This window comes from Pan troglodytes, chromosome 7, assembly GCF_028858775.2.
Source record: "Pan troglodytes isolate AG18354 chromosome 7, NHGRI_mPanTro3-v2.0_pri, whole genome shotgun sequence".
NCBI classification, from domain to species: Eukaryota; Metazoa; Chordata; class Mammalia; order Primates; family Hominidae; genus Pan; species Pan troglodytes.
The window spans coordinates 155,149,849-155,217,835 of NC_072405.2; the positions used below are offsets into that span (position 1 = coordinate 155,149,849).

At 53.1% G+C, this 67,987-nt stretch overlaps 4 protein-coding genes across 39 annotated transcripts in view; 2 read left to right on the plus strand and 2 right to left on the minus strand.

Annotated features, from left to right (window-relative positions):
* Positions 1-404: 404 nt before the first annotated feature.
* ZNF34 (zinc finger protein 34) lies at positions 405-15,053 on the minus strand. 10 transcript variants are annotated; one of them, XM_009456190.4, is made up of 6 exons: positions 14,978-15,053; positions 7,821-7,873; positions 5,739-5,825; positions 5,338-5,464; positions 4,756-4,875; positions 405-1,893 (listed from the first exon to the last, which is right to left on the minus strand). In XM_009456190.4, exons 3-6 carry the CDS (start codon positions 5,769-5,771, stop codon positions 557-559), a joined length of 1,617 nt encoding a protein of 538 aa, XP_009454465.1. In that variant the 5' UTR covers positions 5,772-5,825; positions 7,821-7,873; positions 14,978-15,053; the 3' UTR covers positions 405-556. The 10 variants fall into 10 exon arrangements, with proteins under 10 accessions (XP_009454465.1, XP_024201170.1, XP_024201171.1 ...); XM_024345402.3 differs by having other exon boundaries at positions 7,825-7,873; positions 14,978-15,042; XM_024345403.3 differs by lacking the exon at positions 14,978-15,053 and adding an exon at positions 13,502-14,503 and having other exon boundaries at positions 7,825-7,873.
* A 2,432-nt stretch (positions 15,054-17,485) lies between these two features.
* RPL8 (ribosomal protein L8) lies at positions 17,486-20,238 on the minus strand. Of its 2 annotated transcripts, none has more exons than XM_009456187.3 (6): positions 20,085-20,238; positions 19,711-19,859; positions 19,492-19,633; positions 18,996-19,214; positions 18,072-18,187; positions 17,486-17,679 (listed from the first exon to the last, which is right to left on the minus strand). In XM_009456187.3, exons 2-6 carry the CDS (start codon positions 19,846-19,848, stop codon positions 17,521-17,523), a joined length of 774 nt encoding a protein of 257 aa, XP_009454462.1. In that variant the 5' UTR covers positions 19,849-19,859; positions 20,085-20,238; the 3' UTR covers positions 17,486-17,520. The 2 variants fall into 2 exon arrangements, with proteins under 2 accessions (XP_009454462.1, XP_009454463.1); XM_009456188.3 differs by having other exon boundaries at positions 19,964-20,142.
* A 351-nt stretch (positions 20,239-20,589) lies between these two features.
* ZNF517 (zinc finger protein 517) lies at positions 20,590-41,610 on the plus strand. Of its 11 annotated transcripts, XR_010159355.1 has the most exons (7): positions 25,252-26,685; positions 30,586-30,663; positions 31,357-31,483; positions 31,841-31,954; positions 34,897-36,177; positions 37,820-37,981; positions 38,560-41,610. XR_010159355.1 is itself a non-coding variant. In XM_054657170.2 (6 exons), exons 2-5 carry the CDS (start codon positions 30,631-30,633, stop codon positions 37,972-37,974), a joined length of 429 nt encoding a protein of 142 aa, XP_054513145.1. In that variant the 5' UTR covers positions 25,252-26,685; positions 30,586-30,630; the 3' UTR covers positions 37,975-37,981; positions 38,560-41,610. The 11 variants fall into 11 exon arrangements, 9 of the variants coding, with proteins under 9 accessions (XP_016815660.4, XP_054513145.1, XP_054513144.1 ...); XM_054657170.2 differs by lacking the exon at positions 34,897-36,177; XM_016960171.4 differs by lacking the exons at positions 25,252-26,685; positions 37,820-37,981; positions 38,560-41,610 and adding an exon at positions 20,590-20,696 and having other exon boundaries at positions 34,897-37,793.
* A 14,106-nt stretch (positions 41,611-55,716) lies between these two features.
* ZNF7 (zinc finger protein 7) overlaps positions 55,717-67,987 on the plus strand; it is a 15,965-nt gene continuing 3,694 nt past the window's right edge. The window contains exons 1-5 of one of the 16 annotated variants that reach the window (XM_063816721.1): positions 56,201-56,295; positions 57,732-57,779; positions 58,160-58,286; positions 59,616-59,714; positions 66,095-66,211. In XM_063816721.1, coding sequence (XP_063672791.1) covers positions 57,777-57,779; positions 58,160-58,286; positions 59,616-59,714; positions 66,095-66,211 — 346 coding nt within the window. In that variant the 5' untranslated portion in view covers positions 56,201-56,295; positions 57,732-57,776. Of the gene's footprint in view, positions 57,640-57,731; positions 58,287-59,615; positions 59,715-66,094; positions 66,212-67,987 lie in introns of all 16 variants that reach the window. The other 15 variants (XM_054657160.2, XM_054657161.2, XM_054657151.2 and 12 more) reach the window with 15 other exon arrangements.

The window sequence follows — 67,987 nt, forward strand, 5'->3', positions numbered from 1 at the left end:
TTGTATTTTTAGTAGAGACGGGGTTTCACCATGTTGGCCAGGCTGGTCTCAAACTCCTGACCTCAAGTGATCCACCCACCTTGGCCTCTCAAAATGCTGGGATTACAGGCGTGAGCCACCACACCTGGCCGATGCTTTTAAATTTACAATATGTAACAATGTTAAAATATATGGTGCTCTCTTCAGTGTGAATTTTCTGATATTGAGGAAATAGCAAAAGTGAAGATCCTAGGTGCTGCAATGACAAGCATTACGGTATTTTCTTTTTAAAATGCTCTCCAGTATGTCTCGAAAATATTCGTAAATCAGCAGCAATGAATTTTTTTTCTAAGTGGGAGAGATCACAGAAGCTTCTTTTTTGCCCACCTTTCTGTCTCAATTTCTCTAAAATGAACATGCACTGCTTTTGATTTAAGAAAAGAGGTTTGTTTAATGAGAAACGTCCTTTCACTCTGTGAAAACATCGTGTGGATAATACATAAAGGGCAGAGTCAGGTGCCGGGGGCGCATGCAGGAAGTGCTCAGCTGGACTCTGCCCTCGGACACCGCGCCACTGTTACATGGAGAAGTCCTCCCGGAGGTGAATCCGCTGATGCTGACACATGTTGGAACTGTGCCGGAAGGCCTTCCCACACTCGCTGCACTTGTAGGGCTTCTCCCCGGTGTGGATCCTCCGGTGCTGAATCAAGTACGTGCTCTGGCTGAAGGCCTTCTTGCAATCGCTGCATCTGTAGGGTTTCTCTCCGTGGTGCAGCCTCTGGTGGTGGATGAGTCTGGAACTGTTGTGGAAGGCCTTCCCACACTCGCTGCACTTGTAGGGCTTCTCTCCTGTGTGGATTCTCTGGTGCTGGATGAGGTGTGTGCTTTGGCTGAAAACTTTGCCACAGTCATTGCATTCATAGGGCTTCTCTCCAGTGTGGCTTCTCTGATGTTCCACGAGTTTGGTTTTTTGAATGAAAGCTTTCTCACATTCATTACATTTATAGGGTTTCTCTCCAGTGTGAATTCTCTGATGTTGGATAAGGTTAGAACTTTGTGTAAAGCCTTTGCCACATTCCTTGCACTCAAATGGCTTCTCTCCGGTGTGAGTCCGACGATGTCGGATAAGGATTGAGCCATCACTGAAGGCTTTCCCGCAGTCATTACATTTATAGGGTTTCTCTCCGGTGTGGATTCTCTGGTGATAAATCAGGGAAGAGTAGGCGCTAAAGTGCTTCCCACACTCCCCACACTTGTAGGGTTTCTCCCCAGTGTGAATCCTCTGGTGCTTCATGAGGTTGGGCCTCCGGGTGAATGTCTTCCCACACTCGTCACACCGGTAGGGAATCTCTCCTGAGTGCATCCTTCGGTGATTGATGAACTCGCAGCTCTGGCTGAAGGCTTTCCCACACTCATCACATTTGTAGGGCTTCTCTTCAGTGTGAAGCCGCTGATGCTTGACAAGGTTGGCACTGTACCTGAATGTTTTCCCACAGTAACTGCAATAATGCAATTTTTTCCCAGTAGGAATTTTCTGATCTTTAACAACTACGTTTGCACTGAAGATTTCCCCAGAGTCACGAACTGTATTTGTTTTTTTTGACCTGTGTACACGCTTATGGTTGTTGAGATATGATCTCTGTTCAAAACTTTGCTCACATATATCACATTTGTGAGGTCTCTGATCAGGAACAGGTCTTGACAGCAACCTGAGGTTTCCCCCAGACTCCCTGCTGCTCTCCCCATTGGTCAGTGTGACTGCCCTGGGGCCTCTCTGCTCCACTAGCTTTTCCAGGCTCCCCTCTGACTTCCTGATGTGGTCACAGGCTTCTACTGGCTCAGATCCCTGGGGATCTTCCTCACCAAATGTCTCCTGTGAAGTCAACTCCTTGTACTCAGTTCTGGTCCCAAGAGCTGAAACAAAAAACAGAACATCTAAGGGTCACCTGCTCTGACTCTGGAAGGCAGGCATGAGATGCTGCTGGCCACCTGTGGGGTACCAATTTGATCATCTCCAAAGTCCCAACAGCCTTGCAAAGATGAGAGGCTGGAGCTCAGAGGCTTATGCAGCTCATCTGGGGCCACAGTCATACAGCCCTTCAAACATTCACTCCTTCCTTCCTTGATTTGACACTCACACAACAAACTTCTCCTGGGTGGCCACTCCCCAAGAATGGAGAGTGACAAGTACCCAAGTGGGGTCCTGCCACATGGCCGCTCAGAGACTGATACCAGCAGCCACACTCAGGATTGATTAGTCCTGGCCCCTACTTGCCAGCTGAGTCACCTGAGGCAACAACTCACCTACCTTTCTGAGCCTTGGTTTCTCCATCTGTGACCACATGGCACTCTCATGAGAACAAAACAGAGTAATACAACAGACTGACCATGAAGCACTCAGCCCAGTGCCCAGCACAGTGAGTTCCAGGTGCAAGCACCTCATGACCGCCACTTTCATTACTGCTCTCTTCCTAGTCCTAAGGGGTCTATCCTTCCACCCCTTGCCTGGCTCTGCACTGCACATGAACAGGTGCTGAACACCAATATCTGCCAAGATGTGCAGCAGACGGTGCTCACACACTACTACAGGAGCCTATGCTGGAGCTGCTGCTTTGGAGGACGGCTTGGCAACCTTATCTAAAGCTGATCTACGAAAATGCTGACTCAGTGACTCTGCTCCCAGGCACACACGCGCCAGAAATGTATTCCGGGCACCAGAGAGAGACATGCACAAGAGTGTCCACAGCAGTTCCTGTACAACCCCAAACCTGGACAACTGAATGTCCTCCACAAGTAGAAGGGAACATAAGCTGTGGTGTGTTCATACAATAGAACAATGGCAACCAAACAGACCACACTGCTACTCCACGAAACACAAGCAGCTCTCACAGTGTTCAGCGAAAGATGCCCTGTGTGAGTCTACACAGAAAAATCCAACGGAGGAAGCAGCCTCTTGTGACAGGAGTCAGAAAGAAGACCCCTGTGGGGAGCAGTGGGAAATGGCAGAGGAGAGCCAGGGAGCTCCTGGGGAGCTGAAACAGTCTGTATTTTAATCTGAAGGATGATTTTTCATAAAAATTCACTGAGTTGTAAACTTAGGGTTTGTCCTATTTCTATAGATATTTACATTCAAATAAGCAAATTTACAAAATAAGAAGTCCTTTGAGCCAGCAGTTCCTTCCTAGGACACCATCAGACACATGCAAAAAGGTGACCATCAGAGCTATCCAATCTTTTGGCCTGCACTTGCACTGAAGACATGACTGAGACTCATGCGCACAGAAATGGAAACACATTCCGTGTCTGCACAGCAGAACACACTATCATTTCTGTTAAGAAGCAGTGTCAGCCAGGCACAGTGGCTCACGCCTGTAATCCCAGCACTTTGGGAGGCCAAGGCAGGTGGATCACAAGGTCAGGAGATTGAGACCAGCCTGGCCAATATGGTGTAACCCCGTCTCTATTAAAAATACAAAAATTAGCCAGGCATGGTGGCGTGCACCTGTAGTCCCAGCTACTCGGGAGGCTGAGGCAAAAGAATTGCTTGAACCTGGGAGGCAGAGGTTGCAGTGAGCCGAGATCACACCACTGCTCTCCAGCCTGGGCAATACAGCAAGACTCTGTCTCAAAAAAAAAAAAAAAGAATGGCTCACACCTGTAATCCCAGCACTTTGGGAGGCCAAGATGGGAGGATCGCTTGAGCCCAGGGGTTTGAGACCAGCCTGGGCAACACAGTGAAACCCTGTCTCTACTAAAAATACAAAAATTAGCCAGGCGTGGCGGCAGGCACCTGTAGTCCCAGCTACTCAGGAGGCTGAGGCAGAATCGCTTGAAACCAGGAGGTGGAGGTTGCAGTGAACTAAGATTGCGCCACTGCACTCCAGCCTGGGTGACAGAGCGAGACTCTGTCTCAAAAAAATAAAAAAAGAAGCAACAGCATCTGAGCCAGGTACAGTGGCAGTGGCTCACACCTTAACTCCAGAACTTTGGAAGGCCAAGGCGAGAGGATCACTTGAGCCTAGGAGTTCGAGACCAGCCTGGGCAACATAGTGAAACCTCGTCTCTGTAAAAAAATCAAAAAATTAGTGTGAGAGGCACATGACATGCCTGTGGTCCTAGCTACTCGGGAGGCTGAGATGGGAGCATCGCTTAAGTGCAGAAGGTCAAGGCTGCAGTGAGCCATGATCATACCACTGCACTCCAGCCTGGGTGATAGAGGGCGACCCTGTCTCAAAAAAAAAAAAAAAAAAGCAGTGTCAGTACACAACAGTGGAAAGGCCAGTGCTAGAAAAGGAATAGCAGAAATGTACTACAACACAACTATGTCTGGGTAGTGAGATTCAGGGTGATGTGTAGTCTCTCACTTTTCCGCAGTGTATTAATTTAGAAGAGAGGGGAATTAAATGATAGCTCCATCATTAGGCCCTCATTATCTGGCATCAGCTCTGGAGGGCAGGGTTCTGTGGGGTTCCGCAGACCCTAACAGCACCCCTGTTCTGCACCTACTCACTCCCCTCTACACGGGACCTTGCCTGGAATGTCCATTCCTATTTTCCACAGAAATGCTGCCCTGGAGAGATTCTGCTCAATAATCTCCCCACCAAGGTGCCCAGACTGAGAGGGGTCACCTGGGCTTCAGCAAAGGCCACTGTCAGGCCTCCTGTGCGAGCCCCGATGAATCTGCTCCACAAACTCCTGATTCATTAATCAGACACCCTGGACCCCAATAAATGCTCGTTTGGTGACTTGAGTTGGGGAGCAGATCCCCTCACGCACCTGGGCTGTTGACTCTCAGGTGCTCTTTCCCAGAGGTGCCCTGAACATCCAGGACCCAGGGCTCATCCCCTCGCTCCAACTGCGAGATCACTCCAGGCTTGGGGCCTGCAGGTCCTACTCCTGGGAAGGAGACAGGGACTGGGGTTGGTACCAAGGACACAGGGCAGCACCTAGTGCTGTCTCACCCTGGGGCTGCAGGGTAAGGGAGGCACAGGCAGAGGGGGTGATGGAAGCCTGGACACCCTCTGGAGGGCACTGAGATTGGGCTGGGGCAGTCCTGAGCATAAGGGAATGAGAGCTTAGGGGTTCCCTCCACTAGGAGGTATGCAACTCCGCCCCCACGGTGTCCCCCACCCTACCAGGGAGGGGTCTGCCTGGGACCTGGGGCGAGAGGGAAGGGAAGGGCTGACTCAGGAAGGTCCCAGCACTGCTCTTCCCCTCATCTTCTCAGATCAGGTGCCTGCCTGGGATAAAGGTCATCACCTACCTCTGTGCCCAGGGGGTGAGGCCCCCAGCCCAGCCTCTGCCGAGCCCTTGGCCCCCAGGGCTGTTCCCAGAGCTGAGTTCTGGTGAGGGCCTTACCCAGTGAGACTAGGTTCCCGTAGGTCTCCAGCATCACGTCCCTGTAGAGGCCCCTCTGAGCAGGGCCCAGGCGGCCCCATTCCTCCCGGGAGAGGTACACAGCCACGTCCTCGAAGGTCACCTCGGCCTGGAATGACAGGGACTACTGCAGCCCAGGTGTGGTCCAGAGTGGGCTGGTAGGGGCGGGGAGGCAGCAGAAGCATGCTGAAGGCAGCAGCACAGTGGGTGGCCTGACCCATCTGCCACCGAGCCAGCTAATACATCCCAAGGGGTGGCTGCATGGGGGTCTCAGGGCCACCCCTACCATCATGTCAGCACCCCAAACCAGATACACCTAGCAGTGTTTGCCAAGGAAAGCCCTGGGTAAAAACTTCACTCCTCCCAGCAGGACAGACACTCACCTGGGGTGGTGCAGACAGGAACAAGGCCGCCATTGCCTGAGGGTTGGGCTTTCTGAGGGCAGTGAGCAGGAGCTGGTCACTGAGGAGCTGAGGGAAGAGAACACAACAAGTGGAGGCCCAGTCTGGCCCCTTCTTCCACAGCTCAGGCTACTTGGTGCTGCCATAAACAGCCCTGACTGCCTCACTGGTCCACCCCCGCCCATCCCAATGGGGGTACTGCTAGCTGGCCTCCCGGGCATAGACTCCACTCTTTGCCTGGGGCTGCCCTCTCCAGCTCCACCTCTTTTTTTTCTTTTTCTTTTTTTTAATGACATGATAGGGTTTCTCTTAGTTGCCCAGGCTAGAGGACAGTGGCGTGATCTCGGCTCACTGCAGCCTCGACCTCCTGAGCTCAAGCAATTCTCTCACCTCAGCCTCCTGAGTAGCTAGGACTATAGGAGTGCACCACCACTGTTGGTGGAAGAGCTGAGGCAGGACTAGCTTGTCTGCCATAATGTAAAAGAGTCTTGGAACACGTCCTGGGTCCAGGGTCCAAACCCCCTCGTGGCCTTTGGAACACCAAGCTCTGTGCCAAAGGGTGGAAGGCTGCCCTGCCGCTCTATAATCTAAGCCAAGGCATAAAAACCCTCGTGGCTTGGATGGAATCCAGGGCTCAGGGCACAAAACCCCTCATGGCTTGGATGGAATCCAGGGCTCAGGGCACAAAACCCCTCGTGGCTTGGATGGAATCCAGGGCTCAGGGCACAAAACCCCTCGTGGCTTGGATGGAATCCAGGGCTCAGGGCACAAAACCCCTCGTGGCTTGGATGGAATCCAGGGCTCAGGGCACAAAACCCCTCGTGGCTTGGATGGAATCCAGGGCTCAGGGCACAAAACCCCTCGTGGCTTGGATGGAATCCAGGGCTCAGGGCACAAAACCCCTCGTGGCTTGGATGGAATCCAGGGCTCAGGGCACAAAACCCCTCGTGGCTTGGATGGAATCCAGGGCTCAGGGCATAAAACCCCTCGTGGCTTGGATGGAATCCAGGGCTCAGGGCACAAAACCCCTCATGGCCTCTGGAATGTGCACAGACTTGTTGGTTCCTTGCTTCTTGCTCTCCCAGGCTGGTAAACATGTTCTCCATTATCTCAGGTAGCAGAGCATAGTACATATGTGTCAAAGAAAATGCTAAACCATCACAGCTACGCTTGATGCACTGCTACCTTTCTATCCCCATGTCCTCATGTCCTCACCTGTCTACCCTCATGTCTGCACGTCCTCACCACCTGCTTCTTTGTTTGATCATCAATAAATAGTGTGGGCTCCCAGAGCTTGGGGCCTTCACAGCCTCCATACTAGCGTTGGCCCCCTGGACCCACCTTAAGTACTCTTAACCTGTCTTTTCTCATTCCTTTGACTCCGCCGGACTTCATAGCCCCCACGGCCTGGTGTTGGGTCTGATCACCCCAACAATCACACCTGGTTAATTTTTGTATTTTTTTGTACAGATGGGGTTTTGCCCAGGCTGGTCTTGAACTCTTGAGCTCAAGCAATCCTCTTGCCTCGGCCTCCCAAAGTGCTGGGATTAAAGGAGTGCACCAAAGTGCCCAGCCTCCAGTCACCTCTACTGCCTGCTGTCCTCGGGCCGTCTATCCCCCTCCCTGCTCTGGCATGCTAAGCTGTCTCATTCAGGAGGAAAACGACAACACTCATTCACTTTACACGGAAGAATGAAGACAAAATGTAAGGGCTAAGGAAGAAAAAATTAAAAATGATAGAAGGGGCCAAGCTCGGTGGCTCACACCTGTAATCCTAGCGCTTTGGGAGGCTGAGGTGGGAGGACAGCTTGAGCCCAGGAATTTGAGACAAGCCTGGGCAACGTAGGGAGACCTTAATGCTACCAAAAAAAAAAAAAAAAAAAATTAGCTGGCTGTGATGGCACACACCTGTAGTCCCAGCTACTTGGGAGGCTGAGGTGGGAGGATCACCTGGGCCCAGGAAGTAGAGGCTGCAGTGAGCTGTGATCGCACCACTGCACTTCAGCCTGGGCAACAAAGCAAAACGCTGTCTCAAAATAAATAAGTAAAATAAGATTGACTCACCTACCAGAAGCATGAGACTCTCGGATTAGATACATGTGATGCAACTATTTGGCCTAAAATAAAATAACACAGAAAGGCTAAGTATTAGTTAATATTAGATCAAACACTAGATAAAATGAAGCTGTGGTAGCTATATATCTTTTCTGTATCTTTAAAGGTTTTTATTTAAGTATATTTTTATTATAAAAGTTGACAAATCCTGAGTACACAGTTCAGTGGACCATGACAAATTGCACAAGCCCATGGAACCAGCACCACAGTCAAGAAAGAACAGAACTGGCCGGGTGTGGTGGCTCACGCCTGCAATCCCAGCACTGTGGGAGGCTGAGGCGGGTGGATCACCTGAGGTCAGGAGTTCGAGAACAGCCTGGCCACCATGTGGTGAAACCCTGTCTCTACTAAAATACAAAAATTAGCCGGGCGTGGTGGCGGGCTCCTGTAATCCCAGCTACTCAGGAGGCTGAGGCAGGAGAATCGCTTGAACCCGGGAGGCGGAGGTTGCAGTGAGCCGAGATCGCGCCATCGCACTCCAGCAGCCGAGATTGCGCCATCGCACTCCAGCCTGGGGGACAAGAGCAAGACTTCATCTCCAAAAAAAGAAAAGCAAAGAAAGCGAAAATCACTAATAGGAATTAAAAAAACACTGCATATTACTGGCCGGGCGCGGTGGCTCACGCCTGTAATCCCAACACTTCGGGTGGCTGAGGCGGGTGGATGGCGAGGTCAGGAGATCGAGACCATCCTGGCTAACGGTGAAACCCCGTCTCTACCGAAAATACAAAAAAAATTAGCCAGGCGCGGTGGCGGGCGCCTGTAGTCCCAGCTACTCGGGAGGCTGAGGCAGGAGAATGGTGTGAACCGGGAGGCAGAGCTTGCAGTGAGCTGAGATCGCACCACTGCACTCCAGCCTGGGCGACAGAGCGAGACTCCATCTCAAATAAATAAATAAATAAATAAAAATAAAAATAAAACACTGCATATTACTAAAAGCCCACCAAAAAGCTGTAATAATTACAAACAGGTATGGATCTACCAAAGAGGAACTGGTAAATCCTCCTCTGGAGTGAGTTTTTTTTTTTTTTTTTTTTTTTTTAGACGGAGTCTTACTCTGTCGCCCAGGCTAGAGTACAGTGGCGCGATCTTGGCTCACTGCAAGCTCCGCCTCCCGGGTTCACACCATTCTCCTGCCTCAGCCTCCCGAGTAGCTGGGACCACAGATGCGTTTAATTTTTTTTGTATTTTTAGTAGAGACGGAGTTTCACCGTGCTGGCCAGGATGGTCTTGATCTCCTGACCTTGTGATCTGCCTGCCTTGGCCTCCCAAAGTGCTGGGATTACAGGCAGGAGCCACCATGACCAGTCGAGATTTTTAACATACTTCCCTCAGAAACAAGTGGGTCAAGTAAACAATCTCATGCTTAAAACATAGAGAACACACATTGTTTTCAACATACTGAACATTACCAAAAAAAAAAAAAAAGCAACAGAGAAAGTTTCAACAAATCCCAACAGAATATATCATTTGGCAAGACAATTTCTATCCATATTGTTGTTATATTAGAAATATATGAAAAGTAACCCTCTCCCCAGAGAAATATAGAAATGGAAACTAAAGTGGAAATAGAACCAAGCCTACCTAAAGAAAATTGTGTATCCTTAATAGACTCATTTTAACAAGAAAGACTGAAATAAATAAGTATTCAGCAAGAAATCAAATGCAGGCTGTGGCTCATGTCTATAATCCCAGCACTTTGGGAGGCCGAGGCGGGTGGATCACTTGAGGTCAGGAGTTCGAGACCAGCCTGGCCAACATGGTGAAACCCCATCTCTCCTAAAAAATACACAACTTGGGGCTGGGCGCAGTGGCTCACGCCTGTAATCCCAGCACTTTGGGAGGCTGAGGCGGGTGGATCACGAGGTCAAGAGATCAAGACCATCCTGGCCAACTTGGTGAAACCCCGTGTCTACTAAAAATATAAAAATTAGCTGGGCATGGTGGTGGGCACCTGTAATCCCAGCTACTCGGGAGGCTGAGGCAGGAGAATCACTGGAAACTGGGAGGCAGAGGTTGCAGTGAGCCGAGATCGCCCCACTGCACTCCAGCCTGGCCACAGAGTGAGACTCCGACACAAAACAAAACAAAACAAAACAAAACAAAACAAAACAAAACAAAACAAAACTTAGCCGGGCATGGTGGCGTGAACCTGTAATCCCAGTAACTTGGGAGACTGGGGCAGGAAGATCACTTGAATTTGGGAGGTGGAGGTTGCAGTGAGTTGAGATTACATCACTGCACATTCCAGTCTGGGCGACAGAGTGAGACTCTGTCCAAAAACAAAAAACAAAAAACAAAAGAAAAGAAATCAGATGCAGAATTAGAAAGTAACTCAAGGAGGGCCGGGCGCAGTGGCTCACGCCTGTAATCCCAGCACTTTGGGAGGCCAGGGCAGGTGGATCTCTTGAGCCCAGGAGTTCAAGACCAGCCTGTGCAACATGGCAAAACCCCTCTCTACAAAAAATACAAAAATTAGCCAGGCATGGTGGCATGTGCTTGTAGTCCCAGCTACTTGGGAGGCTGAGGTGGGAGGATCGCTTGAGCCCAGGAGGCAGAAGCTGCAGTGAGTCAACATCGTACCACTGCACTCCAGCTGAGGTGACAGAGCCAGAGCCAGAGCCTATCTCAAAAAAAAAAAAAAAAAAAAAAAAAAAAAAAAAGAAAAGAAAAGAAAAAAAAGAAAATAGATGGAAAAGTAGAAAAGGAAATGTTATCAGGAACAAAAAAGGAAGGAGAAGGAGTGTATATTTAGGGCAATTTGAATCTATGCTCCCAGGTTAAAAAAAAAAAACCATTTTAAATAGATTTAAAAAAAAAAAAAGGAGCAAAAGGCCAGGTGTGGTTGGCTCATGCCTGTAATCCCCATACTTTGGGAGGCTAAGGCGGGAAGATGGCTTGAACCCAGGAGTTCAAGCTCAGCCTGTCTCTACAAAAAATAAAAAAAATTAGCACGGATTGGTGGCACATGCCTGTAGTCCCAGCTACTTGGGAGGCTGAGGTGGGAGGATCACTTGACCCTGGGAAGCATAGCAGTAGTTCTCAGAGTGTGGCTCAGGGACCCTGGGGTTCCATGCATTCAAGTTTGTGTTCACAACACTAAGAGGACACATTAGAAGCACTTGTAGTAGATTCAGTGACAAGAGAGGGACGTTCCCTCTCCCTGCTGCTATTCAACATCCTAGCCAAAGCAGTAAGTCACAGAAAAAAGAAATATAAGCTACAAGGATCAGAAGAAAAAGACAAAATCATCATTCTTTGAGAATGATAAAAATAATCTACATAGAAAATCCAAAAGTTATCAATCCACTGTTGGAATGACAGGAGTTCAACAGCATTGCCATATACAAGGTCAACAGAGAATAATTAATACCACTCCTATTTGTCAGAAATCAGCAACCGAAAACTGCTCATTCACAATAGCTACAAAAACTAAAAGTCTTAAGTCTTAAAAAAAGATATGTATGTAATGAACAACATTATAAAACTTTATTGAAGTACCTTAGAAAGGTCTATGGAGAAACAGACAATGTTTCTAAATAGGAGGGCTCAATAACATAAAGATATCAATTATCCCCAAGTTAAATTTATTTTGTGCAATTATAATAAACATTTCAACAGGACATGATATCTGACCAAAATGACTCCAAATATCACATGAAATAGTAACGATCTAAGATTAGCCAAGGCAGTGTGGCCAGGCGCAGTGGCTCACGCCTATAATCCCAGCACTTTGGGAGGCCAAGGCGGGAGGATCACGAGGTCAGATCGAGACCATCCTGGCTAACACGGTGAAACCCCATCTCTACTAATAATATAAAATTAGCCCAGCCATGGTGGCAGGCGCCTGTAGTCCCAGCTACTCGGGAGGCTGAGGCAGGAGAATAGTGCGAACCCGGGAGGCGGAGGTTACAGTGAGCCGAGATCACACCACTGCACTCCATCGTGGGTGACAGAGCGAGACTACGTCTCCAAAAAAGATTAGCTAAGGCAATACCAAAAAAACAACCAAAGGAGGCAAGGGTGTGCCCTACTAGATATCAAGACTTAGGCTATGGTAATGGAAAGTGAAGTTTAAGTATAGGAAAAAAGATAATGGAAGACATCTATGGATATGTTAATATATACCTGCAATATTAATGGCAATGAAGAAGGACAATAAATATTGGCACAACTGGTTTTCCATTGGAAAATAAAATTAGTTTCCTGTCTTCTGTGGTACACAAATATATTTCAGGCAGGTTGAAGACCTAAACATTTAAAAAAAAAAAAAAAAAAAAGGTTGGGCACGGTGACTCACGCCTGTAATCCCAGCACTCTGGGAGGCCGAGGTGAGTGGATCACAAGGTCAGGAGTTCAAGACCAGCCTAGCCAAGATGGTGAAACACTGTCTCTACTAAAAATACAAAAATTAGCCGGGTGTGGTGGCGGGCGCCTGCAATCCCAGCTACTCAGGAGGCTGAAGTAGGAGAATCGCTTGAACCCGGGAGGCGGAGGTTGCAGTGAGCCAAGATCACGCCACTGCACTCCAGCCTGTGACAGAGCAAGACTCTGTCTCAAAAAAATAAATAAAAATAAAAATAAATAAACAGTAAAAGCCTATAAAGAAAAAGATTGTTTGATTCCATCAAAAAGAAAAAAGGCCAGGCATGGTGGCTCACACCTGTAATCTCAGTGCTTTGGGAGGCTGAGGTGGCCAGATTGCTTGAGCTCAGGAGTAGGAAACCAGCCTGGGTAACATGGTGAAACCCCAGCTCTACAAAAATTAGCCAACGTGGTGGTGTGGGCCTGTGGTTCCAGTCAAAACCTCAGGTGGCTGAGGTAGAAGAATCGTTTGAGAGTGGGAGATGGAGGCTGCAGTGAGCCAAGATTGTGTCACTGCACTCCAGCCTGAGCAAGACCCTGTCAAAAAAAAAAAAAAAAAAAAAAGAAAAAGGATTCTGTACAAGACACCACAGTTAAAAGGCAAGCAGACAAGCTGCAGAGTGAAAGATGATATTTGCAGACACGTAACAAAGTATAAATATACAGAATATATTTAAAACATTTTTTAATTAGAAAAATGTCACAATTTTTAATAAATGAACACAGGATATGACCTGGCAAACCCTGTAGTCCCAGCTACTCAGAAGGCTGAGGCAGGAGGATCACTTGAATCTAGGAGTTCTGGGCTGTAGCGCTGCTGTGCCAATTGGGTGTCCCCACTAAGTTCGGCATCAATATGGTGACATCCGGGGAGCAGGAGACCACCATGTTGCCTAAGGGTGAACCAGCTCAGGTGGGAAACAGGGCAGGTCAAAACTCCCGTGCTGATCAGTAGTGGGATCACGCCTGTGAGTGGCCACTGCACTCTAGCCTGAGCAACATAGTGAGACCCCCATCTCTAATTTTTTAATTTAAAAAAAATGTAAAGTAAAACAAGACTCTCCCCACAGATTGGGAAAATATAAAATACTTCATAATACCAAATGTTGAGAACACTGTAAACTGGTAGTCACTCTAGAAATATGTCTGGCCCTACCTGGTAGAACTGAAACCCTGCAAAACTCTCAGTGGGGAAACCCCACTCAAAGTATGTACTCTATGGAGACTCTTGCTAATGCACACAAGAAGAAACACAAGAATGTTACCATGTGCCTGTGTAGAAGAAGAAAAAACTTCAGCGTCCATCAGCAAAGTCACAGTGGTGGAAAGTAATGTCAAGGAGATAGAGCACAGTTATAAGGCTGAGAAAAACTGTCAAATACAGAATATCCACAGTATAATACACAGGTAGATTTTTTTTTTTTTTTTTTTTTTTTTTTTTTTTTTTTTTTTTTTTTTTTTGAGACGGAGTCTTGCTCCATCACCCAGGCTGGAGAGCAGTGGCGGGATCTTGGCTCACTGCAAGCTCCGCCTCCCGAGTTCACGTCATTCTCCTGCCTCAGCCTCCCAAGTAGCTGGGACTACAGGCGCCCGCCACCACGCCCGGCTAATTTTTTTGTATTTTTTAGTAGAGACGGGGTTTCACTGGGTTAGCCAGGATGGTCTCGATCTCCGGACCTCGTGATCCCCCCGCCTTGGCCTCCCAAAGTGCTGGGATTGCAGGCATGAGCCACCGTGCTCCGCCATACATATGGAGATTTTTAAGAGACAAAAACAGTATTAGGTTTGTAGAGATATAAGAAAACGAGGCCGGGCGCAGTGGCTCACGCCTGTATTTCCAGCACTTTGGGAGGCTGGGGCGGGCAGATCACTTGAGGTCAGGAGTTCGAGACCAGCCTGGCCAACATGGTTAAACCCCATCTCTACTAAAAATACAAAAATTAGCTGGGCGTGGTGGCGGGCGCCTGTAATCCCAGGTATTCGGGAGGCTGAGACAGGAGAATCCCTTGAACTCAGGAGGCAGAAGGTGCATTGAGCCGAGATCGCGCCATTGCACTCCAGCCTGGGCGACAGAGCGAGACTCCGTCTCAGAAAAAGAGAGAGAGAGAAAGGAAAGAAGGAAGGGAAGAGAAGAGAAGAGAAAGAAAAGAAAAAAGAAAAGAAAGAAAAAATAAAGAAGAGAAACAAAAATCTGGCTGCCTGGCTGCGGGGAGAAAAGCCTTGGAGCGCCAGAAGCGAGGAGGGTGGGGCGGAGGGAAGGCACAAGCAGAGGGAGGAGCACTGGCGGAGCGCGGACGCTAAAGGCAGGAGGGGCGGCATTCGCAGAGGGCTGGGAGGACCGCGAGACGCACGAGCCCCGCCCCTGAAACGCTGACAGGAGAGCGGCGTGGGAGGGAGCCGGGATGGGAGGCCTCGGGCCGCTAGGACCAAGGGGTCCGGAGCGCATCGGGACGCAGAAGCCGCTCTGTGCGGCAGGAGTCCAGGGGACCCCGCGTGGGGCAAGGGAGTTGTTAGGGGCTCGAGAGCGGAAGGAGCCCCGTGAGGAGCGACCCCAGGGCTGGCAGAGAGCGGCGAGGCGCAGTCCGTACTCGGGGCCTTGTCCGGGGGTCCCTGGAACAGGAAGTGCCGCTGATGGCGGGACGGACCCACGCCTGCAGCACCGCGAGAGGACCGGGCACAGGGGCAACGCGCAGGGGAGGGTCTGCGCCCCGCGCGCCCGACCCCGCCGGGCTCACACTCACCTCAGCGCCGCCGAGCAGCACGGCAGCCCAACCTCGCCCGTTCGGCCCTCCCTCCCCGCCAATCGGAACCGATCCGGAAGTGACGTCAGCCGACTGTCTGGGTCGGAGGCGCCGTCCGGGCCGCTCTGGGAAGCTAGGACGCCGCGTGTCGACTGCCCACCTCCCTGGCTTGCAGTAAGGCTCCGGGGACCCGCGAATGGCAAAGCGGTAAAGCGGGAATGCTGCCACCGGGTGGCAGTCCGAAGCCACGGCCCAGAGGCCTCAGAACTGGGGCGATGGTCAGAGGCGAAAACATATTATAGTCTTTCCCTTTTTCTGAGAAATTCTCTCCCTTATGATGCACGAAAGGCGCCGCAAACAAGAAAGAACTAGGCCCTTCCCTTTACAGAGAAACGGGAACCGCACCCTTCCTTAGGGCCAAGAGAGGATGCTTACTGGCCAAAGAAGCCTGTCTTGGGTTTAATCTATTGCTTCTCATCCCTAACTCCTGTAAATGGGGCCCAGTGTCCACTCTGGAGAAAGGGTTTTTCGGGTGCCTGAGCTGCTTCTGGAGCAAACTTTCCCTCATGGCCGGTCCATGGGCCAAGCCCTGCCGTCCACTTTGCCCAGAAGGGAGCAGAAAAACAGTGACCGCTTATGGCCAAGCTAAGCATCTAGTGCTTTCCCAAAACCCTCTTTTCCAGATGCCCCTGCATCCTTCAGGAGGAAACACCGCTCTCCTGGATTCTTTCTCGACAAGTCACCTGGGACCCTGGGACCGGCCCTGCGAATGACGAGATCAAAACCAGGTCCCGTAGTTACTGGCGGGGGGGGGGGGGGGGAGCGGGGCTGGAGTGGGAGGACCACATGAGGCCAGGGGCTTGAGACCAGCCTGGCAATAGCGAGAGCCTGTCTAAAATAAACAGGCACTGCTGGGTCACTGCCTAGGTGTGGTGGGCGCCCAAAGACAGGTGGGGCCATAACAGCAGGATCAGGAAAGCAAGATCACGAAATGGGGGGTAAGGTTCTCTAGAGACAGCGTGGACCATGACAGCCAGGAACCACCGCGCAGCCAGTTAGGACTTGTCATCCCGGAGTGACCACGGAAACCTAAGGTGACTATTCTCACCTGCCAGGCACTCTCCAACCAAGTCTATAGGGAGAGACCGTGCCTCATCCTGCCTGCTGCAATTCCACAGGAGTGTTGTTAGGGGCAGTGATCTGCAGCTGCTGCATTCGCTGGTGGAACTTCCTCGTGTGAAAGTGCAGATAGGATGCTGTCCTGGGATCTCCTCATTGGGTCATGGTTAAGGGACAAGATGCCATGGGATATGGCCAGACAGGAAGCCCCTCCACTCTGCCTTGTGACGGAAACCAGCTTACTTGCCCTCCCATTGCAGGGGGGCTCCCCAACACTTCCAACCTGATCCCACTCAATCACCACTGTCAGCCTCGTCACTACCAAAGCTAGAGAGAACGAAAGTATCAGCCCCTGCCAGCAGGGAAAGGCCATGTGCTTTAAGGCAATCAATGCAGCTTTGGGGGCTGTTCCTGGTTAGTTTCTCTGCCCCAGGGAAGAGGGGGCTACATGCCCTGTGAAGCTGTGGAGTTACAGGACTCAAGGAGCAGACCAACCTACTGCTGGTGCCAGCTCCAGTCCAGTGTAGGGCTCTGGGTGGGTGGGTGAAGGGACTCGGGTGGTCCGGGATTCCCCATACACACACTGCATGCATTCATCCCTTTGTTCAGCAATCCCAGCAGTGACCTGGGACCCCACACTCAATCACCACCCTCAACCTCACCTGTCACTATCAGGCTAGAAAATGAGGAAAGGCATGAGGCCCCACCCACCACCCACAGGAAAAAGCACCCAGAACCCTCCAGTCAGTGACCACTCCCCGCCATGGTGGGGTGGGAATGCATGCAGAACAGAATGGTAAAAGCCAGGCTAGGAACGGCTTCCTGGCTGTAGACAGGGTGCCTGTCCCACATTCCTCCAGGGCCCATCCCAAGTTCCCAGTGCAAGGCAGACACCTGCAAGCCAGGTATCCCTGGCAGTGACTTAAACACACTGACATCAGCAGGGCTGTAGCCAGTATGGAGGGGAAGGGTGTCGCTAAAAGACCCTGGGCAAAGGACCGCCTCAGGTGCTGAGAAAGTTAGCAGGGAGCTGACAGAGTGAGGGTATGGTCCAGAACACCAGGCTCAATGATTGTGTCCTATTCTGTTTCCCAATACGTGAAATGAGTGTTCACATCCAAGCACTGCAGGCCATGGGACTGAGTCACCCACCTAAGTGTCAGGTCCTGGATGTCACATTCTTGGTCCCCTCTGTGGGGAAGCAAGGGTCTTGCCCAGAGTACCTGCACCTCGTTTCTAGTTGTGAACTTTTCCCTTCAAGCTTCTACCACTCATTGGTGGTCTACTTCAGTAGTCTAACTCCCTCCCAGTACCAACCAGGGGGATCCCACAGAAATCCTCCCAGCAGGGACCCCTCCCTTTGAAACCATGGGGGTGGGCACAGCCTGGTGGCATAAACACAAACTTTATTGAGGCCCTCAGCACTAGTTCTCTTTCTCCTGCACAGTCTTGGTTCCCCGGAGACGTCCAGTCCGGCGGGCAGCAATGAGACCCACTTTGCGGCCAGCAGGGGCATCTCTGCGGATGGTGGAGGGCTTGCCGATGTGCTGGTGGTTGCCACCTCCAAAAGGATGCTCCACAGGCTGCAGGCAGAGAAAGATGGCTTTAGAAACCTCTTCCCCACCACCCCCGGCCCCAGCCTCGGGGTCCCACCCGTTAGGGGCCCGATTCCGTGAAGCCCCTCTCCACAGCATGTGCCGCTAGACAACCCCAGTCGGGCTGACTCTTTCCAGCTCAGGTCCCCACTGCCCCTCCCAGCCTCCGTTTCTTGCGGAGAAACGGTGAAGGAGGGTGAGCCCACCTCCTTCAGGAGTGCTGGAGCAGGATCAACAGTCCTGTGACTACAAACCACCACCTGCTGCTCCTCCCACTGTAGATCCCCCTCCTGCAGGGACACCTGTGGATGGGACTTGCCTACCCAACCGTGTGGCCACTGTACCTTCAATACCCAACCCTGCATTTCTGGGTTACTTACATTCATGGCCACACCCCGTACTCGTGGCCAGCAGTTCCTCTTTGCCTTATATTTGTGGTACGCCCGGCCAGCCTTCAAGATGGGTTTGTCAATTCGGCCGCCTCCAGCCACCACACCTGTAGGGGAGATCAGGTACCTCAGGGAACCCCCAGTCGGTCAGAGCACCCCCACCTCCCCTCAATCTCCTGTCATGCGCCTTCACAATACTGCATCCAACTACCCAGCAAAAAGCCCACTTGCCTCCACCCTAGGGAGTCCCTTGCACCCTGTGAGCTGACATCCAGTTTCTTCAATCCACAATGGGCAGGCAAGCCAAGGCCCTCAGCTCCATCACCTAGAATGCTGGCTGAGCTCCAAGTGCAGGGAAGCACCCCCCTCACCATGTGTGAGACATCAGACAGGTCACTCAACCTGACATAGGACACTTGATTCAGCCTGCCCCATCTCAGCTTTACTTATTCCAGGAACACAACCTCAGAGCCTCCCCTGTGCGAGGCTGAGTTCGTCACAAGGATTCCAAGATGTTCCCAAACAGCACAGTGAGTTAACCTAGACTCAAATCCTTTTCCACTCACTCAGTAGGTGTCTTTGAGAAAGCCACAATCTCTCCCTGCCTTCTCTGAAAAGGCTGTTAACCAACTGCATGCAAGTGCAGCAATCAGGAAGCCCACGGTAGAATCCAAGTCCCTGGTGACTTCATCCCAATCTCATTTAACGCCTCAACAGCAGTAAAGCAGGTACTGTTGTGCCCGTTGTACAGTGATGACAACTGAGACTACAGGATGAGCTCAAACTTACAGAACCCAAGTTTTAGAACAACAGGTAATCGAATTCCAGGGACCAAGTCTAGCCACTGGCTGTCCACCGGCACTCACAGCATGTTCACCCACAGCCCTCAGCATTCAACTGCTGCCTGATACTCACCAACCACAGCTCTGTTGGCTGAGGAGATAACCTTCTTGGAGCCGGAGGGCAGCTTCACACGGGTCTTCTTGGTCTCAGGGTTATGGGAGATAACAGTGGCATAGTTGCCTGATGCCCGGGCCAGCTTGCCACGGTCTCCAGGCTTCTCCTCCAGGCAGCACACGATTGTACCCTCAGGCATGGTGCCCACAGGGAGCACATTGCCAATGTTGAGCTGGGCTGCAAGGGGAAGCAGCATCAGGCCGTCAGCACAGTAAGAAGCAATGCGAACCCCCTCGCTCTAGGCAGCCCGCGAAGTTGCGAGCACAGCATTCGACATCCAGCCTCCCGGTACAACTCTCTCGGCACCCACCGGTGGCCACTGGTGTGGCCACGCGGATGTCCCCACCTGAAGCTTCTGCCTGCGAGGTTCCCGTATCGGCTTAGGACGTTAACTCCTCAGGCAACACCCAGACCCCTCCCCACCCCGACCTTCCTTCCCCGCCGCGATGCTAACCCTTCTTGCCGCAATACACAAACTGGCCCGTGTGAATGCCCTCGGCGGCAATGAACAGCTCCGTCCGCTTCTTAAACCGGTACGGATCCCGGAAGACCACCTTGGCGAGGGGCGCGCCGCGGCCCGGGTCGTGGATGATGTCCTGTGGGCAGAGGCGGCGTGAGTGCGGCGTTCCGGCCGGGCGTCCCTTTCCCTCCCGCCCCGGCCAGCGTTCCGCACCTTGACGATGCCCTTGATGTAGCCGTGCCGCTCAGCGAAATCCACGGCGCGCAGGCGCGCGGCGCCTTTACGGTGCTTCACGTGCGCGCGGAACACAGACCCGGCGCCCTTCCTCTGTCCACGGATCACACGGCCCATGGCGACGGGTCCTGGGGGCGACTCACGATTAGCGCGGCCGGGCGGCCCGGGTACCCCCGCCAGCCCGGCTTTCCGGGACCCCGCCCCCGAGGCCGCCGCGCCCACCACTCCCTACCCTCTCCGCGGGCGCCCGCACCGGCATCCTCTCAGGAGGGCCGGTCCGGGTCTCAGCGCGCTTCAGGGAGGAGGATGGCGGCGGATACTGCCCATGCCGCAGGGCCACAAGGACGACCTACCTGTTCACCAGCGCGGCCGAAAGAGGAAACGCGGCGTCAGCGAGCGGCCTTATCTTCCGGGGCGGGGCCCAGGGCCGCGACACCTTCCGGGCGCGCCACGGCCAGCCTAGCGAGGTGCACGCCGGGGCTTGTAGTCACCAGCGGCCGCCGGCCCCGCCTACTTCTCCTCCTCCAGGGCCCCCGCGCAGGCGCACCAGGAGACGCGGCTCAAGGTGTCCTGGTGTGCGTGGGCTCGGAAGGAGCGTGCAGGAGTGCTCGGCTTTCACCGGGGTCTCCGGGAGGGCAGGTGTTTTCTGAGTGGCCGAGGAGGCGCCAAGTGGTTGAGTGACCTGTCCAGGGTGTCACAGAGCGACCCACTCCGGGCCACGGGGTCTGGGGCTCCCAGCTTGCCTGGTGAGGGGCTTCCGTGTAGGCCGAGGGGGTTCTCGCTGGTGCAGAGCAGGAGATGGGCAGGGGAGACGCGTGCACCCACTCGTGGAACGTCATGGTTTGCAGGTGGCAAATGTCCGTCTCCCTGATGAACGGGCGCTCCTGGACGCGGGGACCTTATCCACTGTAGGCCCTTGGAGAGGTCGGGCGTCGAGGAGAGGAGCCCCGGGATCCTTGCCGAGGGTAAGGGCCGGCCGGCCCAGGAAGTGGGGAGGGCCAAGCTTGAGGGTCTCGGGTCGAGAAAGAAGGAGCGGGGATGGGCTGGGTCACATGCTGCGGAGTGGACGAATAATGGGAGACTGGACCGTACCCTGACCAGAACCCTGTGCGGGAGAGGTGGGGAAGGAGTAAGAAATGGAGGCTGGGAGGGGCTGTGGGGGCCTGAGCTGGAAAGAGTCAGCCCGACTGGGGATGTCCAGCGGTACATGCTGTGGAGAGGGGCTTCGCGGAATCGGGCCCCTAACGGGTGGGACCCCGAGGCCGCGGGCAGGGGATGGTGGGGAAGAGGATTTCCAGGAGAGAGTCCCTGGCTGAGTGAGCACTGTCGAGCACACGGGAGGCCGTGTGTGGGGAGGCAGCAAGGAGGTGAAGGCAGGGGTCCCAGTGGGCGGGAGAGGCTTGCTGTCAGTATTGGGAGGTGGGGTGTTTCCTAGACCCTGCAGGGGCTGAGGCAGGGTTGACATCGTGAGAAAGAGACGGGAGAGGGTGGAAGGGGTGTCCTGTGCCCGCTGTTGCTCACAGGGGAGAGGAGGGGCTGCTGCAGGAGGCCTTCCCCTAGGGTCGGCAGGGGGATCGAGGAGGAGCTGCCCGGTGGGGACTCAGGAAGCAGCACAGCCCACAGCTAGGGCCAGGGGCTGAGGGGCAGGACTGGACCCCGGGGGCAGGGTGATGGGTTCTGGGGTCAGCCCAAAATTGGCCCACAGGCCCAGCCTGTCCGTCACTCCTGAACAAATCTGCTTCTCTGGAGGAGCAGAAGGAGAGTTGGGTGCGGGATAGAGGTGAGAAGAGTGCTTGGACACACAGGCTGTGGGGTCCCCAAGATGGTCTCACGGGTCTCTGGGATGAGATGCGGCTACCAAGACCCTACGTCCAGCCAGGAGACTGACCAGGCCGCTTTAAGGCTGGAAGAGACATGGCCCTGCCAGCATCCACCTGACAGTCCTGAGGACTGTGTGACTGGGCTCAGTCTTGACCTTCACGGGAGACCACACAGCCTGGTACACAGCAGGGGCTATGCAGTTCTGGGTCACTTGACAGCCACTCCAGACGAGGCCGCAAGCACTGGACATGGGGTTTTCCGGCCTTCTGGGGTGGAGCCATCTTTCTTGGGCCAGGATTATGCCCTCCCCACACAGTGCCTCTGCTTGTGCTAGTGGCCTGGTGACCTCCCTTAGGCCATCCGACGTCACCCCAACCTGCTGTTCAAACTTTATTCTTAGAAATTATTTATTTCCGGCCGGGTGCGGTGGCTCATGCCTGTAATCCCAGCACTTTGGGAGGCCGAGGCAGGCGGATCACCTGAGGTCAGGAGTTCGAGACTAGCCTGATCAATATGGACAAACCCCGTCTATACTAAAAATACAAAAGTTAGCTGGGTATGGTGGCAGGTACCTGTAATCCCAGCTACTCGGGAGGCTCAGGCAGGAGAATCACTGAAACCCAGGAGGCGGAGGTTGTGGTGAGCTGAGATTGTGCCATTGCACTCCAGCTTGGGAAACAAGCGCAAAACTGTGCCTCAAAAAAAAATTATTTCCTTTTGAAATTGTTCTTCAAATGTTTCTTGTCACATACATGCAGCAGTAATTTGGTAGAAACATGAGAAATTGTGATCCTCTGTCTTGCTCAGCTTGGCTCCCCTCCCCAACCAGCATTATCTGCCCGCACCCCCAATCCCCAGCAACTGATGTGTCCTTATCTCCCTGCCCCCTACCGCGCCCCCGTAGCATAATTGTATGCCACATATGGGCACACCATCACATATGGCTAAAATGGGATCGCTCCGTAATGAATGAATATATATATATATGTTTTTTTGAGATGGAGTCTCGCTCTTGTTGCCCAGGCTGGAGTGCAATGGCGTGATCGGGGCTCACTGCAACCTCCGCCTCCCGGGTTCAAGCGATTCTCCTATCTCAGCCTCCCGAGTAGCTGGGACTATAGGTGCACACCACCATGCCCAGCTAATTTTTGTATTTTTTAGTAGAGACAGTGTTTCACCATATTGGTCAGGCTGGTCTTGACCTCCTGACCTTAGGTGATCCACCTGCCTTGGCCTCCCAAAGTGCTGGGATTACAGGTGTAAGCTACCGTGCCTGGCCAATGCTAGGCACTTTTTATGGGCCAGGGACTGATCTAAGTACTTTTCATGCACACTGCTTTTCTTTTCTTTTTTTCTGAGATGGAGTCTCACTCTGTTGCCCAGGCTGGAGTGCAGTGGCGCGATCTCGACTCACTGCAACTTCTGCCCACAGAGTTCTAGCAATTCTCCTGCCTCAACCTCCCGAGTAGCTGGGATTACAGGTGCCCGCCACCGCGCCCAGCTAATTTTTTGTATTTTTAGTGGAGACGGGGTTTCACCATCTTGGGCAGGCTGGTCTTGAACTCCTGACCTCGTGATCCACCCGCCTTGGCCTCCCAAAGTGCTGGGATTACAGGTGTGAGCCACCATGCCCCACCTCATGCACACTGCTTTTCTAATTTAGTGCCTTATAATTCTGGAGCTATGTCTTGTGAAAAGGTATTTCCAACAAGATTCTCTGAAATAGTTTTCCCATGTGCTTTCAGTGCCTCAGGGGTGGAGTAGTCCATAGGAGCCCCTGTTACCCATTCAGGAGTGGGTGAGGGGAGACCCCAGGGACCAATGCCAGCAGGAAGAGGTGAGGTGGTTGGGAGGATGGAGATTGCACATGCTTGGGGACAGCTTGGAGGTGCGTGTTAGAATTTTTCTGAGAGGGGTTAAGGTGCTGTATTGTGAAGCACAACGGGTTAGTGAGTGCTAAATCTCCATGACCCCTGCCGTCTATATGGCTTGGATACGTCATGTCAACCTGACATAAAGCCGTGGGTGAACATTCTCTGGGACCCCACATGTGTGTGGGGAAAAGCAAGAGAGATCAGATTGTTACTGTGGCTGTGTAGAAAGAAGTAGACATGGGAGACACCATTTTGTTCCGTACTAAGAAAAATTCTTCTGCCTTGAGATTCTGTTAATCTATGACCTTACCCCCAACCCCGTGCTCTCTGAAACATGTGCTGTGTCAACTCAGGGTGAAATGGATTAAGGGCTGTGCAGGATGTGCTTTGTTAAACAAATGCTTGAAGGCAGCACGCTCCTTAAGAGTCATCACCACTCCCTAATCTCAAGTACCCAGGGACACAAACACTGCGGAAGGCCGCAGGGACCTCTGCCTAGGAAAGCCAGGTATTGTCCAAGGTTTCTCCCCATGTGATAGTCTGAAATATGGCCTCGTGGGAAGGGAAAGACCTGACCGTCCCCCAGCCCGACACCTGTAAAGGGTCTGTGCTGAGGAGGATTAGTATAAGAGGAAGGCATGCCTCTTTGCAGTTGAGACAAGAGGAAGGCATCTGTCTCCTGCCCGTCCCTGGGCAATGGAATGTCTCGGTATAAAACCCGATTGTACGTTCTATCTACTGAGATAGGGAAAAACCACCTTAGGGCTGGAGGTGGCACATGCGGGCAGCAATACTGCTTTGTAAAGCATTGAGATGTTTATGTGTATGCATATCTAAAAGCACAGCACTTGATTCTTTACCTTGTCTATGATGCAAAGACCTTTGTTCACGTGTTTGTCTGCTGACCCTCTCCCCACTATTGTCTTGTGCCCTGACACATCCCCCTCTCGGAGAAACACCCACGAATGATCGATAAATACTAAGGGAACTCAGAGGCTGGCAGGATCCTCCATATGCTGAACGCTGGTTCCCTGGGTCCCCTTATTTCTTTCTCTATACTTTGTGTCTTTTTCTTTTCCAAGTCTCTCGTTCCACCTTACGAGAAACACCCACAGGTGTGGAGGGGCAACCCACCCCTTCACATGTGTGATTAACTAGTTGAAGTTTTGGCATCCTTTTACAATGAGAGAATAGCACAGGATTTACATACAATTTTTGGACATCCAAGTTCACCACAATACCCATATTGTCTGAAATTATGTGCCATGGCCCTGAGGGGAGTCATGATCCCTCCCCCAAAAATGGTTGTGGCTGTCAGGACACAGCAAGTACCCACAATTCCCTCCTGCTGAAGAGTGCCTCTGTCCTACCCAGCCTGTGCCTCACTCCTGAGCAAATCCGCTGTCAGCAGTGTGAATGCAGGAGACACCCTTGGTCCCCCAAAGAAGCTGAGGAACCTAGGGGCATCCAGTCCTGGGACAAGGATCTATGTAGACATCATACAAGTTTAGCACCACCCATAGTGGAGTGCTGGGCTAAGCCTACTTAGACAGATGTCACCCTCCTCACCCAGTTTCCCCTGTCCTTGTGAAAAGGAAGAAAATGATGGTTCCTGGTCTGTCTTGTGCTCCAATCTGACCCGGCTCCCAACCAGCTGTGGCTCTGGATGAGTCCCTTACCTTCTTTGATCCTCATTCCTCCTCCCAGGGTCTGGTTGCAATTCAGAGGATCTGAAAACCTAGAGTGTGTGTGAAACCATCTCTAAAGTGTGTGTGGAGGTGAGTGGGAACTCGGGAAACACCGAGTTTCATATATTGAACTGTTCCTCCCACTTGCATGATGGTTTCACAACACAGTTTAGTGGCTAAAGAATATGTGACTTGAAAAAAATTAAATTATTAAATTTTTAAAAAAAGAATATGTGACTTGGAGCCAGGTCTGTGGGTTGGATCCCAGCTCTGTTACTTAAGAGACGAGACCTTGGCCAGGCACAGTGGCTCACGCCTGTAATCCCAGCACTTTGGGAGGTCGAGGCTGGCAGATCATCTGAGGTCAGGAGTTAGAGACCAGCCTGACCAACATGGAGTAACCCCCTCCTTACTAAAAATACAAAATTAGCCAGGCGTGGTGGCGCATGCCTGTAATCCCAGCTGCTTGGGAGGCTGAGGCAGGAGAATCACCTGAACCTGGGAGGTGGAGATAATGTTGAGCCAAGATGGCACCATTGCACTCCAGCCTGGGCAACAACAGTGAAACTCCGTCTCAAAAAAAGAGACTAGACCTTGGCAAATAACAGGGACACTATGCTCTCCTCGTTTTAGTATGGGAACAGTAGTATTTTGATAGGATTACCATGAGGATTAAATTAGTAAATACAAAGAGCATACAAATGTTTACAAAAGTCACAGGGCTGTTAGAAGTCAGAATGGCCACCCTTGGGTGCAGACAGGAGAGGTGGTCTGAGAGTGATCAGAGGGAGCAGCAAAGACACTTCAAGATCCCAGAAACTGGCCCGGTGCGGTAGCTCACGCCTGTAATCCCAGCACTTTGGGAGGCCGAGGCGGGCGGGTCACCTGAGATCAGGACTCCGAGATCAGCCCGGGCAACATGGTTAAACCCCGTCTCTACTAAAAATACAAAAATAAGTCGGGCGTGGTGGTGGGAACCTGTAGTCCCAGCTACTCCGGAGGCTGAGGTAGGAGAATCGCTTGAACCTGAGAGGCGGAGGTTGCAGTGAGCCCAGATCACACCATTGCACTCCAGCCTGGGGAACAAGAGCGAGACTCAGGCTCAAAAAAAAAAAAAAGTCATACTAAACAATGTCATAAATTTATATAAGAGACCGACCCTGGCCGGACGCCCCTGCTCCCCCGTTCCTGCGGGTCCGGGAGTCGAACCCGCACCGTGCTGCCCAACCCCCGCAGGCCACCCGGGGGCAGGGAGTGGGCGCAAGGGATGAACGCTGCCTCCGATCCCGGGGGAAACGGAGCGCCGAGAACGTCGACGCCCTTCCGCGCCCGTGGGGCCTGGGACTGATACCCGGTCTCGCCCGGAACCCCCCAGGCGCGCCCCTAGCTGGGGCCCTGGCGACCGCCGTGCCGCAGGGGCTAGAAGCCGTCGAGACGCGAGCGCCATCGAGGCGCGCGGTCCTCCAGGCCTCCCAGAGTGGCGCAGCGGCCGTTTCCGGGGGCGGGGAAGGAACCGGAGCCTGAGAGCCGGGCGCCGTGCGCTCCTCCCCGCGCTGTCCCGGCGGCCCAGGGTGAGTCGGCCGCGGCCGCGGGGCGGGGACTGGGAGGGGCGCGGTCCTCCGAGCCCGGCCTGGTGGAGGCTGTAGCCCCCGCAGTGGGCGCGCGGAGCTCGGCAGGGAGCGGACCCGCAGCCGGCACTGTCGCCTCCGCTCGCCTTGGGTTCCGAGCCCTTATCGGGGCGAAGGGCCCTGCGCCCCGGTCCATGCAGGCTGTGGTCGGGGGCGTGCGGCCGGGCCCCCGAGACCCGCTCCGCCGAGCCGGACGGTTGCGCAGAGATGAGGCTGCAGGCGGGGAGGCCTGGCGAGGTGGGGCTGCTCCGGGGAGGACCAGGCTCTGCCCCTCGCTTCCGTCCGATGGCGGGCTCTTCCCCGCAGCCTCGCTCCCCGGCGGACGCCGTTTCCCGCAGCGTTCATTTACCCTGCGCAGTTTTGCCCCCTCCCCGGGTTGGGGCATTTATTGGACCAACAGTCATTTCGTAAATAGCTGTTGGGTATTTAACTGTGAGCGTTCCGGTGCTGGGGACCCCGCAGTGAGCGAACAGCACTCCTCGCCTCCAGGAGCGTGAATTGTAACAGAGGTGAGGCGTTAGTGTAACAGGCAATAACGCAGCAAAATAACTTCTGGTTTTGACAAGGGCCACGCACAGAATAAACCAAGGAAATAAAATTGTGAGAGTTAGGGGGTTAGGGTAGCCTTGGCGGTCAGGGGAGGCTCTGTAAAGAGTTAACATTTGGCCCTGCGCAATGGCTCACGCCTGTAATCCCAGCACTTTGGGAGGCCGAGGCGGGTGGATCACGAGGTCAGGAGATCGAGACCGTCCTAGCTAACATGGTGAAACCCCGTCTCTACTAAAAATACAAAAAATTATTCGGGCGTGGTGGCGGGTGCCTGTAGTCCCAGCTACTCGGGAGGCTGAGGCAGGAGAATGGCGTGAACCCGGGAGGCGGAGCTTGCCGTGAGCCGAGATCGCGCCCCTACACTCCAGCCTGGGCAACAGAGGGAGACTCCATCTCAAACAACAGCAACAACAAAAAAGAGTTAACATTTGAACTGAAACCTGCTGGAGGAGAGAAGCAGCCACAGATCCCTGAGGAGAAACTCCCAGGCGCTGGCATGGCTGCGGCGTAGTGAGCGGGGTGCCCCAGGTCCCCGAGGAACAGGGCTTATTCTACGTATGGAAGGAGGTGACCCCTCCTAGTCTTCCAGACCCCAGTTAAATGTGACTCCCCCCAGTAACATTTCTTGGTGGTCCTTCATCTAAAATTAGCACCCTCCTCCCCTTGACATTTTCTGTCTCAGCAACAGCTTGATCTGTTGTCATGATATCACTGCTCGATTATTTTTAGCTCAGTGCTGTTTAATCTGATTGAAGGTTTACTTCCTAATTCCGAAGATAGAACTAAAAGCAGGTTTTTCCCCCCTCTAACCAGGTAGCCCCTCCCTGAGGACATGCACTCCCTAGACATGAGCAAACACAAAGCAGCAGTAACTTACCCCTCCTAGTCCAAGTCCTACCCTAGTCCTGGGTTGCAGTTCTTACCAGAGTGGAGGGTGGTATGTGTTGAGGGGTCGGGGGTCAAGTCTTCTGGCAGCCTCATACCCTGAGATACTCTGGTTGCCTTGTTGGGGTGAGGACAACACGTGTGGCCATCGCAGTGGCCCAGGTGGGTCCTGCCACAGACTGCCCTGGACAGACAGTGAGTGGGGGCTGGGTGGGGGTGGTGTGGCCCTGCTCTTCCATGCGTTTGCAGTCTGTGCCCTCTGTGCAGGGGTGTTTCACGAATCTGTCTGATCCACCCCCATCGCCCTTCGTACCCTAACATGTCAAAAGGGCTCTGCTGCCAAATGTCACTTCATAGCATTGTGACCAAGCAGCCCTCCTGCCTCTAAACGCACTCTTTATTTTTATTTGAGAGAGAGCCTCACTCTCGCCCAGGCTGAAGTGCAGCGGGGCAAACTTGGCTCACTGCAACCTCTGTCTACTCAAGCAGTTCTCCTGCCTCAGCCTCCCAAGTAGCTGGGATTACAGGTGCGTACCAGCACACTCGGCTAATTTTTGTATTTTTCGTAGAGAAGGGTTTCACCATGTTGGCCAGGCTGGTCACGAACTCCTGACTTCAGATCCGCCCTCATTGGCCTCCTAAAGTGCTGGAATTACAGGCATGAGTCACCGTGCCTGGCCTCTAAACACATGCTTTTTGTTAACTGATGCCTAACGGGAAACATCTCTTTACAAAGTGGCAGCTACTTAGAGGGCTCCAGCTCTACAGAAATGGATAGCCCCGGAGACCTTCACCTAAACACAAGAGCTCAAGTGTCTGTGGAAGGGAAGAGTGAGGAGACCAGGGCCTCATGCCTACTCTGTATACGTCTGCTTAGAGCAAAATTATTGTTTTGTTTTGTTTGAGACACAGTCTCACTCTGTCGCCCAGGCTGGAGTTGGTGGCATGATCTCGGTTCACTGCAACCTCTGCCTCCTGAGCTTAAGGGATCCTCCCAGGATGACCAAAGTTGCACCATTGCACTCCCGCCTGGGCAACAAGAGCGAGTCGGAGTCTCACTCTGTCACCCAGGCTGGAGTGCAGTGGCGCAATCTTGGCTCACTGCAAGCTCCACCTCCCAGGTTCACGCCATTCTCCTGCCTAGTAGCTGGGACTACAGGTGCCTGCCACCATGCCCGGCTAATTTTTTGTATTTTTAGTGGAGATGGGGTTTCACCGTGTTAGCCAGGATGGTCTGTCTCCACCGCACCTGGCCAAAAAAGTGTTAAATTAGAAAAATAGAAAGAGGCCAGGTGTGGTGGCTCACACCTGTAATCCCAGCACTTTGGGAGACCGAGGCAAGAGATCACTTGGGTCCGGGAGTTCAAGACCAGCCTGGGCAACATAGTAAGACCTCATCAATAATAAAAACTTTTAAAAATTAGCTGGGTGTGGTGGCATGCGCCTGTAGTTCCAGCTACTCAGGAGGCTGAGGTGGGAGGATTGCTTGAGCCCAGGAAGTTGAGGCTGCAGTGAGCTGAGATCACACCACTGCGCTCCAGCCTGGGTCACACATTGAGACCCTGTCTCAATAAAAGGAAAGAAAAATAGGAGAAAAAGAGGAACCACTCATAATTCTACGACGCAGAGAGAGCTAGGGTTTTATGCTGCCAGCTTTGTTTTTCTGCTTACAGTCTGCTTGTTTCATGTAGTAAAATGCAAGAATGTTTTCTCATGTTCCCACAACATGGTTTTATTGGTTGCAGAGTCACCCATTGTTCATTTCATAATGAGCAATGTTGCCCAGGCCGGAGTGCAGTGGTGCAACCTTGGCTATCCTGGGAGGAAATCTTAAGCCCAGGAGGCAGAGGTTGCAGTGAACCAAGATCACACCACCAACTCCAGCCTGGGCGACAGAGCGAGACCCCGTCTCAAACAAAACAAAACAATAATTTTGCTCTAACCAGTCACGCTTTGTTCATTTCATAAATCCTTTCTGAGCACATGCTGTGTGCCAAGCCCTTCCTCAGGCCCTAGGGGTACAGACCAGAGGCCTTGTCTAATTGGGGAAGGCAGATAAGGAGCAAGGAAGTTAACTTGTCTTATGTCAGATGGCATAGTGCTATGGAGAAAAATAAAGCAAGGAGCGAGGATAAGGAATTCCCAGGCAGGAGGGGAGGTGGCAGTTTTAAAAAGGGTGGTCACAGAAGGCCTCCCAGCAAGGTGAGAGCCAGAAAACATTGGAAGGAGTGGGTGTTCCCATGGAGAAGCTTGGGTACAGCTTCTCCTTGGGACGTGAAGGAGGCGGCTGATGTGATTGCCCCAGCACTTTACCCTCTCCTGCTCCCTTCTGGATCTGGAGGGGCCTTCTGGGGGGCTGGAGGGCCTTTGGCCTGGGCTCTTTCCACTCATGGCTCTATGTTCCCTCAGAATTCACTGTCTGTAGCATCTGCTCCTCCACAGAGGTACCCTGGAATGGCGATGGCACTCCCGATGCCTGGACCTCAGGTGAGCACCCCCTGAGCCCGTCCATTGCCCCAGGAGACTGCTTCGCCCCTAGCCTCAGCTTTTCAGCCCTGAGAACCTTACAGTTTGCCTCACACCCACCCACATCACAGGATGGAGTCTGCAAGCCGAGGACAGCCTCCTCGCTCTATGGCCAGGCCTCACACATGGCTCTGCCAAATCCTTCCAGCCTTTGGGCAGAAGTGGGCTTCCTGCGGCCTCCTCTGGCCCCTGAGCTTCTATGGTCAGCCATTGAGGGCAGGGTCCCTGTCCTTCCCCAGTGCCTGCCTCCTTCCTGGTGTGAATGGTCAGCCCATCCTCCCTCTCCTGATGCTGACTCACTGCTGGTGTTAGAAATTGAGACCCAGAGGGTGGGAATGCTCCCCACAGTGCAGGTGCTCCTTCCCCAAATCCCTGATAGCCTGTGGAGAGGGTGAGGCCAAGGTTGGGACCCCCTTCCTGGTAAATCTCTCTCCCTCCCCCAAGTTCAGTTTTTCCCTCTTCCTCTCTGGGGCTTCTGCTGAGAATGAGGCCGCTCACTCGGGGGGTGTTGGGCTGCCCTTTCTCTGCTGGGCCCTGTGGATGCAGCAGTGGGCAGCAAGGAGAGAGGCCTCTAGCAGATCATGCAAATGTTTCTCATCTGCTGGGTTCTCACCGAGCCCTTGACTGCCTGGATAGCAGAGTATGTGGTTGCAGGAGGCTGTTGTGTTGGAGGATGTGGCTGTGTACTTCACGAGGATAGAGTGGAGTTGCCTGGCCCCCGACCAGCAGGCACTCTACAGGGACGTGATGCTGGAGAACTATGGGAACCTGGCCTCACTAGGTGAGGGCTTCTGCCTTTGGTCCTGGGGCCGGGAGGTACGTCTGTGTTAGCTTCAAAGGAAGTTGGTTCCATTGCAGATTTAAGGTCTGACACATTTTTGAGGGGAAGCTGGAGGCTCCCCAAGGAGCCCCTCTCTGCTTCCTGTTGGGCACCCACTGCCAGCGTCAGCCTGCCTGAGGCTTCTCTCCTGGGGCAGGCCCCCCATCTCCCCCTGGCCACCTAGCTGCCCCCTTCTGGGATAGTGAATGTTCCTGACCCACTCCAAGCACTCTGTGCCCTGATGGCCTCCAGCCAGGCACCTGGGCGTCCCTTCTCCCTCCTGTACTGATACATGCTGCTTTCCTTCTCTGAGCTTAGGCTTTCTTGTTGCCAAACCAGCGCTGATCTCCCTATTGGAGCAAGGAGAGGAGCCGGGGGCCTTGATTCTGCAGGTGGCTGAACAGAGCGTGGCCAAAGCCAGCCTGTGCACAGGTGAGTACAAAGCACCCGCAGGGCGTGTCCTGTGCTGCCAGTGTGGCCGGGCCTCCGGGCAGCTCTGCAGGTCCCTTCTTCCACAGTGGGAGGTGTGTATGTTTAGCTCCTCACAACAGGGCCAGATTTCCTACTAACTGCCTTGCTTGTAGGTCTAAGGTCAAAACTAACTTAGGCAGGAAGACCCAAGTGCGAGAGTTTTCCATTTTGGTGTCCCCAAGGTGTCAGGGGCCGGGTCTGTGCTCACAGTGGCCATTACCCTTGGGTTGTGTAGGGACCAGCCCTACAGGGTCTGTGGGTTTTTCTCCTCGTGTGCAGAGACGAGAGATCATAGAAATAAAGACATAAGACAAAGAGATAGAAGAAAAGACAGCTGGGCCTGGGGGACCACTGCCACCAAGACGTGGAGACCGGTAGTGGTCCTGAATGCCTGGCTGCGCTGTTATTTATTGGATACAAGGCGAAAGGGGCAGGGTAAAGAGTGTGAGTCATTTCCGATGATTGATAAGGTCATGTGAGTCACGTGTTCACCGGACAGGGGGTCCTTCCCTGTTTGGCAGCCGAGGCGGAGAGAGAGACAGGACAGCTTACGCCATTATTTCTTCTATGCATTTTAATGACTTTTAGTACTTTCACTAATTCTGTTACTGCTGTCTAGAAGGCAGAGCCAGGTGTACAGGGTGGAACATGAAAGTGAAACAGGAGCATGACCACTGAAACACAGCATCACAGGGAGACGGTCAGGCCTCAGCATGGCTGTGGGCGAGTTTGACTGATGTCAGGCCTTCCACAAGAGGTGGTGGAGCAGAGTCTTCTCTAACTACCCTGGGGAAAGGAAGACTCCCTTTCCAGGTCTGCTATGTAACTAGTGCCTTCCCAGGCACTGGGGTTACTGCTAGACCAAGGTCAACTAAGTAACGGGCGTCTTCCCAGGCACTGGCGTTACCGCTAGACCAAGGAGCCCTCTAGTGGCCCTGTCCGGGCGTGACAGAGGCTCACACTCTTGTCTTCTGGTCACTTCTCACTGTGTCCCTTCAGCTCCTATCTCTGTATGGCCTGGTTTTTCCTAGGTTATAATTGTAGAACAGAGATGATGATTATTATTATTTTTGAGATGGAGTCTTGCTCTGTCGCCCAGGCTGGAGTGCAGTGGCGCGATCTCAGCTCACTGCAAGCTCCGCCTCCCGGGTTCACGCCATTCTCCTGCCTCAGCCTCCCAAGTAGCTGGGACTACAGGCGCCCGCCACCACGCCCGGCTAATTTTTTTGTATTTTTTAGTAGAGACGGGGTTTCACTGGGTTAGCCAGGATGGTCTCGATCTCCTGACCTTGTGATCCGCCTCCTCGGCCTCCCAGAGTGCTGGGATTACAGGCGTGAGCCACCGCACCTGGCCATTCTTTTTTTTTTTTTGAGACGGAGTCTCGCACTTTGGCCCAGGCTGGCGCGTTCTCAGCTCACTGCAAGCTCCACCTCCCGGGTTCACGCCATTCTTCTGCCTCAGCCTCCCGAGTAGCTGGGACTACAGACGCCCACCACCACGCCCGGCCAATTTTTTTTTTTGTATTTTTAATAGAGACGAGGTTTCACCATGTTAGCCAGGATGGTCTCCATCTCCTGACCTTGTGATCCGCTGCCTCGGCCTCCCAGAGTGCTGGGATTACAGGCATGAGCCACCGCGCCTGGCCAGAACAGAGATTATTATAATACTAGAATAAAGAGTAATGCTACAAGCTGATGACTAATAATACTCATATATCATCATATCTATAATCTATTTCTAGTTTAACTATTCTTATTTTATATATTTTCTTTATTACACTGGAACAGCTTGTGCCCTCGGTCTCTTGCCTTGGCACTTGGGAGGCTTGCTTGCCCACAGGTTGCTTTGGTTTCCTGGTTCCCTATGGCCCATGTGCCAGGGACTGAGCTCAGGGCAGTGGAGGCTGCAGAAAGAACCTTGAGCTGGGGAGGAGGCCCCCAGTCCCGGAGGTCTGCGCAGGCACCTGCTCTACGCACCTGCCCAGACATGTTTGCTGAGTGCAGGAACTGTGGGTGAACTCTGAAGGAGAGAGGAGTAAAGAACGTGGCTGTGGGGTGAGGTGCAACTTGCACCTCATGCCTGGCCTGTCTTCCCTGCCAGACCTCCCCTTGAGCTAGCCTCCCACAGTGCTGGAGCCATTATTAGCCTTTTTGTTCCCTTCTCACCCGAACCCTGATTTTATTTTATTTTTATTTTTTTTTTTTTTTTGAGACGGAGTTTTGCTTTTGTCACCCAGGCTGGAGTGCAGTGGTGCGGTCTTGGCTCACTGCAACCTCCGCCTCTTGGGTTCAAGCGATTCTCTTGCCTCAGCCTCCTGAGTAGCTGGGACTACAGGCGCTCGCCACCGCACACAGATAATTTTTGTATTTTTAGTAGAGATGGGGTTTCACCGTGTTGGCCAAGCTGGTTTTGAACTCCTGACCTCAGGTGATTGGCCCACCTCGGCCTCCCAAAGTGCTGAGATTAGAGGCGTGAGCCACTGGACCTGGCCTGAAACCCTGATTTTAAAACCTCTGGCAATAATTTCTCAAACCTCCCTACACGTCTAACAAAGACTCTGTCTTCACTTGATTGTGGTATCATTTCACGGTGTAGATGTTTATTGAATCATGTTGTACACCAAAAATATATACAAGTTTTGTTTTGTTTTAAGACAGCCTCACTCTTTCGCCCAGGCTGGAGTGCAATGGCTCGATCTCGGCTCACTACAACCTCTGTCTCTGGGTTCAAGCAATTCTCCTGCCTCAGCCTCCTGTATACAAGTTTTATTTGTCATTTATACGTCAGTAAAGCTGGGTGTTGGGGGAAGACTTGGGAATAAAAAGGTTATGTCTTCAAACAATAAGTTCGTTTGTGAGTGTAGAGGCTGGATCATCCTTCCGTTTTCTGTTCCTTCTCTCAGATTCCAGGATGGAGGCTGGGATCATGGAGTCTCCTCTGCAGAGAAAGCTCTCCAGGCAGGCAGGACTGCCGGGCACCGTGTGGGGGTGCCTCCCCTGGGGGCACCCTGCACCACCCCACCCGCATGGCGGTCCTGAGGGCGGGTCAGATAAACCCACCCACCCCCGGGCTCGGGAGCACAGCGCCTCCCCAAGGGTTCTGCAGGAAGACCCGGGCCGGCCTGTGGGGAGCTCAGCCCCCCGCTACAGGTGCGTGTGCGGCAAGGCGTTCAGATACAACTCGCTGCTTCTCAGGCACCAGATCATCCACACCGGCGCCAAGCCCTTCCAGTGCACAGAGTGCGGGAAGGCCTTCAAGCAAAGCTCCATCCTGCTGCGGCACCAGCTCATCCACACTGAGGAGAAGCCGTTCCAGTGCGGCGAGTGCGGGAAGGCCTTCCGGCAGAGCACGCAGCTGGCTGCCCACCACCGCGTCCACACCCGCGAGCGGCCCTACGCATGCGGCGAGTGCGGCAAGGCCTTCAGCCGCAGCTCCCGGCTGCTGCAGCACCAGAAGTTCCACACCGGGGAGAAGCCCTTCGCGTGCACCGAGTGCGGCAAGGCGTTCTGCCGCAGGTTCACCCTCAACGAGCACGGCCGCATCCACAGCGGGGAGCGGCCCTACCGGTGCCTGCGGTGTGGGCAGCGCTTCATCCGAGGGTCCTCGCTCCTGAAGCACCACCGGCTGCACGCGCAGGAGGGCGCCCAGGACGGCGGCGCGGGACAGGGCGCCCTGCTCGGAGCTGCGCAGAGGCCCCAGGCGGGGGACCCGCCCCACGAGTGCCCGGTGTGCGGGAGGCCGTTCCGACACAACTCCCTGCTGCTGCTGCACCTGCGCCTACACACGGGCGAGAAGCCGTTCGAGTGCGCGGAGTGCGGCAAGGCCTTCGGTCGCAAGTCCAACCTCACTCTGCACCAGAAGATCCACACCAAGGAGAAGCCCTTCGCGTGCACCGAGTGCGGCAAGGCGTTCCGCAGGAGCTACACGCTGAACGAGCACTACCGGCTCCACAGCGGCGAGAGGCCATACCGGTGCCGCGCCTGCGGGAGGGCCTGCAGCCGGCTGTCCACCCTCATCCAGCACCAGAAGGTGCACGGCCGCGAGCGCAGGGAGAACACAGAGGGCAGGCGGGCGCCCTGTTGGGCTTCCTGATGACGGGGACGACAGGCCGAGGATTCACGCTGGAAGCCCACCCAAGCCGGCGGGGCCCTAGCGCAGAAATTCAGAACCCCATGTCCTGAAGGTGAAGCAAAGTCTAAAGAAAGGGCCAGCTCCCATCAGGAGCTCGGCTTCTTGCTCCAGCCGGGCACTGGGGAGGGAAAGGGCACCAGGCAGCCCGTGGTGTGGCCTCAGGAACCACTATCAGCCACCATTTCCTGGGACCTTCCGGAAATGTCCAGGAGCGGGCAGAAGGGAGGGAGGGGCAGCTATGCTCAGTCCCCAAAGAGCAGGGCACAGGGGACGCCATAGACGCATTTGCAGCTGAGCTTCCCACAGGCCGGCCATATGCAGCTGAGCTCCCCACAGGCCGGCCCGGGTCTTCGTGCAGAACCATTGGGCACAGCCAGGCCTTAGCACCAGGCCCTGTGTGGCGGTCAATTTCAGGTGGTGTAAAGCCGACTAACAGCATACAAGGTGCCTTAGCTGGCTGCCATGTCTCCTGCCTGTAATCCCATCACTTTGGGAGGCTGAGGTGGGAGGTTTGCTTAAGCCCAGGAGTTTGAGACCAGCTTGGGCAACATGGTGAAACTTCTCTACAGAAAATTTAAAAATAAGCCAGGTATTGTGGCCTGTGCCTGTAGGCTGTAGTCCCAGCTACTCAGGAGGCTGAGGTGGGAAGATGGGTTGAGCCTGGGAAGTCAAGGCTGCAGTGAGCTATGATAGCACCACAGCACTCCAACCTGGTTGACAGAGTGACACCCTGTTTAAAAAAAAAAAAAGCCTAGATGGCTGGTGGAGCTTTATCTATCTATCTCTTTTTTTTGAGGCAGGATCTCTGTGTCAGCCAGCCTGGAGTGCAATGGCACAATCATGGCTTACTGCAGCCTCCAGCTCCCAGGCTCAAGCGCTTCTCCCACCTTAGCCTCCTGAGTAGCTGGGACTAAGGCACACACACTGCACCTGGCAGCTGGCGAAGCATTGTTTCTGAGTGTGTGAGGATGTTTTCAGTGGACTCAGTGAAGATCTGCCCTCAGCGTGGGCAGGCACATCCACTTGGTTGGGGGCCCAGATGGAACACAAAGGGAGAAGAGAAGCAAATTCTCTTTTCTGGAGGGAGACACCCATCTCCTGCCCTTGGACATCAGGACTCCAGGTTCTTCGGCCTTTGGACTCAGGCTTGCCACAGAGGCCTCCCAGGGCTCTCGGCCAGTCAGCCTCAGAATGAGAGTTACACCACTGGCTTCCTTGGTTCAACCGCCTTCTTACCTGGACTGAGCCTCACTAACAGCTTCTCTAGGTCTCCAGCTTGCAGACAGCCTATGGGAGGACTTCTCAGCCTCCATAAGTGTGTGGGCCAGTTCCCCTAATAAATCCCCTCTCCTGGCCGGGCGCGGTAGCTCTTGCCTGTAATCTCAGCATTTTGGGAGGCAGAGGTAGGCGGATCACCTGAGGTCAGGAGTTCGAGACCAGCCTGGCCAACATGGTGAGACCCCCCCCCCCGTCTCTACTAAAAATACAAAAAGTAGCTAGGTGTGGTGCTGGGTGCCTGTAATCCCAGCTACTTGGGAGGCTGAAGCAGGAGAATCACTTCGACCTGGGAGGTAGAAGTTGCAGTGAGCCGAGATCGAGCCACTGCACTCCAGCCTGGGTGACAGGGCAAGACTCTGTCTCAAACAAATAAAAATCCCCTCTCCTAAACTCCATTATTGGTTTTGTCTCTCTAGAGGACCCTAATACACTGCTCAGCAGAAGCCAGGAAGGAAGCCCTGCCAGCTCAGAAGGTGTGCCAGGAGAGAAGGGTGTGGCCGGAAGGGTAGCCGGTGGGGGTGCTGCATCCTCTTGGCCCCACTGGGAGCACCTTGTCACCCCTAACAGATGAAGAGAAGGTGAGGGGGGATTGAGTTACCTGCCCACTGGTGTGTCAAACTCTATGATGGGGGTGGGAACATGCAGACCTGGCCCCTCCAAGGCCTACTGCTCCCCGGGCTGTGCACCCCACGGTCTGTGCCAGGGGCTGCAGAAAGAGCCATGGGAAGCCTGGCCCTGGCAGGGCACCAAGATGGGGAGGGCTGGATCCACCCTCCAGAGAACAGGAATCCTGGGCAGTAGCCGGGACATGGTGGGGGAGGCTGAAGGGTTGTCCTTGAGCATCCCCAGCATGGAGCTCGGAAGTCTGGGCCATGGGCAGGAAAGCACGAAGGTCAGGGCCAGCCTGGGGAACCAAGAGCTGTGCCACGATCCCTTCCACCTGGGGAACCAAGACCTGTGCCATGATCCCTTCCACCTGGGGCAGCTGCCCACATGCCCGCCACTGGGTTCGATCACCTGAGACTCCTGGCAGGTGCCTCTCTGAGTCTTTGTCCCGTGCTGGAAACCGGGATGTGCAGCACGCACCTTCACACCCACAGCACGGACAGCGGGAATAACACTTCCTTTGGGGATCCGGGGTTTCTGGTGTCTCCAGATTTTTCAGGCGCCACCATGTTCCTCTCATCCAGACGTCGGCACCCAAGGTGGAAGCAGGTCGTGGCATGCCCGGCCCAGCTGCAGTCCGAGTGCAGATCCCATGGCGAGCGTGGGATCCAGCCCAAAGCACAAGCCACGCACAGCCCGCTAGGTTGAGTGGGTAGGTACCTCCAACAGCCTGGAGCCGTGAGGCCTTGGGCAGGGGCGTTGCCGGCCGTGGAGATCTCTGGCTGGCAAAGCGGCACCGAAAGAGTCCTGTGTCATAACCAGACTCACTTGTAGCTTCTGTTGCTCTCCCTAGCTATTTCCAAAGCATCCAGGATAGGTTCATCTAAAGACATTCTGACTCATCTTGGACACGATCCACTTACTCTGTGGACCCTGTTCACAGAACCTGGAGTCCCTGCTTACCTTCCCCGACCCCTTATTGCTGGGTCATGTTCACAAGTTTCTGTCTCTTTTTGTTCCCAGTCCCGGTACCAGCTCAGGTCCAGTCAGCTTCTGAACCTCTACTGTGCAGTGCCTGAGACAAGGTGGAGGAGACACGGACAGTAAAGCTCAGCCAGGTGCAGACTGCAGCCTGGAAGCAAAGGCTGAGACAGGGTGGGAGAGACACCGACAGTAAAGCTCAGCCAGGTGCAGACTGCAGCCTGGAAGCAAAGGCTGAGACAGGGTGGGAGAGACACGGACAGTAAAGCTTAGCCAGGTGCAGACTGCAGCCTGGAAGCAAAGGCTGAGACAGGGTGGGAGAGACACGGACAGTACGCTCAGCCAGGTGCAGACTGCAGAATGGAAGCAAAGGCTGAGACAGGGTGGGAGAGACACCGACGGTAAGCTCAGCCAGGTGCAGACTGCAGCCTGGAAGCAAAGGCTGAGACAGGGTGGGAGAGACACAGACAGTAAAGTTTAGCCAGGTGCAGACTGCAGCCTGGAAGCAAAGGCTGAGACAGGGTGGAGGAGACACGGACAGTAAAGCTCAGCCAGGTGCAGACTGCAGCCTGGAAGCAAAGGCTGAGACAGGGTGGAGGAGACACGGACAGTAAAGCTCAGCCAGGTGCAGACTGCAGCCTGGAAGCAAAGGCTGAGACAGGGTGGGAGAGACACGGACAGTAAAGCTCAGCCAGGTGCAGACTGCAGAATGGAAGCAAAGGCTGAGACAGGGTGGGAGAGACACAGACAGTAAAGTTTAGCCAGGTGCAGACTGCAGCCTGGAAGCAAAGGCTGAGACAGGGTGGGAGAGACACAGACAGTAAAGTTTAGCCAGGTGCAGACTGCAGCCTGGAAGCAAAGGCTGAGACAGGGTGGAGGAGACACGGACAGTACGCTCAGGCAGGTGCAGACTGCAGCCTGGAAGCAAAGGCTGAGACAGGGTGGGAGAGACACGGACAGTACGCTCAGCCAGGTGCAGACTGCAGCCTGAAAGCAAAGGCTGAGACAGGGTGGGAGAGACACGGACAGTACACTCAGCCAGGTGCAGACTGCAGCCTGGAAGCAAAGGCTGAGACAGGGTGGGAGAGACACCGACAGTAAGCTCAGCCAGGTGCAGACTGCAGCCTGGAAGCAAAGGCTGAGACAGGGTGGGAGAGACACGGACAGTAAAGCTCAGCCAGGTGCAGACTGCAGCCTGGAAGCAAAGGCTGAGACAGGGTGGGAGAGACACCGACAGTAAAGCTCAGCCAGGTGCAGACTGCAGCCTGGAAGCAAAGGCTGAGACAGGGTGGGAGAGACACGGACAGTAAAGCTCAGCCAGGTGCAGACTGCAGAATGGAAGCAAAGGCTGAGACAGGGTGGGAGAGACACCGACAGTAAAGCTCAGCCAGGTGCAGACTGCAGTCTGGAAGCAAAGGCTGAGACAGGGTGGGAGAGACACGGACAGTACGCTCAGCCAGGTGCAGACTGCAGCCTGGAAGCAAAGGCTGAGACAGGGTGGGAGAGACACGGACAGTAAAGCTTAGCCAGGTGCAGACTGCAGAATGGAAGCAAAGGCTGAGAGAGGGTGGGAGAGACACGGACAGTAAAGCTCAGCCAGGTGCAGACTGCAGCCTGGAAGCAAAGGCTGAGACAGGGTGGGAGAGACACGGAGAGTAAAGCTCAGCCAGGTGCAGACTGCAGCCTGGAAGCAAAGGCTGAGACAGGGTGGGAGAGACACGGACAGTACGCTCAGCCAGGTGCAGACTGCAGAATGGAAGCAAAGGCTGAGACAGGGTGGGAGAGACACCGACAGTAAGCTCAGCCAGGTGCAGACTGCAGCCTGGAAGCAAAGGCAGTGCCACCCTCTTTCGGGGCATTTCTGGTCACTTCAGTCTGCTGGGGGGATTCGGTGTCTCACCAGGAGACTCAGGCATGGACCTGGGTTGCCACTTTCTTCCTGTTACATGGATCTCTCTACCATGCCCCAGACCCAACACCTCCGCCTTCTCAAAGCTGCACTGCACAAGTTCTAGCCAGAGCAGCCTGGTAAGAGAAAGACGTCAAGAGCATCCAAATACTTCCTTCCAAATGAGGAAGCCAAATGGTCCTTGTTTGCATTCAATGTGATCTCATATATAGAAAACCCTAAAAGCTTTATCAAAACATTCTTAGAATAAACAAATTCAGTAAAGTTGCAGGATACAAAATTAACATACAAAAACCAGTAACATTTCTACATACCAACCACAAACTACCAAAAAATCCAGGAAAGCAATTCCATTTACAATAGCTACCAAAACCAAAAAACAAACCTAGGAATAAATTTAACCAATGAGGCCGGGTGCGGTGGCTCATACCTGTAATACTAACACTTTGGGAGGCCGAGATGGTGGATCACGAGGTCAGGAGATTGAGACCATCCTGGCTAATATGGTGAAATCCCATCTCTACTAAAAATACAAAAAATTAGCCTGGCCTGGTGGCACACACCTGCATTTCCAGCTACTCGGGAGGCTGAAGCAGGAGAATCGCTTGAACCCGGGCGTTGGAGGTTGCAGTGAGCCGAGATGGCACCATCGCACTCCAGCCTGGACGACAGAGCCGGACTCTCTCAAAAAAAAAAAAAAAAGAAAATTAACCAATGAGGTTAAAGAGCTCTACAAGGACCATTATAAAACACTGATGAAAGAAGCTGAATAGGTCACACACACACAAAACGGAAAGTCATCTCATGTTCATGGATTGGAATAATTAATTTGGTGAAAATGACAATACTACCAAAAGCAATTTACAGATTAAATGCAATCCCCATCAAAATACCAATGACATTCTTCACAGCAATAGGGAAAAAAATCCTGAAATTCATATACAATGACAGAAGACGCTGAACAGCCTAAATCAATCCTGAGCAAAAAGAACAAAGCTGAAGGCATCACACTACTTTAAAATATAGTACAAAGCTATAATAATCAAAACAGCATGGGCCAGGCACAGTGGCTCATACCTATAATCCCGGAATTTTGGGAGGCCAAGGTGGGCAGCTCACATGAGGCCAGGAGTTCGTGACCAGCCTGGCTGACATAGCAAAACTCCATCTCTACTAAAAATACAAAAATCAGCCTGACGTAGTGGTGCACACATGTAATCCCAGCTACTTGGGAGGATGTCTTGAACCCGGGGGCAGAATTTGCAGTGAGCCAAAGTCGTGCCACTGCACTCCAGCCTGGGGAACAGAGTGAGACCCTGTCTCAAAAAACAAAACCCAGCATGTTACTGATATAAAAACAGAAACATAGACCAATAGAACAAAATAGAGAACCCAGAAATAAGTCCATATATTTAGTGAACTGATTTTCAACAAAGGTGCCAAGAACATTCACTGGGGAAAGAGCAGTGAATAGTGCTGGGAAAACTGGAAATACATTTTGAGGATATGCAGAAAAATGAAACTAGAACCCTATCTTGTCTGGGTGCAGTGGCTCATGCCTGTAATCTCAGCACTTTAGGAGGCCGAGGTGGGCAGATCATTTGAGGTCAGGAGTTTGAGACCAGCCTGGCCAACATGGCGAAACCTGTCTACTAAAAATACAAAAATTAGCCAGGTGTGGTGGCACACACCTGTAATCCCAGCTACTTGGGAGGCTGAGGCAGGAGAATTGCTTGAACCCAGGAGTGGAGCAGGGAGTGGAGGTTGCAGTGAGCTGAGAGCACGCCACTTCACTCCAGCCTGGGAGAAAGAGTGAGAGTCTGTAAAACAAACAAACCAAAACCAAAAAAAAAAAAAAAAAACTATCTCTCACCATATACAAAAATCAAATCAAAATACATTAAAGATTAAAGACATAAATGTAAAACCTGAAAGTATGAAACTACTAGAAGAAAACATTGGGGAAATGCTTCAGGACACTGGTCTGGGCAAAGATTTTTTGGGTAAGATCTCAAAAGCAAAGGCAACGAAAGCTAAAATAGATAAGTGGGATTACATCACTCTAAAAACCTGCACAGCCAAGGAAACAACGGAGACAACCTACAGAATGGGAGAAATTTTTTACTAACTATCCATCTGACAAGGGATTAATGACCAGAATATCCTACAGAAATGGGTTTGCCAAAAAAAAAAAAAAAGAAAATAGGCCAGGCGCAGTGGCTCACACCTGTAATCCCAGCACTTCGGGAGGCCGAGATGGGCGGATCATGAGGTCAGGAGATCGAGACCATCCTGGCTAACATGGTGAAACCCCGTCTCTACTGAAAATACAAAAAATTAGCCGGGCGCGGTGGTGAGCACCTGTAGTCCCAGCTACTCGGGAGGCTGAGGCAGGAGAATGGCGTGAACCCGGGAGGCGGAGGTTGCAGTGAGTCGAGATCGCGCCACTGCACTCCAGCCTGGGCGACAGAGTGAGACTCCGTCTCAAAAAAAAAAAAAAAAAAAAAAAAAGAATAAAGAGAATATATAAGGAACTCGCACAACTCAATAGCAAAAAAAAAATAATAGTAATAATCTGATTTTAAAAGGCAAGTGATCTGAATAGACATTTTACAAAAGATGTACAAGTGGCCAACAGGGGCCAGGTGCAGTGGCTCATGCCTGTTAATCCCAGCAGTTTGGGAGGCTGAGGCAGGTGGATCACTGTGGCCAGGAGTTTGAGACTAGTCTGGCCAACACGGTAAAACCCTGTCTCTACTAAAAATACAAAAATTAGCTGGGCATGGTAGCTTGTGCTTGTAGTCCCAGCTGCTTGGGAGGCTGAGGCCCAAGAATTGCTTGAACCCGGGTGGCAGAGGTTGCATTGAGCTGAGATTGCACACTGCATTCCAGCCTGGGTGACAGAGACTCTGTCTCAAAAAAAAAAAAAAAAAAAAGCCAACAGGCATATGAAAAAAGGGTCAACATCACTAATCATCAGAGAAATGCAAATCAAAACCACAGTGAGATATCATCTCATCCAGTTAAAATGATTATTAACAAAAAGACAACAGATGCTGGTGAGGATGTGGAGAAAGCAGGTACTCTGCTGGTGGGAATGTAAACTATACAGCCACTGTGGAAAACATGGAGTTTTCTCAAAAAGCTGAAAAATAGACCTACCATATGATCCAGCAATCCCACTGCTGGGTATATTTCCAAAAGAAAGGAAATCAGTATATCAAAGAGTTATCTTTACTCATGTTTACTGCGGCACTATTCACAATAGCCAAGATAGGAATCAACCTAAGTGTCCATCAGCATGTGAATGGATAAAGAAAATGAGGTACACTTACACAGTGGAGTACTATTCATCATAAAAGGAGGAAATCCTAGGCCGGGCGCGGTGGTTCACGCCTGTAATCCCAGCACTTTGGGAGGCTGAGGCAGGTGGATCACCTGAGGTCAGGAGTTCGAGACCAGCCTCAACATGGAGAAACCCCGTCTCTAGTAAAAATACAAAATTAGCCAGGTGTGGTGGTGCATGCCTGTAATTCCAGCTACTCAGGAGGCTGAGGCAGGAGAATTGCTTGAAACTGGGAGGCGGAGGTTGCAGTGAGCCGAGATCGTGCCATTGCACTCCAGCCTGGGCAACAAGAGGAAAACTCCGTCTCAAAAAAAAAAAAAAAAAAAATTCCTGTCGTTTGTAGCAACATAGATAGAACTGGAGGTCATTATGTTAAGTGAAATAAGCCAGGTACAGAAGACAAATAATACTGTACATTCTCACTCATATGTGGGAGTTAATAAAGTTTATCTTGGCCAGGCACAGTGGCTCACGCCTGTAATCCCAGCACTTTGGGAGGCTGAGGCAGGCAGATCACCTGAGGTCATGAGACCAGCCTGGCCAACATGGCGAAACTCCGTCTGTACCAAAAATATAAAAAATTAGCCGGGCATGGTGACACGTGCCTGTAACCCCAGCTACTCCGGAGGCTGAGGCAGGAGAATCACTTGAACCTAGGAGGCAGAGGTTGCAATGAGCCAAGATCACGCCACGGCACTCCAGCCTGGGCGACAGAGCAAGACTCCATCTCAAAAAAAAAAAAAAAAAAAAAAAGTTGGTCTAATGTAGGTAGAGAGTAGAATGATGGTTACTGGAGGCTAGGAAGGATGGGGTGGGAGATGAATATATGTTGATTAATGGGTACAAACATAAAGTTAGATAGAAGAAATATATTCCAGTGTTTGATAGCACACTAGGGTGATGATAGTTGTAATAATTTATTGCATATTTAAAAATAGCTAGAAGATTTGAAATGTTTCCAACACAAATAAATGATAAATGTTTGAGGTTATGGGTATCATAATCAACCTGATTTGATCATTGCACATTGTATTCGTGTGTAAATATCAAAATACGACATGTACCCCATATATAGGTACAATTATTACATATCCATCGATCAACTAGGGGGGCATTCTCACCTCACGCACTTCTCCTAACTATTGGCCGCTTCCCAGAACCTTATACTTGTCTCTGCAGTTTATTTTCTTATTCTAATACCTATTCTGACTTTTAAAAATGTGTCTTTCCTTCTGTTTCCCCCAGTGATTATGTACTCCCTACCACTGCCAAACCTTCTGAAAGGGCTGTCATTGTCTCCACTTCCCTTGCCTCTCATTCACGCTTTGAAATACTGCAGTTGGATTTTGAACCCCATTACTCCATTAAAATCATCCTCACCAAGTCACCAGCTGACCTCCTTATGCTGAAAACAGCGGACTCTTGTCATTCTTGCCCTCTGAGCACTCGACCGGGCCTTCCTCTCAATCGTCCCTTCCCTGTCTTTTCATGACACTGCACTCTGGGTTTTCCTTCTACCTCTCCACTACTCCATCTTTTCCTTTGCCCATTCCTTAAAGATTCATATTGCTGGCCGGGTGTGGTGGCTTATTCCTGTAATCCCAGCACTTTGGGAGGCTGAGGTGGGCGGATCACTTGAGGTCAGGAGATAGAGACCATCCTGGCCAACATAGTAAAACCCCATCTCTACTAAAAAGACAAAAATTAGCCGGGCGTGGTGGCACACACCTGTGGTCCAGCTACTTGGGAGGCTGAGGCAGGAGAATCACTTGAACCCGGGAAGCGGAGGTTGCAGTGAGCCAAGACTGCGCCATTGCACTCCAGCGTGGGTGACAGAGTGAGAGTCTGTCTCAAAAAAAAAAAAAGGTTAATATTTCTTTCTGTCCTAAAGCCATCTGTCTCTTCATTTGACATACCCACTGGACAATTTCATACACTTCCATGGCTAAATTATCTTCTGTAGATGTTGGTGGCATCTAACTTCTAGTCCACATCTCCTGAATTTCCTATCTATATATCCAACTCTCTACAGGACATCTTTATTTGTATGTCTCGAAATGCCTTTTAAATCAAACTCATCATCTCCCAACACTCTCATTTGCCACTGTATCTCAAGTACCCAGGAAACACATTAAGCCTCTAAAAAACATTAACGGCCAGACACTGTGGCTCACACCTGTAATTCCAACATTTTGGGAGGCTGAGACGGGAGAATCCCTTAAGGCAAGGAGTTTGAGACCAGCCTGGCCATATGCATGTGTAAATGTCAAAATATCACATGTGCCCCATAAATACGTACAATTATTATATATCACTACAGGCAACATATTGAGACTGTCTCTTAAAAAAAAAAATCGGCCGGGCGCAGTGGCTCACGCCTGTAATCCCAGCACTTTGGGAGGCTGAGGCAGGCGGATCACGAGGTCAGGAGATCGAGACCATCCTGGCTAACACGGTGAAACCCCGTCTCTACTAAAAATACAAAAAATTAGCTGGGCGTGGTGGCGGGCACCTGTAGTCCCAGCTACTCGGGAGGCTGAGGCAGGAGAATGGCGTGAACCCGGGAGGCGGAGCTTGCAGTGAGCCGAGATCGCGCCACTGCACTCCAGCCTGGGCGAAAGAGCGAGACTCTGTCTCCAAAAAAAAAAAAAAAAAAGAAAGATCAAATGATCAAATGATGTGAGGCTGTGGTGCCTGCTTTGTAGAAATGAAAGAATCTAATTGGAGACAGAAGTTTTGGGCACAGAGGCCACAGCCCAAATCCTTCACCTAAAATCACTATCTCTGAGCTACTTTTTAACTTTAAAATAAAAGGAAAAAATTAAAAATAAAAAATAAAATAAAAGGAGTCTGGGCGTGATGGCTCATGCCTGTAATCCCAGCACTTTGGGAAGCTGAGGTAGGTGGATAGCTTGAGGCCAGGAGTTCAAGACCAGCCTGGCCAACATGGCAAAACCCTATCTTTACTAAAAATACAAAAATTAGCCGGGCGTGGTGGTGCGCACCTGTAATCCCAGCTACTCAGGAGGCTGAGGCACGAGAACCGATTGAACCCGGGAGGTGGAGGTTGCAGTGAGCTGAGATCACACCAGCCTGGCTGACAGAGTGAGACTCTGCCTCAAAATAAATAAATAAAAATAAAATAAAATAAAATGTAAAAAGAAACAGGTAACATTAAATACAGTAATACATTTTATTTACCTTAAATCCAAAATATAATTCCAAATGCAATCAATACAAAAAAATCATCGGCGAGAGATTTGATTTGATTTTTCATACTGAGTCTTTGAAATCAAGTGTTTTCATTTGTGGCACCTGTCGATTTGGACGGGGCACTTTCCAGGTGTCTGATGGCCACGTGGGGCTTGGGCCCACCATGCTGGACATTGCAGGTCCTGACTAAAGGGGCGCTGGGGTGGGTGAACTGCTGCCTGGCCCCACTTCTGGACCCTCCTCTCCTGCAGCCCTCCCCACAGGGCTTGCCACTTCTCCCGCTCCCTGCCCCAGGCCACTGTTGGGGAGGTCAGCATAGCCCTTGTCCCCTAAGTTAAATGGAGGGGCAAATCTGCAAGCTTCTGCCCAAAACGTCTCGGAGTGGACACTTCAACCTGGCAGCAACTCTGGGGCCAGTTAGCTTGGATTTCTACGTAACGGGCAAAATGTCATAGGCTCCCACAAGGAAGCAGCGCCCTCCACCCAGCTCTGTGGCCTTTGGCTCTAATCTGACACTGTATGGGTGGCCAGGCCCCCAGGCTGGACCCACAGCAGCCTCCCACTACCGCCAGTGGTCTGAGATTGGCAGTTAGAACTCAGATCCTGAAACTAAACCACATCCTGCAGAGCACTAAGCAAGGGACTCACTTTATGATCTAAGATCCAAACTCCTTTGTGAACTCCCCATTGTCTGGCTTGGGGAAAAAAGCCTGTCACTAACTGAGGAGTCTAGTTACTCACACTTCTTCACCAGCAGCCCAAGGGGGGTTGACAGGGGGTAGGGGGAGATCACATTGCATTAGAAAAAGAAATCCCCCAGCCTATGGGACACAAGCTCCTTTCACCTGTGCTCCTCCTCTCCTGCTCAGCATCACACTTGGCCTGCAATCACCCACAGCTGTCCTCCTCCCACACACAGCTGCTGTGGAAGGCAGGAGGTGGTTCTGTGGGCGTGGGGGAGACCCTGGTGGCACCCTTAGCAGCCTGACCTCTGTGCCTCCGTGTCTCACCTGCAAAGGAGGGCATCTCCTGCCTCACAGGTGCTTGTGAGGACGAGCTGAGAGACCAGCTTTTGAACGGGGAGGGGCTGTGACATGTCAGGGCTGTTCTGGACCCAGAGTTACTGCAGTGAACCAGAAAGATTGTGCTGCAGGAGCCGAGGAGGTTGCCCTGACAGGCCTGGAAGTGGCTTAGGCTTGGATCCTCCATCCCTGAGCACCTGGCATTGGGCAGACCAGCCTCCCTGGGGCAATGCCCACTGAGAAGCTGCAAAGCATCCTCCTGGACCATCCGTACCCTGGGGGGACATCCCTTGGTCCCTCTGTACCCTGCAGACCGGCCCCTCTTGAGGGACACACAGACTCGGGCAAGGCAGGAGCCAAGGGCAGTGAAGCAAACCTGTCAAGGTGCTGCCGTTCCCTTGGGTGTCTCCCGCCAAGCAGCCTCCATTCTCAAGCAAGGGAGCACCGGCCACCTGTATGCATCCACCGCGCGAGTGCGCAGGGGCAGGCTTGCCAGGATGGAGCGGCCTTGCCACCCACTGCCCACAAAGGCATCCTGGCACACCCAGCATGGTCTGAAACCCTCGTATGAAGGAGGAGCTTCTCAGAGCCTGCTGCTGCCCCAGCCACAAGAAACACAGGAGCACAGGTAGGGCCCACGGAGTCCTTGAGGCCTGCTACGAGGGGCCAGTAACTACGTTTACGCCAGCAGCCATAAGCACAGGGACACAGGCAGATACCACCAGCCTGGGAAGGAGGGGTGCGGTGGCTCACGTGCCACCTGCCTTCTTGCCGCAGCAGGCCTGTGGCCACTCTCTGTCTCTGCCTGTCCCCATGCAGGCTGGACCTGTGGGGCACTGGTCCCTGGAGGACTCGAGGTCATGGGAGACTCTGACCCTGCCCCCAAGGAGTCTAGGGGAGCTCAGAGGTGCTCAGCTGGAGACAGGCCTGTGAGGGAAAACTGTCATTCACGCCGCAGGCCACATAAGAGTGACCAAGGGGTCACAGGTCTGAAAGGACACTGGCGAGGAAGATGGGGAGGGCACCAGTGGGGGCCAGATGAGGACTCCGGGGCCCCGAGGCCTGAGAACAACCTTCACCTGCCGTGAGACACACCTGACGGCCGCACCTGCCGCTGATGTGGAGGCAGCCAGAGCTGCGGCCAGGAGTTCAGGACCAGCCTGTCAGCAGCTGCCAGAGAGGCCCCACCAGGCACCCCCAGTGCCACTCACCTGCCAGGCTCTAAGCTCTGGAGCTGTGTCTGTTCTCAGAGTCCACCCCAAGGAGGCAAGACACTGTTGGGCCTCACAAGCCCTGTGCCCCGGCTGTCGCCTGCATCGACATGGCCCAGCAATCCAAGCCGGCTCATCCGGCAGCTCCAGGGCCCCTCGGTGTTCGTGGGTCTTTGTGAGCTGGAGAGAGCTGGTGAGCAGGCCCCTCAGCGTTCGTGGGTCTTTGTGAGCTGGGGAGAGCTGGTGAGCAGGCCCCTCCGCGTTCGTGGGTCTTTGTGAGCTGGGGAGAGCTGGTGAGCAGGCCCCTCAGCGTTCGTGAGTCTTTGTGAGCTGGGGAGAGCTGGTGAGCAGGCCCCTCCGCGTTCGTGGGTCTTTGTGAGCTGGGGAGAGCTGGTGAGCAGGCCCCTCAGCGTTCGTGGGTCTTTGTGAGCTGGGGAGAGCTGGTGAGCAGGCCCCTCCGCGTTCGTGGGTCTTTGTGAGCTGGGGAGAGCTGGTGAGCAGGCCCCTCAGCGTTCGTGAGTCTTTGTGAGCTGGGGAGAGCTGGTGAGCAGGCCCCTCAGCGTTCGTGGGTCTTTGTGAGCTGGGGAGAGCTGGTGAGCAGGCCCCTCCGCGTTCGTGGGTCTTTGTGAGCTGGGGAGAGCTGGTGAGCAGGCCCCTCAGCGTTCGTGGGTCTTTGTGAGCTGGGGAGAGCTGGTGAGCAGGCCCCCCTTCTGTGAAACAATCTGGGCCTCAATGGTGAGTCAAGACTCAGGTCCAGTCGCGGTGGCCGGCCACCCTCCCTCCTCTAGCACACCCTCCTCTTGTCCATCACACCAGGACGTCCCCTTCTCCTCCCTCTAACTTCCACTGAGAATGGCCGGCCGTCCACGGGCTCCACGCCCCTAGCCAGGGCTACAGTCCTCACAACCTGGCTTGAGGTCTGAGCTACCGGCTGAGGGTTTCTGCCCTGGGCTCTAGCCTTGGCCTCCTGGCTCCTTTGTTTTCTTTCTTTTCTTTTCTTTTTTTTTTTGAGACAAGGTCTGGTTCCATCACCCAGGCTGGAGTGCAGTGTCGTGATCTTGGCTCACTGCAACCTCCGCCTCCCAGGTTCAAGTGATTCTCCTGCCTCAGCCTCCTGAGTAGCTGGGACTACAGGCGCCCGCCACCACGCCTGGCTAATTTTTGTATTTTTTGTAGAGACAGGGTCTTGCCATGTTGCCCCGTCTGATCTAGAACTCGTGAGCTCAAGCCATTTGCCCTCTTTGGCCTCCCAAAGTGCTGGGATTATACGCACGAGCCACCGTGCCCGGCTGACTCCTTTTTCTGAAACTCTTGAAAACTTCTTGTCTCTAGACCTGCTCAAATTCAAAATCTACTCCCAAACCCCAAGACTGCAAAGAAACAACAGTCAAATCTCAGCCATCCCCAGCCACAAGCCCAAGGCTGATGGACAGACCCCCACCTAGACCCAAACTGCGTCTCTGTCCTGGGGGGACAGACCCAGCCTGGACCCCTCTGTGCTGAGCCCCTCTGGTCCTGGGCACCTCAGCAGTCCCACCAACCTCTCACCACACCACCTCTGTCGCCACTCAGGTGCTGCAGAGACTGCAATGGTGGTTGATTGACAGCTCCCCCTCTCCTCCATGGTACAGCCCCCACCAGCAATGCAGCTGTTTCTGTTCAACAACAGGCCCCGAATGACCAATATGACAACATGGAGGTCCTAACAGCTGCTAATCGAACCCCAGGTTTCTCCTGCTTGAACCCAGGGAAGGATCCCTTGCCTCCTGAGATGCACTTCAAACGGCCATGTGCTGCTGAAGGGCCTGGAAACCCAGCCTCGCCTGACCTCACTTCTCCTCACCCTCACCTGGAATGACCACAGTCCCTGCACCAGGGCAAAGCCAATCGCTGTCATTCAGGCTGCTCCTCCCTGACCGACCGTCTCCCCTCAGGACCCCTGGTGCCCTGAACAGCAGGCACAGAGAAGACCCTCCAAGGTCACGGAAGTAGATACCCTCTCCCAGCCCATGTCACCGGGTCCTCAAGCTGGAACCCTCACTGTCGACTCATAACCAGCCCGTGTGGCACTGCTTCCTGAGGCTGCCTCCCCCTGGACATCCCTGGTGTGATGGCAGCACGGCCATCCCCAACGCACAGCAGAGCCTCCATCTCCAGGGCCTCTGTGCCATCCTCCTCTGTGTGTGCGCAGCAGCCTCTACTGCTGTTCCCAAAACCCCAGTCCTGTGGCTGCTCTGGCACTCGTGGGTCTCTGTATGGCATGGTGCCCAGGTGGGGCCAGCTGTCTGCCCCAGCCCTCCGTGAGGTGGGCGCTGTGGCTCTTGGAGGCTCCTGGCTCCTAGTTCTCTGTCCTCCGAAACTTCTGAGCTCCCAGGCCCACTCCAAGTTGTGGCCTGGCCTATGGCAGTGGAGCTGTGTCCACCCTGTTCACACTCACCCACCTCTGCTAGGGTCCCTTGGGAGCACTCTCCCCCGTTTCTGGCTGGGTGAGGATCCAGGGCGCCTCCCCTCATTCCAGCAGGGAGATTAGCTCAGGTTTGCAGGCTGGAAATCCTGCTTGAGGAAAACAGTCCAGAGGCCTGGAGTGAGCCTGGGGAGGTGCAGCAGGCAGGGCCTGAACCGGGGGACCCTCATACCCAGCTAGCCAGGCGGGCTGCCCACAGGACACTTGAAGGGTAGGAAGCGGCTGCCAAGATCTCACCCCCAAAGATGCCCAACTGGCACAAGCCTCCAGTCTCTCTTGATTTGGCTGTTAGAGAAAAGCAGATTCTGCTTGTGGTTGTCGTCATGCCGTCCCAAACAGATCATCACTACAGGGAGGAGCGATCTCTGTACTCTGATGGGTGTGGCATGGGTGAGGATTGACTGTCCAGAGGGCCCAGGGTGCCTTCCAGGAACACCTACAGCACCGCGACCTGATGCTCACTTCACCCCATCCCACAGCAGCCCAGTGCCCTCCTGGCAGTGCCCACTCCTCCCCAGCTCACCCGTCAGGCACTGTTCCTCCCTAGGTGTTCTCTCCACTGCATAGAGGCTTGGACCCGACTTCACTAAGACATTTTGAAACCATGCACCAGAGAGTGTGTGCATAGAATGAAGAACCTTTTGTTTGCAGGGCTCCGTCCCTGCTCTCCAGGGTCACCCAAGCATTTGGGGCCTTGATCCTGGAGAGGCTGCTCCCTCCAGGGCTAGCTAATTCCCAGAGACAGCAAACACTCCCCTTCCAGTGCACCTTTTTTTTTTTTTTTTTTGAGACGGAGTCTCGCTCTGTCACCTAGGCTGGAGTGCAGTGGCGTGATCTGGGCTCACTGTAGCCTCTGCCTCCCGGGTGCAGGTGATTCTCCCACCTCAGCCTCCCGAATACCTGGGACTACATGCGTGCACCACCACACCCTGCTAATTTTTTTGTATTTTAATAGAGACGAGGTTTCACCATGTTGGCCAGGCTGGTCTCACCTCAGGTGATCTGCCCTCCTCGGCCTCCAAAGTGCTGGGATTACAAGCGTGAGCCACTGCGCCCAGCCCCAGTGCACCTTTGAGACACAAACCAACCAATCCAGAGTCCACAACTATCTCCCTCCCTTATCACATGGTCACTCACCAAGCCAATATTTCCCCTGCCCTAAGTCACCCGAGGGCCAGGTACCAGACAAGAAGGGGCCACCCCTACAGCCCCGAGCCTGCCACAATTGTTCAAATAGCCCAATCGTGAGCTCACTCTGCATACCTACCCTGCCTGCCCTCTCCTTCCAGAGAAAATAAAGGCTCCGGCCAAACTCAGTCCTCTCCCCCTATCTGCCTCCTGGCCATCCCTGGTCCTTCTCATGTCGCCCTGTGTGCCCTGCCCAGTTTCCAGGGACCCACGACTATAACTTCTTCCTTCACAACAGTCATTCTCACGTGTGCATGCCTTACCACACCTGTTAAAACAAATCCACGGGTCCGGGCGCGGTGGCTCACGCCTGTAATCCCAGCACTTTGGGCGACCGAGGCAGACAGATCTCCTGAGGTCAGGAGTTCGAGACCAGCCTGGCTAACATGGTGAAACCCCGTTTCTACTAAAAATACAAAAAATTAGCCAGGCGTGGTGGCAGGTGCCTGTAATCTCAGCTACTCGGGAGGCCGAGGCAGGAGAATCGCTTGAACCCGGGAGCAGAGGTTGCAGTGAGCTGAGACTGCGTCATTGCACTCCAGCCTGGGCAACAAAAGTGAAACTCTGCCTTAAAAAACAAACAAACAAACAAAAAACAAATCCAGGGTACATTTGAACTCACCTTGAGATGTGGGTGTCTGAACTCACCTTGAGATGTGGGTGTCTGCAGATGGCAAGGGACCTGTGGAGGGGCTCTGTGGATTGGAAGCACCATTGCTCTGGGCTGTCCACTCGGATACGGAGAGTGCTGTTGGAAATGCAGCACCTTGAAAGTGTCTTTGTAGTTGAGATTTTTTCCTGGAAACATTTACAGCTTGGAACTGTTCTATCTGGCCAAATATGAGGAGGCTAGAGTTGCCCCAAAAGTGGCAGCAAGGGAGTTGCTTCAAAAGACTTCCCCAAACAGTCCCGCGATGGAATTGGTTGGGATTCCAAGGAAAGAAGCCCTAAACGCCAGGGTGATCAGTCCAGAGCATTTCTTCCGGAAATTTTCACATGGAGCTTCAGCTTTCTTGGGATCGATGGTGAGGCAAGGGATGCTCCACCCAGGTACATTTGCAGCAAGGGAGTCTGGCTATGGAGCTTAGATGAGAGTTTAAGGGATTGGGCTCAGGGCAGGGCCAGTTTCTACGTGTTTAGCAATAGGGTCGATCGTGTTTTCAAGCAACCTAAACAGCTTTATCAGGGAATGTGCCCGGCCCCATTGAACTGGGTTCAAGGCTGCAGGGAACACGCAATGGCCAGGTCCCAGAGCAATCAAAGGACTCTGTGTTTCTCAATCAGTAGAGAAAGAAAGAGGGGGAACTGGAAGACCCTGTGAATCCCAATCTCAAATAGGGATGAGCAATCCAGGCTGGCCCAGAGCATAAGCACCGTGACCATGTGAGGGCCTGAGCGTGCCTGGCTGTGGAGGGTCGGCTTGCTCAGTGGCCTCTAGACTCAGCTGGGCAGTGGATGCAGTGGATGGAGGAAGCCCCCTCGCCCCAGACAGGACCTCAGATCCCTGGCATCTGCACCCTGGACACAAGGAAGGTGCCTATTAGGTGGATGCTCTAGCCAGGCTTTCTCCCCCTCCTGCTCCTGTGTTACCCTGGTGTGCCCCCCTCACCAGCAGCAGGCCAGGTTGGGACATAGGGTTGCCGGCCCCTACCAGCCCTGGGGGTCTGGAGGGCGGCTGGGGAAGCAGACCCCCTGTCCTTCCCTATCCTTCGCGACATGCTCCCTGAGCAGCTGCAGTCCACTTAGGTGACCAGAGAGGATGTGGGGCTGAGGGAGCCGAACTCGGGGCAGCAAGGGCGGGGGTGGGAGTGCCGGGATCATCCGCACCGGGAGAGGCGAGGCCGGCGTCTGTTTTTCACCTGGGCCTCCCTGGGGGGCTGGGGGCTGCCTCACTCTTCCCTCCTTTGGTTTGCGCAAGTTTTCCCGCGCGGGTTCAGATCAACACGCCGGGGGAGCCCGGCTTACGTCCCTCCTGGACCCCCGCCCCGTTCTTCCCGTGGGGAGGGGCGCGTCAGGCGGACCTGGCACCCTCCGGCTGCTGGGCTTCGTCGGGAGCCACGCGGGGAGGTCCAGGCAGTCGGGACGCAGGCAGCGTCCTCGCCGAGGCTGCGAGTCCGTGGCCGTCCGGGGGAGGCGCGCAGGCTCTGCCGGACGCAGAAGGAACCCGAAGGAGGCGGGGTGGAGGGCGGTGCGGGGCCGGGGAGGGGCGAGGCGAGTGGCGAGTGGACGCCGGGCCCGGCCTCGGGCAACTCCGAGGGGCGCCCTTCCTCGGGGTCCCGGAGGCTCTGCGACCCCGCGGCCGCTCCAGCCGCTCACTGGGGACAAGGCCCGAGCCAGGCGTCTCCGCGAGGCGGGGCCCGGAGCGCGCCCAGCAGGCGCCTCCTGTCGCAGGGACGCGGGGGAGCGGCGCCTCAACAGCCTCGGTGGGAACCAGCGCCCGAAGCTGGTGATCCGGGGTGCGCAGGGCCCAGCCGGACGATCCCCTGGATCTCCGCCAGCCTCGCCCCGACTCCGCTCCTCCCACCCGCCAGCGAGGACCGAGCCTCGGAGTCCGCAACTCCCGGCCCCCGCCCGCGTCCCCAGCTCCAGGCCCCGGCCCCGCCCCGCCCCTGCTCAGGCACCGCCCACTCCGGGCTCTGAGCCCTCCTCTCCCTCGCGGCTCCGCCCCCTGCCCGCCTCTGACTACCCCGCCCCCCAGGCGCCAGCCCCGCCTATCTGGGCTTCTGGTCCCGCCCAAGTTCTTGTCCCTCGGGCCCCAGCCTCGCCCCTCCTCGGCTCTGACTCCACCCCTTCTCCGGAGCCTGGGAGGCGGGGCTGAGAACCACAGAGATGGCCGGGCCTCCGAGCGGCCCAGGGCGGCCGGAAGTTTGCGGGGCGGGGCGGACGCGGGTGGCCAAGGCCCGTTTCCGGCGGCGTCGCGCGTTTGCGAGCCTCGGGTGGTCCTCAGGGAGGGTGAGTCGGCGCGGCGGGCGCGGACTCGGGTTGTCCTCGGTCCGAGTGATCCCTGGTCGCTTCCTGCGCCCTCCCGCCTTCGGCACTGGGGTCCCCGCGTCCCCCGGGCCTCCAGTCGGGAAAGCGCGGGGGCTTTGCGGGGCCTTGAGCGCCTGGCGTGGGAGGTGGTCGAGCCCAGCCACCCTCCCCCGCGGCGGCGCGAGGTGGGCTTCGTTTGGCCGAGTCTCGCAGCTCCCCGCAGACCCCGCTCGTGGCAGCCACGGTGTCAGGGGCCTGAGTAAGGCGAGCTCCAGCTGCGGCCTTTTCTTCAGGCCTGGGTCTACTCCCGGGGCCCTGACTCCTCCTCCTGCGAAATCACCTCCTTCTAGAGCCTTTTCTCTTTCTATTTATTGCCCTGGAAGGCCTAGGATAAGTGACAGTGGAGGAAAGAACGGTGCCTTGGGTGGGGTAGGCTGTTTGTCTTCTCTAAATTCTGGTTGCTATTCCGGGCATTCCTACTGTCAGGAGCCAGGTGGGGGGATCAGCCTACCTGTGCCGGTGACCTGGGGCTTCCACCCACAAACCACTTTCTGGGCCAGAAGCTGCCATACGAAGACTCTTTTTCCCATTCCGACCTCCCGGGGGAATGCCTGGGCAGGTAGAGGGTCTGGGGTCATTGGCTTAATTGAGGTGAACGATTTATATCAGATTACATCCCTGTGCCTGGTTCCATCCTGGCGACAAGTGAGCTGGAGACTGGAATTTATGTACTTGAGGGCAGGGGTTTCCATGTCCACTCTTGTCTTCCCTACAGTTTGTCATTTTTGCTCCTGCCTTCTCCAGCCTCCAGTCGCTCACTGCCTTCCCCAACCTCCAGTCGCTCACTGCCTTCCCTTGCTGCCGGGAATTTACCCACACTGGTTCATCCAACCCCATTTCTTCTTGCTTCAGGCCCTTTCACATGCTATTCCTGCTGCCTGGAGTGCTCTCTCCACCTCCATTACCTTGGCCGAGGTCCCTGGGGAAGTGACCCATTACACTGAACGTTCTAGTCTAAGTGGCTTTCATAGTTCCCTGTACTTGAGCGCTGTCGTGGTTGCAGTGTGCTTATTTGTGTGGTTATTTAACTCTTTCCTCCGCCAGACTGCTTCGTGAAGGCAGGGTCCTCGTGTCCACTACTGTATCCCCATTACTCAGTGCCTGGCACGTGGCATCCACTTCTTACGGCTTTGTGGAGTGAGTCACACATGCCACACACACATACACTCTAAAGAGGAACAAGAGTTCAGTGGGCCTCCTTCACTCAAGTGCCATGGCTGCTTCAGCCCAGCCCCATGTCCCTGCTAGAGAAATCTGGGGCTGGAGGTAAAGGAGCAGAGAGCACAGTACCCCCTTGATTAGCCTGGAAGTTGGGCTTCTGGCACCTTGACCTCTAATCCTTTCATAATTGCCAACAGGTCTCTCGGCCAGAACACGTGGATGCCCACCCACCACTGAGCCTCATGGTAGGAAGCTTGACTGCCTCCTTCCCCTCGCATGTCCTGTGAAGGCCCACCTCCTGCACTGGCCCTGGGCCCAGACCCTACCTTGGCCCTTGCTGGGTTTAGGAAGGCCCCCTTGCCCCCAACCCCAACGTAGTGAGCAAACCCCTGCCCAAACCAGGGCCTAATTGAGGCTCTTGAGGGGGGAGGGTTGTATGATCGCCATGGACTGGGTTCCTTCCTCCTCCCCGAGACTGCCCCTCCCCAGAATATTAGAGGCAGAGGAGTCCTGGTGAGCGTCTCGCCCAACCCCATGGGGCAGCTGCCTGAGACATGTCATGAGGCAGCGCCAGAAGGGGGCTGGCACCCAGGGATTCCTGGGGTGCTGCTGTGTGTCCTTTCAGGAGGTGGTAACATTTGGCGATGTGGCTGTGCACTTCTCTCGGGAGGAGTGGCAGTGTCTGGACCCTGGCCAGAGGGCCCTCTACAGGGAAGTGATGCTGGAGAACCACAGCAGTGTGGCTGGACTAGGTGAGGCTGCACCTCGGGGCCCCTTCCCCTGCATCATCAGTCAGCACCCACCCAGCCAGGCCTCCATCAGAGGCTGGGGTATGCGGGCCAAACGCTCAGATCCTTGTGGGCTCCACAGGGGGCTTGGACTCATGAGTGCTGTGCCAGGCTGGTTCCTAGCTTTGCCCATGTCATGGGGTTCAGCCCCCAGGGAGTGGGTGGGATTCTGGGAGTTAGTAAAGCCTCTTTTTTTCCTAAGCTGTTAAATTGTGAGAAATAGAATCCAAACTTGAAATAGCTTAGACAAGAAAAGAGAAATTATTGGGTGGAGAAATCCAAGGAAAAGGTTGTGCAACGAGCAAGAGGTGGCAGCGACGCCCACACGGCTGCTTTGCAGATGCCGTCATCCCCTTGCCCCTCCTGTCCTGCCGTTAGTCTCCTCTCTGAACTCCACCACCGCCACAGGCAGCCACTGCGGTGCTCTTTATGTCCATGCCTGTGTCCTCACAAGCTGTGTACTGTCATTGGATTGCAACTTGGTGAGGGGGGGTGCGTCTAACTTGGGCCTTGCTGGGCCTCTTGCCTGTGACTAAGCCCTCTGCTGCATCACACCCCCGAGAGAGTGCCTGGGCTGGGGGATCAGGAGTGGAACTGATGCGGGCATCGTTGGTTGGCCAGGAGCTTCTTGGGGTGTTGGACCAGGCCTGTACCCCTCTGTCCCGGCTAGTCTGGCAAAGTCCAGCTTTCTGTTTTGCCAGTCAGATAAGTGTACAGTGGGAGGCTGTTGTAGTTTGAGTTTGCATTTCTCTGATTTCTGCTGAGCTTGAGCCTATTTTCACACCCTCATTAGCTTGCCAGGTTCTTCTGTGAAATATCTGCTCAGGGCATTTGCCCATATTCTAGGTCCGCTGTGTCTTATTGCTTTGAAGGTGTTGTTTCTTCATTCTGTCTAAGATGCCTTACTTTGTAAAACATGTAGTTATGTACACATCATTATTTTAAGAAAGTTGGAATGCTACTGATTACACGCATTTTTTAATCATTTAATTTTACTTTATACTTTTTAAAGAGCCCTCTTAGACTCATTTAGATGTGGTTTACCCTGTCTCACTGAAATAGGAAAAGACACATGCAGTGAGGGTCCTTTTTTTTTTTTTTTTTTTGAGATTTTGAGATGGAGTCTTGCTCTGTCACCCATGCCGGAGTGCAATGGCGCGATCTTGGCTCACCGCCATCTCCGCTTCCTGGGTTCAAGCGATTCTCCTGCCTCAGCCTCCCGAGTAGCTGGGATTACAGGTGTGAGCCACCGCGCCCAGCCGGAGTAAGGGTACTTCTAATGTTTCTTCACAGCTTTTAGTGACCCCACTCTCTGGTTTGGTTATCTGTGTCCATGCTTTCCACATGATGGCAACCTGTGGGCCTGGCCATCTAGAGGTGCTGCAGCTTTTCGTAAGTGGTGTTGGGGTTTTCTTCATCCAGTGAGCTTGGTGCTTGAGCTTTCTTGCTTGGCATGTAGCAGCTCCATCTGCTGTGCCTGTCCTCCTCTCTCAGGCCCTGTGTGTACACAGTTGCTGATGTACCAGTAACTGGAATTGCAGTCATTCCCCCAGCAGCAGTTTGCTTCTCCAGGCTCAAAGCTACAGCTGCTCTTCTTTTTCCATGGCTTCTGTCTATTTATAACGTCCTGCTGCTGTGCCAAGTCACAGGGTAAAGCTTTTGAAGACAGTGTAGAGAGCAGCTGAATTCAGCATGTATTATATGATGGTGCTGGTGACTTACCTGCAGCAGTGACCGAGCAGCTGGGGCAAGCTCGTGTGTGCACAGGCAGTGATGGTGTGTCACAGCTGCCACCTGGCAGATGACATCAATTCCTAGATGCGTCCAAGAGATGGGAAAGGGTTTTATAAAAACACTATCTTAGGGCTGGGCGCGGTGGCTCATATCTGTAATCCCAGCACTTTGGGAGCCTGAGGCGGGTGGATCACGAGGTCAGGAGATCGAGACCATCCTGGCCAACAGGGTGAAACCCCCGTCTCTACTAAAAATACAAAAATTAGCTGGATGTGGTGGCGCATGCCTGTAATCCCAGCTACTCGGGAGGCTGAGGCACGAGAATCGCTTGAACCCTGGAGGCGGAGCTTGCAGTGAGCCGAGATCGCACCACTGCAATCCAGCCTGGGCAACAGAGCGAGAATCCATCTAAAAAAAAAAAAAAGACTATCTTAGAATTTATCAAATATGGTAAGTACCAGGTTAGTTTTGTGTATTATAAATCACTTTTTCAGCCGGACATGGTGTTGCATGCCTGTAGTCCCAGCTACTGGGGAGAGCAAGGAGGGAGGATTGCCTGAGCCTGGAAGGTCAAGGTTGGAGTGAGCTATGATTGTGCCACTGCAGTCCAGCCTAGGCAACAGAGTGAGACCCTGTCTAAAAAAAAAATCTTCTCTGCTTCTTTTGTGTTTGTTAACTTTGTTAGGTCAGATTTTAATGTAATTACTGTGTTTTTGCCTTATGGATTGTCTCTTTGAAGTTTTATTTAAAAGTTCTGTCCGGGCACGGTGGCTCACGCCTGTAATCCCAGCGCTTTGGGAGGCCAAGGCGGGCGGATTGCCTCAACTCAGGAGTTCGAGACCAGCCTGGGCAACACAGTGAAACCCTGTCTCTACTAAAATGCAAAAAAAAAAAAAAAAAAAAAATTAGCTGGGCGTGGCAGTGTGCACCTGTAGTCCCAGCTACTTGGGAGGCTGAGGCAGGAGAATTGCTTGAACCTGGGAGGCAGAGGTTGCAGTGAGCCGGGATTGTGCCACTGCACTCCAGCCTGGGTGACAGAGCGAGACTCCGTCTCCAAAAAAAAAAAACGTTCTTCCCTGGCTGGGTGTGGTGGCTCACACCTGTAATCCCAGCACTTTGGGAGGCTGAGGCGGGCAGATCACCTGAGGTCAGAGTTTGAGACCAGCCTGACCAACATGGTGACACCCCGTCTCTACTAAAAATACAGACATTAGCCAGGCGTGGTGGCGGGTGGTTGTAATCTTGGCTTCTCAGGAGGCTGAGGCAGGAGAATTCCTTGAACCCAGGAGGCAGAGGTTGCACTGAGCCGAGATCACACCAGTGCACTCCAGCCTGGGTGACAGAGTGAGACTCCATCTCAAAAAAAAGCTCTTCCCTCCTCCAAGGTCACTGAGATGGGCTTCATTTTCTCCTGTGGATTTTATAGTTTGTATTTCTCATCTGTATCCCAGCTCCACATTTGTATTGGGGTTACGTAAAAATCCCTGTTTTATTTTGTCCACACATAGCTGTTTTCCCCAACATCATCTATTAAACAGTCTCCTTGGCCAGGCTCGGTGGCTCACACCTGTAATCCCAGCACTTTGAAGTAGGCCGAGGTGGGCGGATCACCTGAGGTCAGGAGTTCGAGACCAGCCAGGCCAACATGGTGAAACCTCGTCTCTACTAAAAATACAAAAATTAGCTGGGTGTGGTGGCTCACGCCTGTAATCCCAGCTACTCAGAAGGCTGAGACAGGAGAATTGCTTGAACCTGGGAGGTTGAGGTTGCAGTGAGCTGAGATCGTGCCACTGCACTTCAGTCTGGGCAATAAGCGAGACTTTGTCTCAAAAAAAAAAAAAAAAAAAAGACTGTCTCCTTTTCCTGTTGACATGTGGAGCCACCATTTTCATCTATGAAATGGGGTGTTTCTGAACCCTGTTCTCTTCCCTGAATCTCTCTTGTGGGCCAGCTTCCTGCTTTTGGTTTGTTTTGGTTTTTTTTGTTTGTTTGTTCATTTGTGTTTTTGGCTTTTTTTTGAAATAAAGTCTCACCCTGTCGCCTGGGCTGGAGTACAGTGGTGCGATCTCGGCTCACTGCAACCACTGCCTCCCAGGTTCAAGCAATTCTTGTGCCTCAGCCTCCTGAGTAGCTGGGATTACAGCTACTCAGGCATGTGCCACCACACCTGGCCAATTTTTTGCATTTTTACTAGAGATGGGGTTTCGCCATGTTGGCCAGGCTGGTCTGGAACTCCTGACCTCAGGTTATCCACCCACCTTGGTCTCCCAAAGTGCTGGGATTACAGGCGTGAGCCACCGTGCCTGGCCAGTTTGGCTTTGTTTTTTATTTTGGGGTGGTTTTTGTTTTTTGCTTTAATTTTGTAGTGTTTCTTAATACTACAAGAATACTAAAAGAATTAAACTCACCCGTTTAATTCTTTTTTTTCTGGGACGGAGTTTCGCTCCTGTTGCCCAGGCTCGAGTGCAATGGCGCGATCTCGGTTCACTGCAACCTCCGGCTGTTGGGTTCAAGTGATTCGCCGCCTCAGCCTCCTGAGTAGCTGGGATTACAGGCATGTGCCACTACACCCGGCTAATTTTTATATTTTAAGTAGAGATGAGGTTTCACCATGTTGGCCAGGCTGGTCTCGAACTAATCTCAGGTGATCCGCCCGCCTCGACCTCCCAAAGTGCTGGGATTACAGGCTTGAGCCACCACGCCCAGCTGCATACAAATTTTAGAATAAGTTGAGTTCCTAAAAGCCACTGGAATTTTTATTGGGAGTGCTTTGAAACTGTTTTCTGTCAATGTAAAAGTTTTGATTTTTTTGCTTTGTGAATGTATTTTTAGCTGATTATTGCTGTAGTACAAAAATGCTGTTGGTTCTGGAGGATGATCTTACATCTGGCAACTTTGTGGAACTCCCTGGGTAAATCAGTGTTGCTCGGTGATTCTGCTGTTTTCCAGCAGGAGGATTCCTGCAAATGAGAGTTTGGTATTTTCCCTCCCAGCCCTCACTCCTCCCATCTCTGCCTTTGCAGTGGCCAGCACAGTGTTAAACAGGACCGTCCGTGTGGGCATGTTGTGTTCCTGATTTTAAAGGGAATGCATCTACATAACCACAGAATTTGGCTAAGGAGTTTTGTTTTTTGTTTTTAATCATAAAGAAATACTGAATTTCAAATTCTTTTTCTGCATCATTTGAGACACGTGATTTATTTTCTTTATTAATGCAGGAAATTACATTGTTATATTTTCTTGTATTCCTGGAATAAGCCTTACTTAAATCACGATATTTATATATAAATTTTGATATGCTTTTGGATTCAACTAGCCAATATTGTATTTTTGTGTTTCTGTTCATAAGTGAAATGGATATATATATATATGTATATATATTTCCTTTTTTTTTTTTTTTTTGAGACGGAGTCTCGCTCTGTTGCCCAGGCTGGAGTGCAGTGGCGTGATCTCGGCTCAGTGCAAGCTCCGCCTCCCAGGTTCACGCCATTCTCCTGCCTCAGCCTCCCGAGTAGCTGGGACTACGGGCGCCCGCCACCATGCTTGGCTAATTTTTTTGTATTTTTAGTAGAGATGGGGTTTCACTATGTTAGCCAGGATGGTCTTGATCTCCTGACCTTGTGATCCGCCTGCCTCGGGCTCCCAAAGTGCTGGGATTACAGGCATGAGCCACCGCGACTGGCCTATGTTTCTTTTTGTGTATTGTCCTTATGTAATTTTGACATGTTTGATAAATGGCATTTGGCATACAAGTAGAACTTGTTGGAGCTAATCTGTAAAACCATTGGGACCTTGAGCTTTGGGGAAGGAAAGTCTTGGATTAGCATTTATGCATTTATATTTTCTTTTTTTTTTTTTTTTAAAGAGTTGGGGTTTTGCTCTGTTGTCCAGCCTAGAGTACAGTGGTGCGATTATAGCTCACTGCAGCCTTGAACTCCTGGGCTCAAGTGATTCTTCCACTTGAGTTTCCCTAGTAGCTGGGACTATACGTGTGCGCCACCATGCTCAGCTGTTTTTTCTTTCTTTGTAGAGTTGGGGTCTGTCATGTTGCCGCAGGCTAGTCTTAAACTTCTGGCCTCAAGCAGTCCTGCCTCGGCCTTCCAAAATGCTGGGATTATAGGCATGAGCCACCTTGCCTGGCATTTCCTTTGGTTTTAATCTGTTATATTTGTAATTGTGTCTCTTATTCTCTGTTTTTTGGCAGCATCTTCTCACTAAGTGGACCTTGATTGGTTTTGTCATGAGTCTGTCATATTCATGTTTTCAAATAACTGGCTTTTGGTTTTTGCCTTTTTTGGGGGGTTGGGTTGGAGGATGTTTTTATTTGTCTTTGTTCTCTAGCTCTCTGAATCCTGCCCCAGATTTATTATTTTCTTCCTTTTTATTTATGTGAGTTTGATGTGTGTGGTGTTTGTTTGTTTTGCTTTTTTAATTTTTTGAGACAAAGTTTCACTCTGTTTCCCAGAGTAGAGTGCAGTGGCTTACTGCAGCCTGGACTGCCTGGGTTCCAGCGATCCTCCCACCGTGTTGGCCAGGCTGGTCTCGAACTCCTGACCTTCAGGTGATCCACCCGCCTTGGCCTCCCAAAGTGCTGGAATTACAGGTGTGAGCCACCACGCCTGGCCATTCTCAACTTCTTGAACTTACTATTTACCTCATTTGTGTTTTAAAATGATCATTTCTAGTAAATGTATCTAAAAGTATAAAATTTTTCCGGGTATAGTGGCATATGCCTATAATCTCAGTTACTTAGGAGGCTGAGGCAGGAGGATTGTTTGAGCCCAGGAGTTTGAGGCCAGCCTGGGCAACATAGCGAGACCACATGTCTGCAAAGAATTTAAAAATTAGCTGGGTGTGGTGTCACGCACCTGTAGTCCTAGCTACTCAGTAGGTTGAGGCGGGAGGATTGGTCTAGGCTATAGTCAGCTGTGATGGTGCCACTGCACTCCGGCCTGAGTGCTAGAGCAAGACCGTATCTCTAAATAAATAACATTTTATCTTTACATACTGCTTGGGCTGCATTCTATAAATTCTGACTCATAATAAATACAGTTGCCACTTAGTCATTTATTATGTAGTTTCCAAGTAGCTAATGGCATCTAAGCACCATTTTGTGGTGAGTTTCACACTGAGTTGCATTTGCCTGGGCGCGTGTTATGTGGTATGTTCTTTGGCATGTCTGTGACTCAGTTTGTGGCTTGACCCAAGGCTGTTTCTTTGTTCCACATGTACTTGGAGAGAATATGCATTTTCTGTTGAATGTGGAGTCCTGCCTGCATATGGGGGTTTCAGCTTATTGGCTATAGGCCTTTGGAATCTCTGCCTGCCTCTTTCCTTCCAGTTGGGGGAACCCTGAAGGAAGCTTCTAAACAGAGGCCTTGGCTGGCCCATGGATCAACTGCTCATCTCTGTACTGACCGGCACAAAGAGGGTATGGGGGCAGGTGGCCCCAAGAAGGCAGGGTGCCAGGTGGGCCCCCACAGGTCTCTGCCACCCAGTCTGCAGCGAGGGAGGCAGGCCCTGAGGCATCCTTTGTGCAGGGACTTGAGGCTGGAAGGACACTGGCTGAGGACTGGACCTTGGAGCTTTCTGATGCAAAATGTGCTTCGTTTGTGTCTATTCGTCGTTGTTTGTTATCTTATTTTGTAACCACCCCTGCCTCTTGGAGCATCTCTGCTCTCTGAACTGAGGGACAGGCCCGGCTCTGCTAAGTGAAGCTTGGGCTTCTTCTTCTCTTTCCCGAGTTCCAGGGGTAGAGGCGGACTGCCCTTTGCAGACTGTTTGGTGACAGGGTTGCCTGGAGATTGTGGGAGTCAGGTATCCCTTGCTGTCCAGCCACAGGTGGTGGACAGATCTGGACAGAAAGGGCTGCTGTGTCCCCAGATTCTCCCCACCCTCCACCCCCTCTCCCTGCAGGAGCTTGGCCTGTGCCTTGTAGCCCCCTTGCCCCTTTCCATTTGGAAACTGGGGAAGGCTTAGCCCTGTGCTGCACACTTCCCGTCATGCTGACACTGTTGTCTTCTCTGCCGCACACACAGCAGGATTCCTGGTTTTCAAGCCTGAGCTGATCTCTCGGCTGGAGCAGGGAGAAGAGCCATGGGTCCTCGACCTGCAGGGAGCAGAGGGGACAGAGGCACCAAGGACCTCCAAGACAGGTGAGGCTTAGACCCCATCACAGAGAAGCCCTGGGGTGAGGAGAAACTGCAGGAGGGGCCTCACAACTGTGGGTAGCTGTGGGTGAGTCCCGGGGGCTACACTGGGATGCCTGGGAATGCTACTGGGGAAGCAGCATCCAGCACCTAGAAGGGAGCACAGACCCGTTGTGGGGCTGCCTTGGGAGAGGCCAAACTGCAGAAGAGCCAAGACACAAAAACCCATGCATTTCCACAAAAACGGAGCTTGTTTTTGAATCATGTCACATTCTGTTCTATTTTTAATTTTACTCATACTTTCGTTAAGCAAAGATACAAACCTATGGATCCAAGTGAAGGGTTAGGTTTGGCATTCAGTAACCTCTCCTCAGGTAAGCATATTCCCTGAGGCAGCTCCCTTCAGACCCTCTCAGGCTCCAGGAGTGCATTACTTTCCTGTGGCTGCCATAACAATGAACCACAGACTAGGAAGCTTAAAACAACAGAAATTTATTGTCTCACAGCTGTGGAGCCCGGAAATCTGAAACCGGGGGGTCAGCAGGGCCGTGCTCCCTGTGAAGGCTTTAGGGAAGGATCCTGTCCTGCCTCTCCGGGCAGCTGGTGGTTTTCTGGCAGTCCTTGGGTTCCTTGGCTTGTGGATGCGTCCCTCACTCTGATCTCTGACTCCTTCACACGGCTGCCTTCTCCCTGCATGTCTGTGTTCACGTGGCCGTCTCCTTAGAAGGACACCAGTCATGTTGGGTTAGGGGCCACCCCAGTGACCTCATGGTGACTAATTAATCTGCAACGACTGTGTTTCCAAACAAGGTCACATTCTGAGGTGCTTCAAGTTAGGACTTCAGCCTATCTTGGGGTCCTCAGCCCTAACCAGGGCACCCACTGCGTCCGGCATCAGCTCCTGCTGGGCAGGCGCCTGGCCTGGTGCTCTGCTTCCCTGCTTAGCCGGTGTGCTGCCCAGCGTGACAAGGGAGATGGGTCTGCGTGCATCTCAGCTGCAGAAAGGAAGCCCCTCACCTCCCTTTCAGTTGCTGCTGGGTCATCACCGTCACTCCTGCAGCAGGGCAGGACCAGGTCCTACAGAGGCCACCGGCTTGTAGGGGCCTCGGGAAGCAAGTTGGACAGTCCAAAGTTGTGAAAAGTAGGGGCCGTGGAGCCGGGCACAGTGGCTCACGCCGGCCATTCTAGCGATTTGGGAGGCCGAGGTGGGCGGATCACGAGGTCAGGAGATCGAGACCATCCTGGCTAACACGGTGAAACCCCGTGTCTACTAAAAATACAAAAAATTAACCAGGCGTGGTGGCGGGCGCCTGTAGTCCCAGCTACTCGGGAGGCCGAGGCAGGAGAATGGTGTGAGCCCAGGAGGCAGAGCTTGCAGTGAGCCGAGATTGCACCACTGCACTCCAGCCTGGGCGACAGAGCGAGATGACGTCTCAAAAAAAAAAAAAAAAAAGTAGGGGCTGTGATCTTACTTCCATTCATATGCCCCTAGGCAGCTTCAAAGGACAAGGAGGGTTTCTGAGCCTCTTCACACCCTGTGGGCCTTGCAGCCGCCCAGGAAGTCTGCATGTGATGTGTGGGAAGAGTGGTCAGGAACCCTGGCCTCACTGGCTCTGCTGGCTACTCCCATGTTATCCTTTCTGCTCAGTCTCCCTGAGAAGGAGGTTCAGCTATAAGGTGGCCCAGTTAAAACCCAGCCGCCCATTAAAATGTCTCCAACATGGACAGGAGAGTTTAAAGAGGGTGCCATGGCAGAAAAGCCAGCTACAGTTGGCAGAAATA

Excerpts from the sequence above, each read along its gene's own strand:
- RPL8 (XM_009456187.3), bottom strand. The coding sequence starts at position 19,848 with ATGGGCCGTGTGATCCGTGGACAGAGGAAGGGCGCCGGGTCTGTGTTC. Across the intron at positions 19,634-19,710 it reads ACATCAAGGGCATCGTCAAG|GACATCATCCACGACCCGGG; the intron begins GTGCGGAACGCT and ends CTCTGCCCACAG. Across the intron at positions 17,680-18,071 it reads TACGGGGTGTGGCCATGAAT|CCTGTGGAGCATCCTTTTGG; the intron begins GTAAGTAACCCA and ends CTCTGCCTGCAG.
- ZNF34 (XM_024345402.3), bottom strand. Across the intron at positions 5,465-5,738 it reads TCCTGTCTGCACCACCCCAG|GCCGAGGTGACCTTCGAGGA; the intron begins GTGAGTGTCTGT and ends CTGTCATTCCAG. Across the intron at positions 1,894-4,755 it reads CCTGAGAGTCAACAGCCCAG|CTCTTGGGACCAGAACTGAG; the intron begins GTGCGTGAGGGG and ends TTTTTGTTTCAG.
- ZNF517 (XM_054657165.2), top strand. The coding sequence starts at position 30,280 with ATGGAGAAAAATAAAGCAAGGAGCGAGGATAAGGAATTCCCAGGCAGG. Across the intron at positions 31,484-31,840 it reads TGGGAACCTGGCCTCACTAG|GCTTTCTTGTTGCCAAACCA; the intron begins GTGAGGGCTTCT and ends CTCTGAGCTTAG. Across the intron at positions 31,955-34,896 it reads CAAAGCCAGCCTGTGCACAG|ATTCCAGGATGGAGGCTGGG; the intron begins GTGAGTACAAAG and ends TCCTTCTCTCAG.